The sequence below is a fragment of the Eublepharis macularius genome, chromosome 12, assembly GCF_028583425.1.
Source record: "Eublepharis macularius isolate TG4126 chromosome 12, MPM_Emac_v1.0, whole genome shotgun sequence".
Lineage (NCBI taxonomy): Eukaryota > Metazoa > Chordata > Lepidosauria > Squamata > Eublepharidae > Eublepharis > Eublepharis macularius.
This window is the reverse complement of record NC_072801.1, coordinates 46,102,432-46,173,554: the sequence shown is the minus strand read 5'-3', so window position 1 is coordinate 46,173,554 and position 71,123 is coordinate 46,102,432. Positions and strand designations below refer to the sequence as shown.

Here is a 71,123-nt window from a genome sequence, read left to right as displayed (position 1 = left end):
AATAAAGAAATAACAATGGAGGCGTGGGAATACTTTATCTTGTCCTTTCTTCAATGAGTTCAGGGCAGCATAAGGTGGTTCTTTCACTCCATTTTATCCTTGCCACAACCCTGTGAAATATATTAGACTAAGAGTAAGCGACTGGTCCAAGGTAACCTAGCAAGTTTCATAGCAGTGTGGAATTCTAACCTGGGTTGCTCCCCCCCCCGTCCTATTCCAACACTCTGACCGCCACACGTGCTGCCTTAATGACTCTCCAGGCAAGATTACCTCTCCCTTCTCTCTGACTTTTCCTTTTTGGCAAGCCCCTCCCCGTCATCAGTTTTCGCCTTCCTGCCACCTCCTTCTCCCCCATTCTACCTTCTGGTGTGCCACAATTTCCCATATCTCTACCACCTCCCCTATCCCCTCACTCTGTTATTCTCCATGCATACACATCTCTGATTCCTTTAGAGATGATTTAAAAGTGGGAGGGAAACAACTGGGAAATAAATACACGAAGATACGATTCAGTCCCAAATGACAACTGTGGGCCCTTCTCTCCTGTGTCAGACTCAATGCAGTGCAGTTTGTCTGTTTTCGTAAAGCTGCCCTCTTTCACCCCCTGGCCCAGAGCAGCAGGCAGGAGACCCGTTTACTCAGCTGCTGGGGGTGGCTCCGTCCTGAGATCATCAAACACGCAGGCACAGGTCTCAGGGGGCCAGGAGAAGCTTTGGAGACTGGCAGGGAGAGTCTCCTTCTGCGTCAGGCTAGAAGAGACGGTGGTCACAGCTCTTCCCAGGGTCTTTAAATGTTAATTATTTACTTCATTTATACACTGCCTTTCTCTCCCAGTGGGGACTCCAAAGTGGCTAACCCCAGTCTCCTCTCCTCCATTTTATCCTCACAACAATCCTGTGAGGTGGGCTAGGCTGAAAGTATACAATTGACCCAAGGTCAGCCAAGAAAACTTCTATGATAGAGTGAAGATTCGTACCTGGGTCTCTCAGATTCTAACCACTCTACAATACCATACAAGAACCCAGTCTGAAGTGTGTGTGTGTGTGTGGTGGGGCAGATTCAGAGAGCAAGCGTAAGGAGGACTGCTCAGAAGTAAGTCCCATTTTACTCTTTGACATTTACTGCCAGGAAAGTGTTATTGGGATTGCAGAAGTCTAGTGGGCAACCTAAAGACTAAAATTTACTCCAACATGAGCTTTCATGAGTTTGAACTTACTTTTTCAGATACTATAAAGAGGACATCAGTTTCTGCCTTTTTATAAGGAAAATCACATAAGGGGAAAGGGGGAGGAAGGACAGCATAAGTCTGTTGGAATTCAGTGGGACTCATTTCCAAGCAAACCTGCATGCAGTGTGCAGCCTTAATCCTCCTTGAAAGTCACACTTAAAATAGTAACTTCCTGTGGCAGTGAGTTCCAGAGTCTGACTGCAAATCAATACTTCATTTTGGGTCAAATACATTATTTCTGTGGGTGGCCCTAAGTATTTTGTTTCAGAATGCGTGTGTGTGTGTGTGGGGGGGGGAGAGTTCTCTCATCATGCAATTTGTGAAACACCTATATAGGGTTGCTAACTGGTCTGGTGAAAAATATACAGTCCCTTTAGCAGAGGCTTAAAGTATAGAACTGGGCAGTTGAAGATTTTCATGGCACAAAGGAAAATAACATCCAATCCGATCCAAGCCACACAGTCGCATCCGACCCTCGGCTACTCCGTAGATCGTCCCCCTCCAGGCCTTTCTGTCCTATAGCGCGTCGAGAGAGATCCGCAGAGTCCTGTGGTGAAGTTTTTACAGGGTAGTTCACCATTGCTTTCCCCAACCCAACACACTGAGCCGTACGACAGCCACGAATGGTAAGTCACACGTTGCCACCCCCTTGGCACTTTGAGCCGGTGTGGGATAAGGGGGAAAATAACATCACTTAGTCAAAAATGTTCTAATACAGGGACAGGGCACATTTCTCCATGACCTTTTATGTCCTCCACTCCTCACCCCCCAGCTAAAACAAACCATTTAAGCCTTTCTGTAAGAAGAGAAGAATCTTTCATATCCTCCTTTACAGCTTTGCATATATAATCTTTCTTTCCTCCTTCTTCACAACAATCCCAAAAGAATGGGAGGGGAGAAGGTCCAAATGTATTCCCATTTTATGGATGGTTAAGTCACTTGCTCACTACCACACAGCAAGTACAAGACCAACATGGGACATAGGCTCAGAATCTCAAGATCTTTGTGTCTACGATGGCTGTCCTGGTTCAAGCTGCTTCTGACGGGCATCTCTGCTGCTGTGGCGGAGTGGGGATGATCTCAGGATGGAAAACTTAGAGGGTCCAACCGGCAAAAAAAAAAAGCACTCCCTCGACCCACGCATTTTTTTTTTTTAAAAACCATTCACTTGCTTCCTGCTGCGTCCAATACTGCCACCTAATGGCCCTATAATGAATTACACCATGTTGAACTACAACTCTTGCTGCAGCAGCGATTCCCCTGCGGAGGGGCGGGGCTCGAGGTGCTCCAGACAAGCATTTTTTCCTCTACATAGATGCTGACAGGGAACCTAATCTGGATTGGGGCTACAGTGGAGTGAAAGGGGGAAGATATTTCCTGATTAAAAATGCCCCTTCCCCAGCTGCTTTAAAATCCTGTAGCGCCCCGCTGCCGATAGACTAGGGCTGCCAACAGGTCTGAAGAAAATGTCCTGTTCCTTTAACTGAGGCAGGTTGGGATGCTTCTTTTCTCTATGCTTGTTGGCTTCTCTGCCTACTACTGAAAACGGTACTTGAGGAATGAATGGGAACAAAACCCGATAAACATTTCCATTTGAACAGTGCCCTCTTGTGGACGATGGATGCTACAGTTACATTCTCCGATTGTGCCACAGAAAACAACTACTTAAATCAGCAAGTCTTTGGATGCTTTCTAATGTCATTTTCCTCTGTGATATTAGCTGTCAGACTGAGTGACACTTTTTTCCTAAAAAAAGAGGTGCCAGTATTCACGATGTTCTTCCATTTTAGCCCAAGGCTCAAGCGCACAAGGCGCCAATACCCCATAAAGAGGTGCTTTGTACCAGCGCCTACCTCCTGAAAGGAGGCCTCCTGGGCCAGACTCAGGAACAGATTTCTTGCCTGTGGATGACTAGGATGAGCCAGGAAGTGCCCTGGAGGAAAATCAGGATGCTCAGATCTCCCCTGAGCCATTTTCCTAAACTGAAATGGCCCCGAGAGTTACTATTTGACCCAATATGGGCAAATAGTACCCCACAGACAGTCTCAGATCCAGAAAATGGCATGGGGGAAAGAATCTCCATACATTGTGGTTCCTATCCAAATTGAGTCCTGCACACCTGAGCAGCACAGAACTTCAGAACATGTTTCTCTACCTGCATGATGTTTATTCCGATTCCCTGTTGTGAAATCATTGCTGCCTGGCATTCCCCTCCCATGCCACCAGAGGGCTTTTTGTTGACTTTTTAAAAAGTAGTTGCTATAGCATAGAAACATAGAAATATAGAGCTGAAAGGGATGCCAAGGGTCATCTAGACCAACCCCCTGCACAATACCGGAAATTCACAGCTATCTCTCCCCCCACCTCCCCCGATGACCCCTGTTCTACGCACGGAGGAGGGCAAAAAACCTCCAGGAACCCCAAACAATCTGGCCTGGAGGAAAATCCCTTCTTGACTCCAAAATGGTGATTGGCGTTACCCTGGGCATTTAAGAAAGGGCCACAAGAGCTTAGCACCGGCTCATCCCTTCATGCACCCCCTCTCCCAATTTGTGTACATTCATACTGAGTAACAAAATTATCATTGCCATCTAGCCTCTTCTTAAATACCTCCAAGGAAGGAGAACCCACCACCTCCTCCCGCTGAGGAACCGCTCTGCCAGGAAGTTCTTCCTCGTATTTAGCCAAAAACTCTTTTGCATTGATTTTAACCTGTTGTTCTTGTCTGACCCTCTGGAGCAATAGAAAATAACTCCTCTCCATCCTCTATGTGACAGCCTTTCAAATGTTGAAGAGAGCTATCATATCACATCTCAGCCACGTCCTCTCCAGGCTAAACACACCCAGCTCTTTCAACCTTTACAGCAATATAACAGCTAATGAGTTTTTTTTAAAAGCTGGCAAAAATAAAACCTCTCAGTGGTTCAGGTGGCAGGGGAATTGCAGGTTCAAGGGGACAGAGAGGAAAAACGGCACCGAGGTGGGTGAGAAGGTTTAGAAATCTTCACCCTCCTGCCCACACTTTGGACAAACCTTATTTGACTCTCATTTTCCTAGAAGAATAATAGCAAAGCAGGTTTGGAGAAAGAGCTGTTGATGGTAGGAGAAGGGATGACCTGAACATGATTGGGGAATGATGTTGTATGGATGGCACATTTTAAGAAAAACACCTGTTTGCAACACTGGACCAAAAGTTTCACCTGGAAGCAGCCTGAATGAACAAAACTGAAGATTAATTTTAGATGGTGAACTGAATAAGCAGTGAAGAGGTAACTTACAGTCTTACAATCCAGGCAGTCAGAAAAGAAGTGAAGAACTGGAAGATATAGCAACACTGAGGAGTCGATCAGTTCCAGATGTTGATTCAAGCAGATACTTGGGGACTGAGGAAATCAGGCTGTCAGGAGCCAGCTAGGACCAGACAGGTCAACTTTCAAATGGGACATGGAGGGACCTGCTTATTTCTGGTTGAGGGCCCATAAAACCCTTCTGTACTTGCTGCATTTTCAACTCGCCTCAAACCAAACCTCATGACGGGATGTTCATTGTTAGGTTTGGGTAAAAAGATCTTTTAAAACCAAGATAGTATATACCAATGGACTCTCACAGGCACATCTGGAGAGGGAATATTTGCCACTTGAAATTTAGAATTCCATGTATCCTGGGCCGTCGCAATTTGCAGATGCCTCCAGAGACTGACACAGGCTCAGTATTGGAGGTGCTCAGGTATTGCTTTCTTAAAAAGGGGCAAAGAAAGAAGACCGCGTCTTTTCTGCACAATCACCACTTGCGGGGATCTCTCTGGGGCACGGAGAGTTAAAACCCTGTGCATGGTTTGGTGGCTTCCTTCCAACAGAGGTTGCTGTTGAAACCAAAGGTCCTCCTATTGCTCACTCTCGTTAATAGATTTTCCCCATTGACTTCTCTCTTTATTGACTATGACTTCCTCTTTTGGCAGGTAGCTATTAGCTGGGTCACTGATCCGTCGCAACTTAAAAGGCCCTCCATTGATTAGGTTTTTATCAGTGGCTTCTCCAAATAGGAAGGGAAGCACTGAGAGAGAGAGAGAGAGAGAGAGAGAGAGAGACCAGGCCACTCTTGGCTTCTCCGGGGCTTTTTGCCTTCCCAATTCCAGGGCTGGCAGCGGGTGGAACTCTCCTTAACAGGCACAGACTGCAATGCCTTTGGTGGTCCAGGAAGGAAGGGGGAAGAATCCTCTTTCTCCCACAATGCCTAGGGTTGCCAGCCTCCAGGTGGTGGCTGGAGATGTCCAGGAATTACAATTGATCTCCAGGCCACAGTGATCAGTTCACCTGGAGAAAATGGCTGCTTGGGAGGGTAGACTTTTTGCTGAGATTCCTCTATTGCTCAAACCCTGCTTTCTCCAGGCTCCACTCCCCAAATCTCCAGGAATTTCCCAACCTGGGGCTGGCAACCCTAAAATGCCCCAGTTTCAACACTGTGCACTTGACATGCTGCAAATACCGTTGAAGAGCTAGATCTTGCCTGCACAGTGACTCTTTCCTGTGGAACCCCCCTGGTGCAGTGCAGCAGGGCTTCCAGGGGGCAGGCTGCCCTGCATTTCCCTTGCCCCAGTCCCCATGGCAACTGCCTCCCACAATGCCACCAGGGGTGTTTGTTCACATACTTTAAAAAGCTGATAATTGATAAATCATTTAAACCTCTTATTTTAAAAGCTTCAAAAAGGCCACCCCCAGAGGTATAGAGGGGGGTGATGGCTACCACCATGGGGACTGGGGAAGGCAAAATGGCCAGTGGGTGAGCAGTACTGGGAAGATCCTAAATTTGCTGCCCACACAGCAGCTAACCTTGCTTTACAGCAACCTTTCCCCAGGCACAGCAGCTAAGTAGTTTTGGGACGGGTTGCAGAAAGCCCCATGATGCTGTGGGCAAGAGGGACTTTTCATTAATATCCAAACCGGGCCAAATAATGCAAGTGTAAGTGGCCCGAGTTGCCCCTGAAGTCAATGCAACCTTTTCCAAAGATGCCTGTGGGAATTAACGATGTCCAGGCTCAGATGGAGCAAAGATCCAACCTCACACTGTATCTCCAGCAGTGGTCAGCCAGGCACTCTGATGATGCTGTCCAGTAGCTTGTGAAGATGGTGAGATCCACTTTGTGGTCATTTCCAGCATTTGGTCAACAGCTGCTAGCCACAGCCATGAAAGAGATTCTCCATATAGGGAGGCAGCAGACCTTTGAAACCCCGGGGCTGGGGGGCAGCATCAGAAAACAGGGTTGCTTTCTACACCTGGTTCTCTAGGACAACTGGTTGGCCGCTGTGTGAAACAGGAGGCTAGACTAGATGGCCCACTGGCTTGGCCCAGCAGGGCTCTTCTTATGTTCTTGCTTGGTGTATCCATACTTGGTATTCTGCAACTCTTCTGTTATCCCCGGGAAGCATTCTGTGATACTTCAGAGTTTGCATACTTGTACACCAGCCAAAGACAGTTCAATAAAAAAAGACATTTTGCCTATTTTGTTCCTCCGTCAATCTTGAGACTACTTTCAGACAGAGTTGAAGATTTTCTATTGTAGACCTCCAGTGTTTGATTGACTAATCAATTTGATCCATTGCTTTAAAATGTTTCGATCAGGCTGCAGGCTGCCCGCTGTGCTGCTCCCGCTACAGATGTTCTCATGTCAGGTCACGAAAGAACATGGCGAGGGTTGTGAACCCTCAGGAAGGTCACTTGCCCGGTTGGGATCCGAGCCTCAAGTTCAATCTTGGGGTTTTTGCTGTAAAGCCAGATCAACGAAAGATTTATTGTTTCTCTAAAGAGGCTACTGCAAGACTTCATTCTCCTTGAAGGTAAATAAAAACTTAAATCAAAACTTAAACTCCACCCACCCACCCACAAAGCAGACCAACAAAATGTGTGTGTGTGTATTCACACACACACACACGTATGTATGTTTGTTTATAGTCTGCCTTTCTCACTAAGCCCTGAGATGAATTAACACAGTGTAAGTCCATATGATATTCAATAAACAATACAATAGAGTATGCATGGCAGAGGTTTAAAAAGAAGCATACAATTCAAATATAGGTATACAGTGATGAAGCATTGCTTAAACAAAACGTAAGTAATCTGACATGACCTATTAAACAATGTGGAAATTACCCAGTAAGATCACATCTTCATCCACAGGCAGTACCCAGTAGTGTAGTCTACAGTCCCAGTCCCTTTACCAAACCATGTCTGTGAACCATTTGCCTGAATAAAAACGCCCTCCTGGATAATTCAGTTTTGCATAGCTTGCACAAAGTTAGGAGGGTGGGAATTTTTGTGGCCTCTTCAGGCAGGCCATTCCATAAGGTGGGAGCCATCACAGAGAAAGCACCTGTGCAGGCAGCTGTTGATTTTGCCCAATTGCACTTCATTATGTTTAAGGGATCCCTGACCTGGATAGCCCAGGCAAGCCTGACCTCATCAGATCTCAAAAGCTAAGCAGGGTCAGCCTTGGTTAGTAATTGGATGGGAGACCTCCAACGAAGATTCCAAAACACTTCTCTTTTCTACAAGAGCTTGTGAGAGCTTGAAAATGTATTCTGTATAACTTCCACAACCCAAAATTGCAGCTGCTTCTCCGTATGGCCGGCAGTGAGATAGTGGTTAACAAGTGGGGCATTCAGTTTCTTTAATCTGATACAGCTCTTATGCTCACAAATACGAACTATAACAGGTCTAGTAGCCATACCTACATACAATAGGTTGCAAGGACACTGGATAACATAGATAACTCCCTTGGAATTGCAGTTGCTGATGGGCCGAAACGCGTCTGGTCAGTTTTGTACTGTACCTTGGCCTATTTGTGTTGGTCATTGCACTGTACCATCATCTGTATCTTGAGATGTTTTAGCAAGTTTTAGTATATATATGTAGCCTGCCATTCAGGCCTTATGTTTTAAACTTGTTTTTATTCACATTGGTGCACATCTATAATAAATACTTTTTAATATATATTTTATGAAAACCCCACCAGGGGTTGCCATATGACTTGATGGCACTTTCCGCCACATGTTAAAGTCTACCAGAATGCATATGTACCTTTTCATAAGCAGGAGGGGGAACTGGGGGGATAAATCTTTCTCCCTGCTCTGTTTTCCAGATACAAACTCCTACCCCATTTCCCCATAGGTGCTGTTAGTTCTAGTAAGGAAAATAATCAAGCAATCTTCCACTCTCGCGGGAAAAAGCAAAATTATTGTGTTTTTAAAAAAATATATATGCACAATGAGTGGGTGAGGGGAGCTGAATCCTGTTAACTCAAGTTCATAAGAAGAGCCCAGTTGGATCAGACCTGTGGCCCATCTAGTCCAGCATCTGGTCACCAACAGTGGCCAACCAGGGGCTCCGGAGTGCACATTAACTGGGCACAGAGGTTGGGCAGCCAACGTTTGAACTGGTCCCTGAAGCTGTACCTTTCAGGTAAGATTGAGCTGCAAGCCATGATGTTATTTACCTCCATGCCCCAAGAAGCTTCTATTGGCCAATTGCACTCATTAAACCTCTAACAAAGAGACAGGAGTCCCCGCTGCCAGCCAGTTGGCAACCTTACATACAGGCCAAGCGCTCCCCTTGGGTGTTGCCGCCTGGCACTGGTAATCAAAGATTTACTGCCTCTGGACATGGAGGTTCCCTTTAGTCACAATAACTAGTAGCCATAGATGGACTTCTCCTCCAGGACTTTGTCTAAACCCTATTGAAAGCTATTTCTGCTTGTGGCCATCCGATGTTAGGGAATTCCACAACTAATTACTTGCCGAGTAAAGAAATATTTCCTTTTGTTCATCTTGAATCTATTGCCCACCAACCTCATTCTAATATTTACTTTGCTGTGCTCCATTTCTTCCTGCATTTTCCTTGGATCTGCCTTCTTTCTGGTATTGAAGCCTTGCTAGGAGAAAAGAAAATGTTTCCAATACTGGGACGCAGTGAGGGACAAGGTGGGAAGGGCAAGGGTTAGTATCCCTTACCCATGCGATCCATTTTTCCTTAAAAATAGCCCCTCTGGCCCTCCTATCTTAGAAGTGAATGGGTGGATTTGTGCATAAGGATAAATGATTTATCATTTATTGCTACCTAGTAGTTGCCAAATGTGTCCCTGAGCCTGCATTGCAAGAAAAAAATATTAATTGCCTATAAAATTGAGTCACTTTCTCCTATTTGCCTAGAATTGGGCAAAGAAAATTCTTTGGGTGAAGGATACAATCTCAGAGAATTTTATCCCAGTTGGATTTGGGACAAAATTACAGCCGGAAATATCTGTCCCATTGAAATGAGGGAAAATGCATAACCAAATGCAATTAAGAAAACAAACAAAAGTAATAATAGTACAGAAAAAAACCTCAGCAGACTCTAACACAACACAACACAATGGATTTCCTCCCCTCAATTAGCAATTAACAGTGTATATGAACCGAGCCCATCTCTGCTGAACGTCATTACAGAAGATGCCTCACGTGAGTTGGCTTGGGTTCACAGTCAGACATTCAACAGGGAACTTACCTTAAAAGCGATGGGGGTGGGAGGGAGATTTTGCATGGAGGGGCAGCAGGCTGTACCAAGGGTTTTAACCTTCCCTCCTGCACAGTTTTCAGCACTGAAACAGTCACCAGGAAGAGGAGCGGTTTGCTCGGCTGCCAGGGACCACGTGTCCTCAATCACATGGTCCCAGCAATGGGACGAACAGGGACTACCACTGTGTCTGTTTTTGCGGGCGGGCCAGATGGTTGAAGACCCTTCTTGTGCTGTGTTGTCACTCTAAGCAAAATCAGTCTCCCAATTGCTTCTAAGGGGATTCCACTGTTAAACTCTAACTGCGAGTTGGGTCAGGTGTCTCGTTTAATGACAACCTCAGACTACTCTAAATTAAAATGAAATCCTGGCAAGACAGGCAATGCAGGTTGGAAAGGCTGAAGTCTTGAAGGACATCATGCTTTCCACCTTCAGTTGGGCTCAGTTGACTCATGCTGACTTAAGAGCCTGGGGGGGTTATAGCGGACCCAGCATTACTGCTGATAAAGCAACTGCCGACCTCCCCCACTCCCAAAAAAACCCACGCTTTCTTCTGACTTCTTCTAACCAGGTAGATGGCCCCCTACTTTGACTTGGCTGATCTGACCATCTGGATACGTACCATGGTAACATTGATGCATTCAGCAAACTAGGCAGAACATAATTTGTTCAGGACATTGAGGCGTCTAGATTCCAGATGAACTTTGTATGGCTGAAAGGTCAGTAAGGTTAAACCTGTAAAATGAAGTTTCAGACCAAAGGGAAAGAGTTTAATTGCCATCTTAAGCGCCTGGTTTGTGCCTCTCCTCCAGCAGGTGGGTAATGATCCCAGAGGCGATTTCCAGGGGAACTGTTCAATCTCCCTCTATCTAATTAGGCAGGGAGATATGGGCAGGATTTCATTGAAGCCAAGATTTAGCACAGAAAGAGCCTGCGTTTAATAACAGGGATGATATTGCAAGTTGCATTTGGACTAGAACATTCCCCCCCCCCACAGCCCCATTTGCTTGAGTGCTTTGGAATAAGGGCTGTTAAACTGTATGCATTTTTAACTGTTAACCTGAAGAAAGGAGCTTGAGCTTATTCCCTGAAAATCTTGTTAATCTCTAAGGTACCACTGGACTCAAATCCTGCAGTATTTGTTTGAACATAATAGTAGTTTGGAAGAGAAAAAGTATTGATGTATTGTCGAAGGCTTTCACGGCTGGAGAACGATGGTTGTTGTGGGTTTTCTGGGCTGTATTGCCGTGGTCTTGGCATTGTAGTTCCTGACGTTTCGCCAGCAGCTGTGGCTGGCATCTTCAGAGGTGTAGCACCAAAAGACAGAGATCTCTCAGTGTCACTGTCACTGAGAGACAGATCTCTGTCTTTTGGTGCTACACCTCTGAAGATGCCAGCCACAGCTGCTGGCGAAACATCAGGAACTACAATGCCAAGACCACGGCAATACAGCCCGGAAAACCCACAACAACCATAGAAAAAGTATTCTTCCTCTGGTTTTAACAATGAACATGTGTGTCATGGTGGCAACCATTAGTCACTTCTAAACTGCTTGTGGTTTTTGTAGGACTTTACATTACAAAATAATAAATACACGTTTTAAGAAGCTGCTGCTCCATTAAGCAAGGACATCCAATTGAACCAAATCCAATCAAAAGGGTTTTAACTGATTCTAGTCCTCAGTTCATGGTTGGACACACATATCTGAGCATGAACAGAAAGCTTTCCTTTGCAGGTGAGTTTGTGCTCCCAACAACTTTGCAAGGTAGCTTAGACTGAAAGATAGCAACTGGCCCATGGTCACCTAGAGTTTCACAGCAGAGTAGGAATTTGAATCCAGGTCTCCCACTATACTGCTCCCAAAATCACAGCTGTGCTATAGGAGACTAGAGATGGACATGAACCGGAAAAAACCCGAACCATGTGGTTCATGGTTCGTCAAATTTCACGAACCACGAACTTTCACAAACCTGCCCCTGATTCGCGAACCGGTTCGTTTGGTTTGTGAAAACATCATATCCGAGTCAGCAAATCATCACTTCCAGATCAGCAGAAGGTCACTTCCGGGCCAGCAGAAGTTCACTTCTGGGCCAGCAGAAAGTCTGCAGGAAGTACATCCCCTGTTGCCTAGGAAACTGATTGACCGGCACCAGGCTCTCTGCAGTGACGATCCAAAAAATGAACCAAACAAACTAGCCTAAAGTTCGTGGAGGTTCGTCAGAAATGGGATCTGATGAACCGCTGGTTCGCGAACCACGAACCAGCCTGGTTTGTGCTTGATTTTGGTTCGTATTACAGTTCATGCCCATCTCTACAGGAGACCCCTTTCCACAGGTACATTACAGAGGCCTGGTTGTACTGTCCAAAGCCCCACAACCACATGAGTGAAGTTGATTGTGTGCACCTGGAGCTGGCACCTGAGTGGAAAGGTGACAGTTCCTTGGGAAATACACGATCATCACCTCTGCTCACGTTTGTAGGACGCGCCTGTGGAAAAAAGTATTTCTCATTATGCTGCCCTAACATGCCAACAGCATCGGTCACAGCCTCTTGTTGAAACTTTCACCTCTCGGTGGGGCTGAGGGGAAAGGGCTGTGGCTCAGTGGTAAAGCAGCTGTGTGGTGTGCAGAAGATCCTGGGTTCAATCCCCAGCATCTCCATTTAAAAGGATCAGGTAGTAGGTGATGGGAAAGACCTCTGCCAAGACCCCAAAGAGCCTCTGCTGGTCAGACTAGATGATACTGACCTTGATAGACTAAGAGTCTGTCTCAGCAAAAGGCAGCTTCACATGTTCTTGATTATTTGTGGTGTGTGGAATTCATACTGCATAATGCCAGAGGTACCATTATTATGCACAAATATAACCCAAGAGCTACTACAGCCATAGGAAATGCTGTGGAACTGAACCCTGGATGTAAAGATACGGAGATGGGAAGCTTTGACCTTTTCTCTGCCCATCCTGTTTGGTGTCTTTCCTGCTACCCGCTTCAGTGTGGGCATTATTTGCCCACCTCCCTTCCCTGCCCCAACAGCAGTGATTTTGCTCTTCCCCATTCCAGCACTTCCTCTCTATTGCTGCCATTTGCTGCTCTGCTGGAGCTGCCCTCGTCCAGTCTTACAAGACAGCGATCAATTAACTGCACACTCCATCACAATAAAACCATCGCCCACCCTTAGATAACTCTTTTTAATTGTTTTCTTACATTATAACATTTTGCAGAAACTTCAGTGGCCGTAAGTTATGGCATTTAATCTCTCAAAGTGCTACAAATTTAATGGCTTCCTTCCTGCGTGCAAAGTGCCCCACGATTCTCTTCTCCCACTCAGAGAATGATTTAAAAAAAAGACTTGGAAGGAATACCAAAAGGAGATGCTCTGGGTGTCTGGGTGGGGAGAGGCATTTTGTCTAGAAGATGCTGCAGCTGCGTCTCCTTTGAGAGCCTTCCCCAAAAGACCCACTTCAATTCTCCTGATGCTGGGGAGGGATGTGAGTTGCCTCAACTTAGGAACATTGGATTGTCTCTTGGAATTAGGAACTGGGCTGCATCGAGGTCTAGCCAAGCACACTGTCTCCAGCAGTGGTCAGCCAGATACTCCAATAATGCCATCAAGCCAGATGGGGCTGGTATAACTTTATTGGACAGCTGCTGAGAGCTGAGACCATTAGGAGAGTGAGCCGCTGCAGCACAACAGCAGCTGCCTATGGGAGTGATAGAACAGGACCTCCCTGGAGCATCCGGACCTCTTCAAACTTGCCTGGGTGTGCAAACTGTGGAGGAGGAACAGCAGCTGCCACTACTTGTTTGTGTGCTTCCACTCATCACGTGGTGATGGCTGTCATGCTTAGACCAACCACCAAATGCTGCCCTATTAACAGTGAACAGTGCCCATGGGTTGGGATTGTCAGGGACATCGTGGAGTGGCTATTGAACCACATTTCTTTTTGCTGCTTTGAGCCATTTGAAAAATTGCTAGGGCACTTGGATCCACCCTGCCACATGTACTGTGAGTCCCAAATGAAGCAAGAACTTACTGGAGATCTACAGATCTAAACTTTCGGAAGGCACCCTTCCGGTTTCAGTATTATTTCTGCTTTCTTTGGAGCTTTGTGTTCTGCAGCGGCTGCTGTACTTCACTGGCCCCAGAATGCAGATTCAGCAATCTTGTCAAACAAATGTACCAACCAGCAGAAAAGCTAGGCTTGCTGCAATGTCCTGCTATTTCGTGAACCTTTGGCTTAGTTTTATTTTTGCATTTTGATTACATCAAGAGTTTTGTTAAATTTGGCTGATGTAACAAAGGAGGTGGGGTGAAGCATTGTTTTCAAGACAATAGTACGACTTTCTCTCTGGAGAAAGACAATTCCCACCCCCTCCACTCCCCATCTGTGGGATATGGCGGTATTTCATAGTCTGTCTGAAAATTGCAATCAAACCAGCCATTGAATCGTCATTTGCAAAGGACTAGCATGACACCTGTCAGATCTGGAAGCCCTTTCCTCTTCCCTTGAGTGCTTATCTGGGGTTCTTTGATAAGAAAGGCAGTCCTGGTGAATTCCCAGGAAGTCGTTGGGCCCAGCAATCTAATTCTGACACTTTGTTCACTGAGCAGTGGAACATTCCACACCATCACTGCCAGCTCACCCAATCAGAGGTGCCGCCATCATCCGCTCAAAGCAAGCAGGGCTCTGCAATGCACAGGAAAGACCTTGGACGCATCCAAGAATTCTCCCTCCCTGGGCAGGGCAGTGATGAGGCCTGTGCTCTCTCAAGCTTGCCCCAGAAATTATTGTACTATTTACAGGGATACTGTGGCAGACACACGCATGAGCCTCTTAGTAAGAAAGTTACTGTGAAAAGGGTCTCCTGTAGAAAGAGTCCCTAATCTCAAATGTATAACGCTAATGTTGGCAGGTATTCCTTGGCATTTGCTTATTTTGTGATGCCTTTCAAGGCTGGGTAGGATTGCCAACCTCTGCGTGGGACCTGGAGATATCCTGGAATTACAACTGATCTCCAGACTACAGGGATCTGTTCCCCTGGAGACAATGGCTCCAGTGGATGGTGAACTCTATGGCATTAGACCCCACTGAGGTCCCTCTTTTCTCCAAATGCTGCTCTCCCCAAACTCTATTCCCAAATCTCCAGGAATTTCCGAGCCCAGAGTTGGCAAACCTACCCACCATTGTAAAGAAGTGCCAGATCTTAGTTCTGGCTGGGAACATGGCAGGATTGTTGGGCTAGGACCTAAGAAGCTTAGATTAAAATCTCTTCCATGAAGGTCCCTCCCTGGGTTGCCTTGGGCCAGCCACTCTCAGCTGGACCTACCTCACAAGGTTGTTGTGGGGATAAAATAAAAGGGATCCACAAACTGATTACTTTATTTGCTTCATGCATACCCCACTTTTCTCCCCAATGGGACCCAAAACAACTTACATCATTCTCCTCTCCTCTATTTATCCTCATGGCAACCCTGTGAGGTAGGTGATGTTGAAGGGAGTGACTGGCCCAAGTCACCCAGTATGCTTCCATGGCAGAGTGAGGATTTGAACCAGGGTCTCCTAGATCCTAATCCTACACTGTAGCCACAGGGGCTACACTGGTGATCATGGGATCTGTATGGACAAAAGTAATGTGGGATTGGGGCTGTAGTGAATGAAAAAGCTGGCTAGATCCAATCCTTTGAAATGCTGAAAAAGAAACCAAGTACAGTTTTGAGAGTGGGAAAGTAGGATTGAAGCTGTACTCTCTTGGAAGAAAGGAAGCAGATGGGGAAAGAAGGCAGAGAGCCAAGGGGGAACCAGGTTGCTGGGTCTACCCTGGGGAGGAGAATTTTACCAGTTGAGACTTTTTATGAGCATGGCAGCCTTTCGTGAGGGCAGCCTTTCGTGAGTGGGACTGAGCTGCATATATTGATTTGAACTAACCAGCCAAAACTTTGACGGCAGGCATCTAGTGGCAGCTTCCCCCTCTTCCTGCCCCCCTCTTCCTCTTGCTTAATGAGGTTCATTTGCTTTGAAGGTAACACACTAGCTGAGTTTGACCTCCAGCTCGGGAGATCATATCTCAGAGAATGAAATTGTCCCAGGCCAATACAGGAAGCTCTTCTTTAGAAGTCTGATCCATTCCCCCTCCCCCCCTCTTTTCTCTCTTGTATTACTTATATGCTATGAGAGAATGAGGAGTCATTGGAGGGAGTGGGCAGAATCACAATGTTTTGTTTTTTAGATTGGGTGGGGCCAGATGAGGCTTTTGCCTGGCATTGGCCATTGCAGATTTGATTTGTTGGGCAGATTTAAAAAAAATATATTGCTTTGGCAGCAGCTGCCAACATACCATGAGGATCTTCACTGCATGACTGAAGATAAGCTCTGTGTAAACAAGAAAATATCCTAAAACAATGTGTTCATTTTAAAAGGCATCATGTTAAACACAGCTTCTGCCTGAAAAGTTAAAGAACTGATATTAGAGTGAATAATATCTGTACTGATATACAGTTTTTCCAGATAGATTAGTTCCCCACTCAGAATGGTGAACAAAGTCAATGTTATTATTATCCCCACAATACAGCTGGGGAGCTGGGGCTAAGAGGAGTGGCTTACCCAAGGCTGAGCTCAGGGCAGTAGTGGGATTCAAACCAGTAGAGTGCTGATTGGCAGTCTAACCACTTAACCACTATGCTACAGCAGCTCTCAGTTGTGCCTAATGTCATTCTTGATATTTTGTGGTTGGCTCCTCCTCCTGGAGCAGCCGTTTTGTTGTTGTTGTGCCCACTAGGGTTGCCAGTTCCAAATTGGGAAATTCCTGGAGATCTTGGGGGGGGGGGGGTGAAACCTGGAGAAACCTGGAGAAAGTGGGTTCTGGCGAGGGAAAGGACCTCGCCATGGCAAAATTCCATAGAGTTCACCCCCCAAAGTAGCCATTTTCTCCAGGTGAACTGTTCTCTGTGGCCTGGAGACCAGTTGTAATTCTGGGAGATCTCCAGCCACTACCTGGAGGCTGGCAACCCTAGTGCCCACCACCTTGGGTCAGCATTCCAAAAGTGTCTGCAAGCTCAGAAAGGTGACCCCTGGGTTATAGTGTCAGACAGGCACTAGGGGGACCCAGGTTTGAATCCCCACTCTGCATGGAAGCTCACCGGGTGACCTCGGGCGAGTGACACACTCTCAGAAGGATAAAATGGATAGGCGGAGAATTGTTGTAAGCCAATTTGGGTCTGCAATGGGGAGCATGTGGTCTCGGAGCCTTTGACTCAAGCCACACATCTACATTTCTGGCTGAGTCTATCCATATAGGTAGATGTGCCCGGATGCAGTGCACCCACTGTCCATGCGCGCATACATTTGCCACTAGCTAAAACCGCAGTGGAGGCAATATGCTCTCAATGTGCTCAGCCATGCCGTTATTCCCATCTCAGCCATGATTTTGGGAGCCTAAGCCTAAACTCTGCTGACTCTGGGCCATGGTGCGTAACTCAATTCAGTAGGGTGCCTCGGGGAGAAAGAATTAGGGGGCATTTTTAAGTCCATAAGTGGAGTCCAGGCACAAAACTATCTTATACCGTCTGACCATCCATCTATCCAGGTCAGTATAATCTGCTCTGGCTGGCAGCAGCTCCTCAGGGGTTCAGGTTCATAGCAACTGATTTTTTTAGCTGGATTTGCCAGGTCTGTAGGGCAGAGAACACAAACAAACAAACAAAAGCAACCTGTGTTAATAATATATGATATCCATCACCAGTGTTGTTACTGTTATTTTGTGGCAAGAGACTTTCGAATTCTTGAACCACCTTTTGAACCTTGCTGAGGATTTTGCCCCTCCCCTCTTGAAATCCCTCCTTCTCTGAAACCTGAAATGGCGTCCTTGAAGAACAGACACTTTTTAAAAAAGGAATCGTGTTACAGCCATAAGTTCTTTGGCATTTCTAAACACAGGCCGTGAGGATTGGATTTGTTAGTAATTTCATTGACAGCCCACCCCTTCAGATCTTAAAAATTGGAAAGGGGGTATTAGAAACTACGAACGCTCTTGCAAAAGCAAGTCGCGCAGCCAATTTGAGGCCCAGAGGAAAGCAGGGAGAAAGTCTCTGCAGAAGTCCAGCCAGCCGTCATGTCTACAACCCCGTGACACGTTCCCTCCCTCCCGGGCCTTTTATGAATGAACTTTGGGAGCGCTTGTTTTTTTATGAATGGGAGTTACAGCAGTGAATGAATCTTAGAGCTCCCGGTGCTGATTGGCTCAAAGCGTCCCAGCACGCCCTATCCCGACTGGGTGAGAGCGACGCTGAGCGTTGATTGGTTGGGCGTGTCCCAACGAGCCAAGGGAATTCCTCCTCCCCTCTTTCCATTCACAAAGTCAATGAAACAAAGAGAAACAGAAAAGACTCTGTGTGTTTTCTGTGAGAGAGGGAACGACTCCGGGTTGGAGGCGGGAGCAGCCCTTCCCGGCGCCGACCCACAAGAAGCGGCGCATCCCTGTTGAGTTGGGATCAGCTGCCTCGGGGTGGGGGTCGACTGGGAAGAACTGAAGTGACCCCCCCCCTTTCCAGTCTCAGGTGAGGGAGAAGAGAGAAGTTTGCATGGAAACGGGGCGGTATCTTTACGATTCACTGCAGAAGTTTTTGTATATACCTTGGGGGAGGGCTTAATAAGAACTTCGGGGCCTAGTTCGGGGGGGGGAGGGGCGGCGGGAATCAGGATACAGAAAAGACGGAGAGAGAAGTCGGAAATGGCGGGGCGGCGTGTAGAGAACGGGGGCCAAGTAGAATGTGATGGAGAAATGGGGGGATGGGAGGGCTAAGCAAAAAAATGGATGAGGCGAGAAAGGGGGAGGAGGCAATTCAGGCAGAGGTCTGGTGAAAAGAACGGCAGGTATTCTTGTGGTGCAGTCCTGAGCAAAGTGGTGCAGTCCTCGAGATCCATTCCAGTCATGGAACGTAGAAGGGTGGAACTTTGCCTAGGGTGGCTTTGCTGGGGTTCCCCTCCTAGGCAGAGAAGAGAGAGTACCCGGGGTGTGTGTGTGATAAATTTGGGAAGGAGTCTGGAAGAGTGGAGAGGCCTGATGAGCTGGGGTGAGGGTCGAGGTCCCTGGCCAAGGCCTCTCCTCCTCTCGGCTAAGTATCCTTCATTTGAGGTGAGGGGGGGGAGGAAAGTCAAGGTGGGGCATCCTCACTCTGCACCTTCCACCCCCCCCCCCCAAGATCCCTGCTGTGCTTGCTGTAGTGCATAGTACTCCTCCCTTGCTATATTCTCTCTCACTGATTTACTTTCCCTCCCTTTGTGATTCCTCTTCCAGGGTCTGCCATCTGCCCCCCCATGCGGGTGCAGTATCCGCACCCATGACTGATGGGAGGATGAAAGGCTACCTAGACCAGCAAGTGCCTTATACAGCTGCACAGGTGGGTGACAAGCAGTGCAGTCCTAAGCAGAGTTGCCACTTTCTAAGCCCATTGAAGTCAGAGGACTTAGAAGGGTGGAACTCTGTTTAGAGCTCTGGAATGAGCTCTAAACAGCCCTCTCCCCAATCCTATTGTCAGTCATTTTTGCAACTGATAGGGCTATTGCTTGGACCTCTGACGAACCTCACGTGTTGTTACTTTCCAGAAATTGTCTGGAAATGGAACCTTGGATGGCAGGCTTGTGATGGCCACACGGAGGAAAGGCATGGACTCAGGCGTGCCCCATGTCCCAGATCCAGAAGGTGTGTATGCTTGGTGCTGGTGAAAGATCCAGGGGATTAGATCCAGAGCCTGCTGTGCTGTAACAGCAGGATCCTAATATGAGATTTAGTTTGGTGACATTTCAGTACATAGGTCCAAAGGAGTTAGCCGTGTTAGTCTGTAGTAGCAAAATGGTAAAGAGTCCAGTAGCACCTTTAAGATAACCAACTTTACTGTAGCATAAGCTTTTGAGAACCACAATTCTCAAAAGCTTACACTACAGCAAAGTTGGTTAGTCTTAAAGGTGCTACTGGACTCTTTACCATTTCAGTACAGTGATTGTTCCCATTTTACAGAATGGGGAACTGAGGAATAGAAAGAATAAGACTTCCTCAAGACCTCCAAGAACATCATGGCATAAGAATGCCTGAAGTCAGCATACACTAGACTGTATCAGTTCTCATTTTTTAAGCCAGATGTCTTCATTATATATTATATATATAATTAAAGCTGTCCCTTTTGTAGGACAATGGGAAAACCTTATATCAATGTAGGATTTGTATAGATAGTGCAGCATTTATCTGGCGAACAACAAAATACTTCTGATCTTATCTGATGAATGCAATAGAGTGAAGACGTCAGTTTCCTCTTGGGATAGCTATGATCAGATAATATGTCTCTAGCTCTGTAATACTGTGAACTCTCAGTTCCCCATCTCAAAGACTGCCTGTATTGTGTCATGGTTAGAGTGCTTTAAATGCCCATTCGGCCAAGGAAGCTTACTGGGTGACCTTGGGCCGACACTCATGGCCTGACTTATCTCACAGGGTTGTTGTGAGGTTAAAATAAAAGAGAGGAAAATGATGTAAGCTGTTTTGGGTCCCTGCTGGGGAGAAAGGCAGGGTATAAATGAATAAAATAAATTCCCTACTTGCACAATGACCCGCTGCTCTTCCTTGTTCTAAAAAATCCTAAGCTTGTTATCATTTGAATGCTTCACTGTGTGCTAGAATGCTTTTCTTTCCCAAGAGTGGATGGGCTCCAGGCAGCTTCCTCCCTCCCTTCTTTTCAGATCCTCAGTCTTTCTTCATGCAGTGTGGATGGGTCTGAATTCTGCAATTAGTACAGGCAGGCTGCTCCAGCTGTGCCCCTTGAGTACTGGAGACAACTACAAGGCTAGTCTGTGATGGTTGCAGGGTAGGCATTCCATTTTAGTGTTTAGGAAGGCAGAGGAGCACAGAATGGCATAGGGAGGGTTGTAGTGGAGCTTGTTGTTCCTTCATATTTCAGAGGGTTTAAACTGTAAGCAGCCCACTGCACATGCAGATAAGCATCCTGGTGTGGTAAACCAGCCCCACAAGCACCTGTTTCTACCAGGGGATTCTGATGATATCTCCACCAGCCCAGGTTAGACCTGAGTAAGGAGTTCACCGTTCCAACTTTATTCCACGCTAAGACATCTATGGTTCCTTTTTGCTGTCAATAGCAGGTCAGTAATCAGATCTGTCGAATGGGTTGGATCCAGCCAGATTTCCTGATGCTGAAAAAGGAAGGGGGCTCCCCTTTGACCACTGCTTTGCAGGAGATCTTGGGGTCTGCATGAACAAAATACATGTGGGACAGAGGCCAGAGCAAGAACAGGAATAGGGTGGGGCAGAGTAAAAAAAAAAGGGTTGGCTGGATCCAGCCCTACCTATCACAGTTTTATCCTGCCTTTCCTCCAGAGAGCTCGGGGTGGTTTATGTGGCCATCTCTTTCTATGTTTTATCCTTACAAGGGCCCTGTGGAGTAGGTGAAGCAGAATATATACAACTGGCCCAAAGTCACCCATAGAACTTCTCAGTTGAGTGGGGGTTTATACCTGAGTCTCCTGGTCCAACCTGGCTGTGCTTCTCACCTGGATGTCATAAGAGTCCTAGCCTGATAGGCAGAGTAGAGATAAGGGAACAAAAATGTAGGTGGCGTAGGGCAGAGACTTGGCATCAAAATGATTCTGGCTTGACTCACGATTACCATCTGCCGAGTGAAAAATCTTCCAGCAGAGCAAAGTTTCTTGCTTAGCAGAAGAGAGTTACTGGATCAAACCAACCCCTTATTTTTTAGGTGGGGGAGAGCTTCTGGGTCTTAAAAAATGATATAGAGGGATTCTGCAAGGTGAGTTGAGGACTGGCAGGGGCCATGTTTCTTTGTCCTTGCAGTTTGATGTATTCTTTAACAGAGGTTTGAAGGCCTGGGGGGGGGGGGGCGGGGGCGGGAATTAGAAACTTAAAAAAAAATCCCAATGAAAGAGTTAGAAATTTGGATCACCAAATCAATCTTTTTTAGAATTAGTAAAATGTTTCATTGATTCATAAACTGTAGTGTGAAAGTTTTTTTGTAAGAAAATCTTTGCATTAGAGAATGACGGTTCCTTTGTGTACTGTAGATGTAACTTCAAGCATCAATTTCTTGTTTAAATGTGGCTGCAGTTAATATGCTAGAACCGGTATGATAACTCTATTGAATAATTCAGTGTTTTCCTTGTTATCAAGTTAATGCCTAAATATGCTGGTAGCCCTGAATGCCTGTATGAAACTATTTCTGCCCAAATAACACACTTTTATTTTTTACCTTTGAGAGGGCAAAAACATTAAGGGGGCACAGGCTGCAGCAATTTGCAGCAGTTTCCTGCTCTCTCTTTTTTAGCATTAGGTATATTTGCAGTGAGTCTTTTAGAAAGATGAAGGCATTTGTTCTTTCAAACAGGTCATAAATACCCCCAGAGTACAAATGTATATGCAAGCTAAGTCATAAATGATGCAATTTGTATGTGAAAGCAGAAAAATTAGTTTCTGTGATCCTCCCCCCCTCCAATTAGTTTAGATATGATAAGAATTTCTGTGACCCCCCCCCAAGTGGGTTCCCCCCTTGACTTTAACATTTCTGGGAATGGTACATCTCTGCCCTTTAACCCGTCTGCTGTCTCTCTGCTTCTCCAGGCATTGTGGATATGTGGTCACTGCGCTCCGTCCTTTTCTCTTTCAGATCTTTTCCATGACCTAAACCAGTTTCAAGAAGTCTGGCTAACTGAAGGTAAGCCTTTCTTTTGTCACCTCCCGTACCCACTTTAACTGCCTTCAGTCTTCGGTTGATTTCCTCTTTGCTTTCATTCTTCAGTTCCAGACGGTAATATATGTAGTTGAATCTCTGGCTTGGGTAAACTCAGGAATATGAATCACGCCATTGTGTTGGTATTTGCTTATGAAAGGAACTTGGCTTGGGGCTGGTTTTTCTCCCAGTGAAAACGTTCTTTTGCAACACTGGCTGGCAACTGCTGAGATGACATATCTAGCTATGTGAGCATGTGTGTATGTGTTACTGGCCCCACATCACCCAGTGGGCTTCCATGACAGAGCAGAGATTTGAACCTGGGTCTCCTAGATGTTACTTCAGCTCTTTCAACACTATACCATGCTGGCCTAAGGTGTAACTGACCCAGTAGACTTTGTGGTAGTGTGAGAATTTGATCCTGGATCTTGGAAATCCGAAGTCTGAAACTAACCAGCTCACCTCCACTGGCTTTCAGTGAGATAACGCAGGATGTATGCTTGTCTGACTTGAGTGCGAGCTCAGCCTGCTCTCACAGGTCTGCTGGTGACCCCCTTACTTTTAAGCCTTTGAAACAGGCACATTAAGAATGGCTTGAGTTTCATCTTCCAGTGGCAGGTTTGATTTGGGTGTTTCTCCAACTCTTTCTCTGCTTCCTAAGTTCAGCCTGGGAAGGAAACTTGTTGATTTCTCGAGAGCCCAATTAATGTAAATGGTAGTTAATTGCCGTTTTGAAGTGGATCTTTTATTTTGTTCTGGCAGACAGGGATCTGGGGACCTGACATTTTGAAAAGGTTAAAAAGGGTATTGGTCTTGTTTACTTCAGCCCTGTGGTTGCAATGTGTGTTACCTTGTAAAGTAATGGAGGGCTCAGAAATCATATCTAGTTGTTTCATAAAGATGACATCCTGTCAATGTTGTTAGCAAATAAACACACACACACCAAGGGGGAATTCCACCAGGATGACTTGATGATACATTCATGATAATGTAAGCTTTTATATTCAGATTGGAAATGTGTTAGGTAAACTGACAGTTAAAAACGAAATATAGTTCTCTATTCAACTAGGACTACATGAGTGTTGGTCTCTAGTATTTTTCAATGTTTCAAGTTTCAGAAACGAAATGTCCTGTCTTATAGGAGTTTTAACAGATTGAGACAGGGCTTCCAATTTCTCCCACATCAAAGGACAAGGCATTAGAACTCTTGGTCTTAGAAAGAAAGAAACTTCTCCATGATCATCAACTGTCTGTGATTCCTTCTGAAATGGGATTCCTTAGCTTACAATTTTCAAAAGGTTCTAAATAATTTGAAAGTCCAATTCGCAGAAGTTGGATTCATTGTGCAAATTAAACATGATTGCATGTCTTTGTTGAAATCTGCTTAGGGTTAAGGTGTTTAATTTTTCAGTCTTTCCCATCCTTTGAGACATGCCACTCTTATTGGTAGTGTGGCTGTTAGGGAAATAGAATTGCTGGTGTGCAGCAACACTTTACATGCCGTGAGATATATTATAACAACCCTGAGGTCTAGTGGCTTGGTTTTATCTGTGAAATTAATGTCTTTGCTATATATTTATATGAAAAAAAGGGAGAGCTAGCACCATACAGGGAATGAGCAGTAAAACAGAATGGCTTCCTTGGGATCTTTTGGTGCTCATAACCTCACAAAGAGAAGAGAATCAATGAATGATGAGAAATATATGCCAAATCAGTTTCCTTACCCTTGAGAATGCCCCTTAGTAGGTTGAGGTACAGAATTTAGCAGTACCCCGGCCTATTAATTTTGTACACTGTAACTCAAGATCCAAAATTCTGAAATTCTGTGAGTTTAATATATTAGCAAAGTTGTTTAGTCTAGAAGTAAAGCAAGAGAGAGAGAATTCTCATTTACAGGCAAACCAGCATCTAGTTATCAATTAAAAGCTATCATTTAAGATGGGTCATGGGGGGAGGGGGGGCGCTGTCGATTTGATGTGGGATGAGCTGGAAAACAAAATTGAGAACAGTTGCAAAGAAAGCACAGTTTCTTAAACCAAAATCTTAAAATTAAGCCTCTGTGAGTTTGGTGGGAGTTGTATGATTGTGTCAGTCAATTCCATGAGTTGCATAATACTTCTCTTTTTTTGCCCAACTGGAAGTGGTATCTGTTGGTTTCATTGTTGACTGTATACACAAGTGTTTTAAGAGGGAGAACAATCCCTCTGTCTCTGCTTTTTCCTGATAATTTATAAATGTCTAAATCCTCTCCTCCCCCTCCCACTTTCAAATCCCAGCTGCTTCAGCTTTTCTTCTTAGAGAAGGCACTTAGCATTTTACATCTGGGGACAGGCTCTTCCACGTGGCGCTGCAAATATGTAGAGAAGTCCTGACACTCCTTCTCTCCCTTGCATGGTGCCCCAGTAGAAGGGTGATTTGCATTGGAGAAAGTGCTGGCAGGAAGAGAAACTTTAATCCTTCTGTTCAAACCCTCCCCTCCGTTACTTGCTTTTATCTCCCGTTTGGCCCCTGCTGGGTTTCTGATCTGCCTTTGCTAGGTAAACAGAGATCAGGAACCCTGCAGGGATAAAAGTAGCTGGGGTGTATGTGTGTCTTTCAGAACAAAAATAGCACCTCTTTCTCTCACCCTTTGTTCAGTGCTCAGCTGCCCCCTTCTGAGGATGATGCGGCAGAAGGGGTTCTTGGGATTTGTTGCATATGTAGTGTACCCTAGAATATGGGGTCAAGATTGCAAGTGCAGTTTTATAATATAATTCCCCTCATGGGGTTTCGTGTATTTATTTTGATAGTTACACCCTGCTTTTCTTCCCAATTAGAAACCAACGTGGCTTACAATATTCTGATCCTCATAACAGCCTTGTGCGGTATATTAGGCTGAGCAAGAATGATTGCCCAAGGTCACCCAGTGGGCTTCTATGGCAGATTTGAATCGGGGGTTTTGCAGATCCTAGTCTAACCACTACACATTAGCCCCTAGTATCTTTTGGAAGTACATTTCATAGGGGGAAATGAATTGATGCTAGTGGAGAATGGCACTTTTATCAACTGTTGGCAGATTTGGGATTGAATCCAACCACCTTTCCTGCTGGTGGAAAAGGAAGGGGAGGTCGTCCCTTTCAACCAACCCGAACGGCTATGCTGGGGATCGTGGGACCTGCATGGATAAAAGGCATGTGGGAAAATGGCTGTAGTAAGAAAGGGGATTGGCTGGGATTGAGTGAAAAGGGTGGTTGGACTCAACCCTTTCACTGTAAGCATCTGACACCCTTTTACTGATAGTGATGAATGTTGGTTTGTGGACTTCATGAAATTGTTTATTTTTAATGCTAAGGGTGATTGATTTTTAATTCAAGATCATTTAAATAATTGCTGAGAAAAAGGACCCATTTTTTAAAAATCAAGTTCCCCACATTCTAATTCATGTATTTCCTAGACATGAATGCATACTAATTGGTTGCCATAACAATTAAACTATATATTATCAACTAAATAGAGTCCCTACACTACCCGGGAATATAATTCATAACTAATGGTAATGTTGCAGAAGCAGCTTTGATGTTATATAATTTAGATCTGCTTAAGGCGGCAATTGTGGAATCCAGGATTTCTCTGTAGCCACGTAACTGTGTTTTTTCTTTTAATTTTTAAAATTATTTGTGGTATAAAGACTGGTTACAGAGAACAAATAACAAAGATACAGTGTTAATCTCTTACACATTATAAATTCAGAACAAAATTATTACATATATCAATCTTCTCTGAAGCTACACATTCACATAAGTTTCACGCAGGCACTTCTAAATAAGTCTTCCATGAGTCATAGGTAATGCATTCATTCAGCATCTTGGGGAAAGGAGGCCTTTCAGCTCTGTGTAAGCATGCTCAAGAAGAGTCCTTACTTGAAGATTTAGGTTTGCAGAAATAAGGCTGGTAGCTAGTGGGCAGAGAGTATTGTTCCTCTGAGGCATAATTTGCATTCATGTGGCGCTTTCAGCATTCAAAGCATTTTCATGCGCATAGGCTTGGATCTAACAGAAAATTTCTGCTGATAGAAGGTTTGTGTGTGATTTCTGTCCTCGCCCCTCCCTTGCACTGCCCTGCCAGGGCGGCAGACCTATAACTCCCCTCTTGTGTTTTGCCTGTGGATCCCCTGACCTCCAGGAGCAGCATTTTGGGCTGTAGCAGGAGTGGTGAGGCAGATAATTCATGCTTCACTGCCGGAAATTCCATCAGTTAGCAGGGATTCTGTGCAGGATCCAACCCATTTTCCTGATAGTTCTCCTAATAAAGATATTATTATCCTCCCATTACAGTTGAGGGAGCTGAGAGTGGTTTGCTTAAAGCTTACCTTGGTGAATTCTCCTTGAGTCTCAGTGAGAGAGGCTGACTATAAATAGCATAAATAAATTCATGGCAGAGGGTAGAATTTTAACTAGGGGCTGTGTGCACTACAGGCCATTCTCTTACAGGGCAATCCTAAGAAGAGTTACTCTAAGCCCATTGAAACCAATGGGATTGGAGTGGAGTAACTCTTTTTAGGATTGCACTGTTAGTCACTGTGCTATGCCAGTTCCTAGACTCAGGTAAGTGACTTTTCTAGCTCTTCCCCCAAATCTCCCTTTGACAATTGTTGATTTCTGTTCAGTATGAAAAGAATCTTGGTGGTGATCATGTTGATGTTATTTGGCTGACAGTCTAAAAATACACCTCGTTTTCACAGTAATAAATAGAAGGGATTACATTTTATTACTGTGCCTTGTACTTATTAAAAAGGCACCTATTTTCATTCTTTTATATAGAACTTCCACTTGGAATGATTGGCAGAGGCCCAGTTTTAAGAGGCTGTCCATGTAAACTCCAATGAGTAGATTCGTCATGCATCCAGATATTATCAGAAACACCATTAGTTTTGTAGGCATTTCATGACTTAATATTTTCATTAGGTCATCTAATTGAAAGAATAAACCTAATATGATTTCTTTAAAAATCTGTTTTTAATTTTTTAAAATAGAAATGACTGTTTTTTTATATACCGAAAGGATCTTGGGATCAGGCTTATGTAAAACACGGAGACTTGGCTCTTGATAGGACTCTGCTTCCTAATTCTTCTGGCTTCCTTTAGACATTGGCCCTTGTCCAGAGAACTGTAGAAAAAGGATTAACAGTATATGCAAGCTTGGGGTACACCAAGATTTGTTGTGGGGATCGTTGTATACAGATTATTGCATCCTTTTGAATGGGTGTGGTCTTGAAGCATTGGCACAATTCCCTTAGGCTAGACTTTTGCATTCTGCTCATGTATCTGAAAAAGAGAGTTGTGTGACTGTTAAAAGCTCTTATTGAAATAAAGATTGCTAGTCTTTAAGGTGCCACTGGATTTTTCTTTTAGATTTGTTCAAGGAAATCAGGGGCAATGGTCTCCCGGCACTCCAAATTAAGCAAACTCTGGTTCATGAAGCTTCTTCTAGAATAAATCTGTTTGCCCTTAAAGCTTGTTGTTGCTGCTGCTGTGGACTAACATAGTTATTCCAGGGGGATAATACTTGCAGTGTGTATGAAATACACAAAAGACAAATGAGAGAAAGAGGGGTAGTGGTGGTGGTATAGCAGCAAGGATGGTCAGGCAGGACCTAGGTTCAAGTTCTGCCTTCCAGAGAAAAACTCACTTGCTGCCCTTGTGCCAATTACTTTTTCAACATAACCTTATACGGGTAAAGTAGAGGAGGGGAGAGCTACGCACAGCGCTTTGAGTTCCTGGGATGAAAGGCAGGATGAAAATTATTTATTTATTTATTTATTTATTTCGATTTATAAACCGCCCATCCTCAGAGACTCTGGGCGGTGAACAACAGTTAAAATCAATAATAACAAGAAAACAATAATTCTAAAATCAACATACAATAAGCAATAATAAAATAAATTAACCAAGTACATTAAAATGCACAAAATATTATGGATCAACATAGGTGCCCCCTAAATGGTTGAATGTGTAGAATGTGAATTTTTATAAGAAAAGTACTGAATAAAATCGAATCGATCATTCTGGAGGTACAGGCAGAGCCCTCATGTGGTGTATCACAATTTGTTGAAGAGTATGTTGCATTGTCCCTGCACTTTTCTGGTTCAGAATTCCCTCAAAGGTCACGTGGGAGAATCCTGCTTGGGAACCTTTCCTCTTCTCTTAACTCTTCTTGCTCTCTAGTAGATGCTACACTGGAGCGTGGACTCGGTAATGTTCTTTCATGATCATACCTGTATTTCGAAAGTGCTTGACTATCTTTTGAAAGTTCTTGGCTATCTTTCTTCATTTGAGACCCAGATTCGAGCCCTCTGCAATTAATTTCTTGTACAGCGCTGTGTTTTTACTTATGTGTTTGAAGTTGCTGGAAATGATTGTGGATTCTTTCTTTGTCTTTCTAGGAATCATTGCTTTGTTTTTTGGAGGCTTTTTGGGGATTGTGTATATGGTTTTCGTGGTACTGCTGTGGTACTGCTTTGTGGCAGCTGTGCAATATACTTCCAAGTCTACCTGCCTTTTTCTAGCCATCCAGCTTGGTTGGAGAAGGAGGTTCCAAACTTCTTGGTTGTTTGCCAGTAGAGACCCCCCACATGTGTGAGATGCAAGAGGAGGAAGTTCAGTGTCTAGCAGAAATCACTGAGCTTCCTTTGTCTTGCTTCATTCAAATGCTCGATTCAGGTGGGATTAAGACATGGCATGTGGAAAGATCCCCAGTCTTGATTTAAGAATTCCCCAAGATGGTGAGTTCTTTAACAAAATCAGCTGCAACTGCACTGTTGTGTACATTTGCCTGATAGTTAGATCTATTGACTAGTGAGATTTATTGCCGAGTCAACGTGCATATGACAGTATGTTTTAAAAGCAGAGGACCTATTTGGTTTGCAATTGTTCTAAAACTGATTCTTCCAAAAAATTTGAGACCTATGAATGATAAGTGGTTTTGGTAAACTTTTCTTCCATGGGACTGCTTTTGGAAGGATTTATTTTATTTATTTATGTCATTTATAGACTGCCTTTGTGTGTGATCTCACTGAGATTCGAGGCAGATTACACAGTATGATATTAGTACAATCAGTATTAAATATATTTTCCATACAGTATCAAGGACATTTGCATAAACAATGTCATTGGGTAAATAGATACAGTTTAAAAAGACATAGCATTAGCAAGAATTCAACACAGAGTAGAAGAAATACTGAAACAGAACATAATCAATTCTTGGACTGACATTAGACAACATAAAGCACAGGTAGTACATAGGAGTACATATTTAAAGCAACAGATAATTTGTAAGACAACACAGTGGTGAAGTCTATGGTCCCTAACTCATTAGCAAAGCATCTGAGACCCCATCCCTGCAATACAGCCCTACCATTTGAATAAAAAGCCTTTTTGAATAATTCGGTTTTGCATTGTTTGCAGAAAGCCAGGCGAGTGGGGGCTCTCCTGACCTTCTCAGGCAGGTCATTCCATAGGGTAAGGGCCACCACAAAGCCCGTGTACGGGCTGCTGTTGATTTCACCTGTGTGTAGCCTGGCACCTACAGGAGACCCTGTTCAGATGAGTGAAGCTGCTGTGGAGGAACACAGGGAGGGATGCAGTCCCATAGGTATGTCGGACCAAGGCTGTGAAGAGCTTTGTATGTAATAACCAATACCTTGAACTGAGCACGGTAATTGATAGGTAGCCAGTGGAGTGACTGTAGGATGGGAGTGATGTTCATGCTCCTGCTTGCTCCTGATAACAGTTGAGCTGTAGCATTTTGGACTAATTAGAGACTCCTAGTTAACTTAGATGGGAGATCTATGTATAGTGCATTACAATAGTCAAGCCTTGATGTTATCATAGCATGGATTCAGATGGCTAGGTAGGCAATGTCAAGATGATAAGCTATCTTCCAGGCTACAGTGAGGTTGTAGAAAGCATTTTTTGCCACTGCTTTAACTCATTTTTCTAGTAATAGCACTGGATCCAGTATAACTCCTAGGCTCTTAACTGAGAGCTAAGCTACAAGTGACTTTTTCACGTGGAGAACACTGGATTGTTTTCGCAAGTTTTCCTGGGAACTGAAGTCTGAGTGTCCTTTCCCTCTCTGTTAGAATCGCTGCCTGAAGAGCAGCTTTTGCAAATTGTTCCTCCAGTCACAAGCCTGCTGCTCTGGAGAAAGCCACCTTGTCGGTGAAGCTCCCCGTGAGCAGGACGCCCAGGGAGAAAATAGCAGCTGCCCGCTCCCAAACGATCATTGAGAGCAGCGGGCTTGTGACTGGAGGAATGATTTGCAAAAGCTGCCGCTGCCGCTGGCTTTCTCTGGCTCTTCAGGCTGCGATTCTAACAGAGAGGGGAAGGACACTCGGACTTCAGTTCCCAGGAAAACTTGCGAAAACAATCAAATGTTCTCCACGTGAAAAAAGTCACTTGTAGCTTGGCTCTGAGTCAGCGAGGGTCAAACAAACTCCATCGAAAGTGGGGAATACAATATCCTTCAAGATCTCTGCCTTCCCAACAAGCATTACTTTAGTCTTGTCTGGGTTCAATTTCAATTTGCTGTTTTTCAGCCATTTCACCACGTCTGTCAGGAAGCGATCTAAGATTTCTCCTGCATCCTGTGGGGACCTGGATAGCGAGATATAGAGTTAGGTGTCATCTGCATACTGATGACATTCAACTCCATAGCTGCGAATGAGTTCTCTTAAAGGTTTTACATAGAGGCTGAATAACATGGGAGATAAGATTGTACCCTGCAGAACCCCACAAGATAGTTCCCATTCTGGAGACAGCTGATCTCCAACAGCAATCCTTTGTGTCCGTTCCATGAGAAATGATTTAAACCAGTCCAGGGCACATCCTTTGATGCCCACTTCTGTTTCTAAATGCATCAACAGGATGGCATGGTCTACTGTTTCAAAGGCTGCAGATAGATCCAGGAGAAGCAATAAAGAGGCATGGCCTTTGACTAATATTCAGACAGAGATCATCCACTAACGCTACTAGTGCTGTTGCTGTCCCATGCCCTGGTCTGACTGGAAAGGATCCAGAATGCTAGAGTTATCCAAGAAGGTCTGGAGTTGCTCTCTCAGTCACTTTGCCCAGAAAGGACAGATTAGAGACCAGGCAATAATTGGCTGCATCATTTTTGTCTAGGGTGGGTTTTTAAAGTAGCAGATGGATAACTGCCTGTTTGAGTGGCCAGGGGAAGGAGCCCTGAGTTATTGATTGATTTACCTCAGTGGTTCACTTATGTGGTCCTTACTTGATGTTAACAGCTGGGATGGGCAAGGATACCCCTGGCCAATGCCAGAGCTGAAAGTCCACAGCTGTGGGTTTCTTTCAGAAACAATAATGTAATTGAATAGTGGTATCCTCACAGCCTCTGCTCTTAGGTCTTTCTTGCGAAATCGAGGTGGGTTTTCAAAGACAATCTTCTCTGTTGTGTAGTTCTGCCTAGGACTCCCTCAAAGCTCAGATGAAAAGATTACAATTATGCCCTTGGATCCGGTGATCACTTTACATTTTTCAATCTCTTCTCCTAGAGTGACTATGAAAGATTCCTTCTTATGATTTCTGACAGATTCAGAACTTATAGTAATACGATCTTGTGTGTGAAGTGCTGCGTATTTGTTTCATTTTTAGCAAGTATTGCTATATGATGTATTTGTCCTGTGTTTTGTAAATGGAGTGAAAAGAACCACGTGGATCAGAATATTCATTTTAAAATGGCTCCCTCACCTGTTGTACGGTAGGATCCAGACACTGCTGGATATTGTAATCCTTACCTGCTGGATTTTCCTATAAATCTGGGAATTGAATAATTGCAATAGCACAGTACCCACAGATTGCCTGGATCTGGTCTGTGTCACCCTAATAAACAAGCAGAAGAGAGGGAGGTAAGGTGTTGGCAGCATTTCTTAGGGAAAAAACCCTTTGAGCTGCAGGCCTAGTGAGCGACGGTGGCCGCTGCTCTCCATGTTTGGATTGGTTTCTTTTTGTTTGGGGGCATTGCAATGATTTTTAAGTACCTGTTGGGAGACTTTTGGAAGATGCACAGTCTTATTAGCTGGATTTGTGGGATTCTGTGCTTCTGTGAGATTCTGTGCTTACGGTGAGATCCAGCCAGCTGGTTTGCTCAGTCTTGTCAGATTCTCCTTAATACAGGCTCCACTCCTCATGGCTTTTGTCCATGTGTGCAGAGTTGGGAAATTCCTGGAGATTTGGGGGCGGAGCCTGGGGGAGGGTGGATTTTGGGGAGGGGAGGGAGCTGAGCAGGGGTGTAATGCCAATACAGTTCACCCTCTGAAGCTGCCAGTTTCTCCAGAGGAACTGATCTTTCTAGTTTGGAGATCAGTTGGAGGATGGAAACTCTATACACAGGTCCCATAATTCCCCACCCAGCATAACATCCATTTCAAAGCAGATCCTTCCTTCCTTGTTTTGTAGGAAAGCTGGCTGGATCCTGCCCAAAGCACGGTACTGTTTTGCATTGCATTGCTGGAGATGTAGTCAAGAAGCTGAGTGTGTGTTTAGTCCCAAGGTTGAATTCTAGAATTGTTTACCGTCTCATACTTGTCCATACTTTGATTTGTTCTGGTAATAGATAATGCTTTTGACAGTTCCTTGATGAAATTACTGCACTGCAAACAATTGCTCTCAGTGGAGACGTTGTATGTTTAGCTGCTCAGTGACTGTTCCCTCTATCCAAGCTTGGTTGGCAAATAATTTTAACAGGGGCTGTAATTTCTGACTGTACAAGGCTCTGTCTGCTGAACATCAAGCTAAGTGATACAGTTTTTACAGTTCTTTTCTTCAGCTGAAAAGAGCTACAGGAGGCTGCCAGCAGAGGAATGGCTGAAAGAACAGGTGCTTAACCCTTTCCCCTCTGGCCTTTTGTTCACCACCACCCCAAGCTGTGCAGCAGGGATATGATACCATAGAGCCTGCCATCCAAAACAGCCATTTCCTCCAGGGCATCTGATCTCTGTAGTTTGGGAATCACCTGTAAATCCACAATAATTCCAACCTCTCTCGAAGGTTGGCAACCTTAACTGTGCAGCCTCCCACCCCTTGTCCATAATTCTCCCTTTAATAGGGTTTGTAAATCTTTCCCATCTGTGCCATAGTGATGCAGCATGGCTTAGCAGGGAGAATAATTTTTTTAAAGAGCTCTTTAAAAAAGCTGAGAGGGAGGGGATGTGGAACTTAGCTCTGCCATTTTCAAGTACCGCTTAGCTCAGCCTCATCCTTGTAGCATGTATTGGGGAGCATCCCAGATGGACATTGCACCTGCAGCAACCCCGTTGTTTTCCCTTTACTGCAGAGAAAATTAAATTTTCCGCAGAGTAAAGAAGGTAAAAATGAGTGTGGAAGCAGCTTAGGTTAACAGATACAAACTTATAATAGTTCCTGGGAAGTATCAGAAGTTTTCACTTTGAAAATGTCAGTGTTTAAATGCCTGCAGTCATCAGTTTGGAAGTTGACTAAATAATCGTTCCATGTTAGGAGATGGTTAGATTAGGTAGGCTGAGAGATTGTTGTGACTGGTCCAAAGTCACCCAGCAAGCTCCCATGCCAGAGTGGAGATTTGAATCTGGGTCCCCAGATCTTAGTTTGACACACTGACACTTACACCACAGCCGAGCAGTTGGCCAACCTGCTTTATGAGCACAGTTTTGGAGTAAGTAGCCTTTGTTTCTCTTCTAGCTCTGATTTGAAGTAGCGAGATCAACACTGCACAGTGGAACGGGAAGGGAGGGAAAGAAAAACCACAGGGCTTGATGCTTCCAAAGGAGGAAGGGAAGAACTAGCCTTGCTAATGGATGAGTCTTCTGGGGAAAAGCTTACGTAGAAGTGATTGCAGTCCCAATGGGAACACCGTCTCTGTCTCCTGGCAGTGATCCGTTCCCATCGCAGATGTAGCCAGCTTCTCCTCCCTGTTGGTTTGAAGAGAGCATTTTGCTGGGTGTAAATATTCTCACTCTCCCTTCTTACCCTTTGCAGCTCAGGTTCCAGACAGCGATGAACAATTTGTGCCTGATTGCCATTCAGAAAATTGTAAGTATTCTAGGGGGAGGAGGGGGGCAGGCAGGGCCGTGGTGGGCCAGACCAGAACAATCTGAACTGCTGGTGTGATGCAAACCTGTGAAATGCCAGCAGCCGGAGAGTTGGGTGCACCTATACCTTCGGATGAAGGCAAGCCCATTGATTGCAAACTCTTTGAGGGATCATCAATTTCACTTTGCTACAAGATTTCCAGATGTCTTTACGTTTAAAAGATTTTATATGTGTATTTAATATCAACAGTTTAACATTATTGGTATGGCTGCTTCTACAGATTCCTCTACTTCAGGCTAATTTTCTTTTCTTTTCAAACATTGGTCATCCCTTGGAAGGATATTTAGCACTATGGAGGATGATGTGTTTTCAATTGGAAGAATAAGATTGACCAAGGGTGTACATTTATGTTCAGTGATGTTGACATACCACGTCCCACCCTCCCAATTTTGGTGAAAAGCTCATTCCTGTTTTTTAAAAACGTATTGTTCAGAACAGTAACAAAGACTATTTGAGAAAAATGGCTATGTCCTTGTAACTTTTCCCTGAACAATTAGAAGGTATTTTTACTTGATCGTGTCAGTAATTTCCAACATTCTTTTGAGTTTTCACCAACAGTAGGCTGAGTGCATATTTTTCATTTAGGAGCAATTCAGCAGTGGTACTGCCCACTAGTATTCCACACAACTCCCAAGGATCTCAGGACAGTGTACACAATTCACCCCTCCCCCATTTCATTGTAACAACAACCCTATGAGGTAGATTAGGTTGAAAGAGAGGGAGTGGCCCAAGGTCACCCAGAGAGCTTCATGGCAGACTGGGGGAAAATCGAACCTGCCTCTCCAATCCTAGAACAACACGTCAACCATCACACTGCACTCATTCTCAATAAAAGTACACATAATATAATTTATGCTTGTATAACAAAATGGGAACCTATAAAATATTATCAAAAAATGTTCTTGTATGTGCACTTGTTAAAAGTAGGCATATATGCACAAAGGGATTGCTATACTGGTGGTCTTCAACCTTTCCTGTTCCCAGAACCCACAAAGCATGTGACCTACAGAGCTGGAAGTTCATGACATCAGAGTCATGTAACAGGGAAAGGGGGAAGCCAGAGTTATGACTTTGCCAGTGTCAAGGCCAGAACTGAGAACAGACCAGGGAGTGGATCTCCAAACTCTATTTTTATAATGTGTTTTTTAAGGTGGAAACCTACATTTGGCCTAAATGACATGCATTTTCAGCTGTTCAGTGGTTTGTTGTTTTCATGCCTTAGTTTTTTTTTAAGTTGGATGTTTTTATTGTTTTGTAAGTCACCTCTGGAAGTTTCCCTGGAGAGGCTGGAAAGGAGTCTCATGAATCATGTCCAGCTGCGTTACTGGAAATGGTGTCACTGCATTGTGGGATGCTTTCAGGTTCCCCCAAACTCTGTGGTTTTTACCAGAGATTGGGAAAATTGTAGTTCCTCCCCCAGTGTAGTAACATCACTTCCAGTTATGCAGCCAGAAGTGATGTCACAGCATCACTGGATACCATTCTAGCGTGTCTCTGCCCTCCCTCCCAGTCTCCTGAGGGTTGCCAGCACACATGCCATGTGCTTAACCAAGGGCTGGCAACCCTATGAGTTAAACATAGTTAAACATAACAGCAAGTTCTTCTGAAAGGCAGCAAGAACAGGGTAGCTCTATAGAGGTTTGCAACCCAGCAGGGCTCATGCTCAGGTCTTGTCTGAATAGGCAGAACTCCAAAGTACCTGACTGCAAAGGCACTAGCAAAATGTCTCTTTCTGTTGGCTTTGCCAAGCTGTGTGAAGGAATTCCATTCCTACCCTGGATCGATTTGTCCTTAGAGCGGCTCTTTTTGTCCTTTCTTGGTTTGAAGCTTGTGCATGGTCTAGTTTCCAGGAGGCCACTCAGTCTAGAAGGGTGGCAAACCTTATTTCTGCCCAGTTTCATATCTGCCAGCTCTCCCATTATGTTCAGCATACATCTGGTACCTTATTGGGGGTTCAGTTCTGCCTTTCTTTTGATTACATTTACTTTCGTTGTGTCTAACCAAGCAGTATTCTCATGCACTACCACTATGATACTTAAATCCAGTACTGCCCACTGAATATTTAACATTACCAATGAATGCCCTCCAAGCTACGCGTAATAAAAGTTAGAATATAAAACTCCAGAAACACACTATATGGCGATCTCAGGTATATTCCCTTATATCTGATGGCCATCAGACAACTTCTTAATGTTAGACTTTCTCTTTGCTGTGTTCTGGCCACAGGGAGAGAATTTTTGGATTTTCTCCTTAGGACAGGCCAAGCTGCATAAATTTGTCCACTAGCTGTCAAAAATTAAGTAGAAAGGAAAGGGCTACTTAAAATCCTGTATGCATCTCATTTGCCTCCTAAAGTTTTGAATATCCCCCACCCAGATTTTTAGATGAATTGACAGGGTGGCATATATGACCCACTTTAAGTATCCGCTGCATTGCAGTTAACTGTTCAAGAGTAGAATATACAGAACCGGGCATGGTTTGACATAGGGAGAGTTTAACTATCAGCTGCAGCTGATCAGAATGTGGGGCTGAGGACTAATCATGGCCTATATGATCCCAAAATAGAGAGAGAAATGGAAAGCTTTGACTAATTCCCCAAGCTTCCTTTGCAGATTGAATAGCTGAGAATTCTGCTACAAAGCACCTGTTCCATGGAGTCTTGAACCTAATTTTTTTGTTTTAGTACAGTTCTAAATTAACGCCTTTTGAAACTTTGTTCATAGCAAGTCTGTCTGTCTTTGGTGATAGATAGGTTTACTTTGATTTTTTCCCCCAGTAGCCCTTCACAGCCCACCAGCAAAAATAAAAAAGGAACCCCAGAGCCCGTGTTCAGAAGCGTCCGGGTCCTGCAGACACAGGCAGCCGTTTCCATACCGTAATGGGGAGCAGTGCCTTTATGCCAGGTAAGTGTTGTGCCAGTGGATCCAATCTGGTTCTTCTTCAGTTTGTCCGTTTAAACATGTTTACCTGAAGTTAACTTTTCAAAATTCTCTTGATCTGCTAATGGTTGAAATTACTAAGCTTAAAAAAACAATTATTCTCCTGAATTGAATCAATCAATTGAATTTTGTAAGATCCATCAGTAAATCCTTTTAAGGAGATATTAAGGAGTTATGAAATAATTATTATGAAATAATAATTAAAACTTGAAATGAGATGAAAATCATTGAAATTCCTAAGGTAGGTAGTCATGTTGGCCTGCAGTAGAACAGAAGGATTTGAGTCCAGTAGCACCTTTGAGACCAACAAGATTTTCAGGGTATAAGCTTTTGAGATTCAAAGCTCCCTTCTTCACGTAGGGATTCTAGGGAAATATCTTTCGCAGCCTGAAACATATTGTGCAGTTTCTCTTGAAAATCAAGGTACGGACTGCCATGACCGCTAACAGATTAAATAAACCGATTGTGAAATATGTGGATTTGAATCAAACAAATTTCATTAGGAATAATAAAATGGCCTCATATCAGAAGACTACTTAATATTATTAATTTGGTTAAAGAAGATAAATACGAAGCTTCTAGATGTGTGCTGCTTTTTGGGACCCCCTTGTACAGGAGCTCCGTGCTACTCTCCCACCTGCCCTAACATAAACGGAAGAGAATCTCACTTGGTGAACATCGGACAGATTTTATATCTTGTTCATGATTATTATTGTTCATGATTATATGTAGCATCAACGAGCAATAGATTTATTTTATGGCCATTTTGCACATTATGTAGACGTAATCCCAAATTTGCCACCAAGCCTCCCTGAACCCCTTCTTCCAGCTTACCCTATTCCTCCTCCCTGTGCTGGCTTCCCATCCCATTCCACATTCAACGCAAACTTCCCTGTTCTTGCCTCCACAGTCCTGCATGGCCTTATATTTGTTATGTTCTCTCCAGTCGCTTCCAACTTACGGCAACCCTATGAATTAATGTCCTCTGAAATGTCCTACCATTGAAAGCCTTGCTCCGATCTTGCAATCTGAAGGTTGTGATTTCCTTTACTGAGTCAAGCCATCTCATTTTGGATCTTCCTCTTTTCTTACTGCTTTCACTTTTCCTAGTATGATCGTCTTTTCTAGTGAATCCCATCCCCTCATGATGTGAGCAAAATGTGATAGTCTCAGTTTCATCATTTTAGCTTCTATGGAGAATTCCAGCTTGATTTGATCTAGAATCCCCTTATTAGTCTTTTTGGCCATCCATGATGATACCTGTAGTCCTCACCCTTATGCTTTGACTTTCCCTCCTCTCTTCCCGTAGCCTGTCCCGTAGCCTGCATTGTAAGCCCTTCGGAGCCTGCCTCTTTTGCTTGGGAAACCTTATAAAACACCAGATGTGGATTGCTCTGTATAAATGACCTATTCAGAATCTATCTGTACAAAAGTCATGCTAAGGCAACTGTAGTAATTCCCTCCCAGTGCCATAGTGATGGTCACGAGCATAAATGACTTTAAAAATGGATTACACAGATCCACGAAGAGACACATCCGTGGCTACTTGCTGGGGTGACTACAGGGAGCCTCCATAGTGAGAAACAGGAAACCTCTGAATACCAGTGCTGGTAGCAACTTCAGGGGAAGGCCTTGGCCTCTGGGGCGCATTTGTGGGCCCTTCTAAGGCAGCTGGCTGGTTGCTGTATGACAGATGCTGGTGTCTGAGATGGATCACTGCTGTGATGCAGCAGTTCTCTTCTTATGTAAGGGAAGTGGAATTTAATCAATGTGTTTTTCTGTAGGCAAGACTCAAATTTTGTGAGCTCCCAAGGCCCAGCACAGGCTACTCCTGGCCGGACGTACCTTATGGAACACAGGTAAGCCACTGTATTGAGTAGACAGGTGGTTTGTAATATAGCCTGCCCTCTTCTAGTGGGTCAGGGTAGATACCATTGTGTTGATTTAAATTTAACATCTCTCTTCACTGTCCCTCCTGCAAGGAAGTGCTCCTTGGGTGATAAATCCAGCCACCAAACGCAGCCCAAACAGAAAGGCTTTAAAGCCGAGGTAAGCTTAGGGTGGAACTCCATTTTTCTAGAATAAGTGGTCCAAAGTGATAATAAATCCAGAGACACGTTAGTCTGCTGCAGCAAAGTAAAACCCGAAATGTATTCTAGCAGGAGCTTTCATGAGTAAGAACTCACTTCATCAGATGTATGGAATGTAGCAATTGGATTTATGCTTACAGTTACAAGCAACAGAAAAGTAGAAGTGCAGAGATGTTACCAAGAGAGACCAGATAGAAACATCAGTTCCTTTTGGTTGGTTATTGTTTCTAAGCGGCCTCTCTTAGTAACATGTACTCACTCACTTTTCTGTTGCTTGTAACTTTATCTACTTCATTTATACCTTGCCTTTCTCTCCATTGGGGATTCAATCAATAAATCAGTTAAATAAATAAATGTACACTCTATGCATCTGATGAAATGAGCTTTGACTTCATAATAAGTAATGTTTCATTTCCTGCCAAAATGTTTCCATTTTGTGGGACTGGGCATGAAAGCAACTGGAAAAGGGTAAGGTTGAATCTTTTCCCGGCAGTGGAAGGGATGTTCTGTCTTGAGAACTGTATTGAAATTGCCTTGTAAAGACCTTTATTATTTTTAAGAAGTGCAGTTTCCAAGGCCAGGACTGCTGAATGAACAGTCCTTTTTTCAAGGGCACCTGGGAAATGGTATCCAATCTGATACCTGAACATATCCCGGCATCCTCTGTTTTGGCATGTTGCAAGGGGCCCTGTAGCACAGATCTCCCAATGCATCCATTTGCAGAAACCAAAAGTCTTGGATGCCCCCCACCGCTGGAGCTGATTTGGGAGGGTTCACTTCAGTATATCCATATGGGTTCATGTCTGCAGGAGGAAATTTGTAACACTTAGCAGTTGTATAGCATTTTCAATGGTGAAAGCATGTCATTTATATTATCATGGTAAGATTTACAATACTCCTGTAAAGTAGGCTGGTATTATGTGCCCCATGTCACCACTGAAGCTCAGAGAGAATGGCTTGAGACACTGAATTTTAGACAGAATTGAGCGTTAAACCAGGCACTTCCTAGATTACAGATTGTTTATACTTCTTTTTAAAGCATTATGTCCGGCATTTTAGAGCCCTTTCATATTATTACTGGGTGGGGTGAATGGAAGTTGTGGGCCCTGTATCCCATCTTCTGGCTGTGAAGTCCAGGTTGAAATGCATTTCTTAAAATGATGAGCGGTCCTCTGCAATTCACTTGACCTTCTGTATTCAATTTAGCTCCTTGTACCAGCTACCCACTGAGACAGGCCAATCCTTCTCCAGCTCCCAAGCCTTGGGAGTGGATGCCCCAGCTGCATACCAGCGCCCGTTATCTGCCCCGTGCCTGCCATACCCCCCACATGGCTTCAAGCAAGAGTTCCATGACCCCATGTACGAACAGGCGAACACGGCAGCCATCAGTGGCAGCTCCCGGTACACAGCAGGAGTGGTGATCAAGCAAGAGCAGATGGATTATGGTTTTGATGCAGGTAGGATATGGGCTGTGAAGACCAAGGAAGGTTGTGGGAGGGTTCATGGAGCGGGTGAGAGAGACCAGCGCTTGATGTCTTCAAGATGGTGTGTCCTCATTAGAAAGATACATAGTGATTGAACCGTTTCTTCCTGACCCAACTGAAGAATTGCGGGAGTTGTAATTTTGCATCTTGTTTCTTTAGGAGACATTATCATCCCCAAGGCGAATTTTACTTTCCTGTTTTCTTAGATAGGCATTAACATTTTTTTAAAAAGTCTTTGGGTATTTTGTTTTCTGGCTTTGCATTCTTTCATTCAGACAATGAATGCCAGAAAAGTCGAGCTTATTGTGATGCTAGTGAACACCGATGGTAGAACACGCAGGTACAGTAAGACATTGTATGAGGAAATGGCTGTGTTTTACGTGCCAGTTTACATTAGCCAGAGGTCAGGGTTTGAGATGCTGAGAATTGGAGAGCAAGTGTGGTGTAGTGGCTCATGTTTGACTGGGGTCTGGGAGACTCAGTGTGTAGCCCCCACTCTGCTATGGGAGCTCACTGGGGAAACTTGGGCTGATTCCTTTTCTCTTGGCTTGTCCTACCTCACAGGGTGATGGTGATGAGGATACACTAGAGCATGGTTGTTGTCCTCCACTTTGGGTCCCAGTTAAATATCCAAATCCAAATCCAATTTATTACAGCAAAAGCCAGCAATATAAAACAATACGATTACAAGCAATAAATCAATATTATCAATATAGGAAAACCAAAGGCATAAAAGGGATAAGAGTTAAAATGGAATAACAGTAATGAAAATAGAAAAAAATTTATAATGTGTTTTTCACTAAGAGAAGTTTACGTTTTCTGATAGCTAAAGAGCAGAATTTGGCCACAGCATAGGTTACTGAGCTCTGAGAATCTTCTAAAAGAAATTTGCGCAGAACTTCTGGTCTAAATTCCAAATAGGATTGCAAGGGGATAAATTTAGACAAAAGAGGTAGTATGAGGCGAGACCGTTCTTCACAATAAAATTCACAGAATAAAAGTATGTGAGTAACAATATTGGAGCCAGTTAAATATCTCAATCAATCTGCCTTCTGCAGCATCTCAGTAAGAAATGCAAGGAGTGTTTTACATAACGTAGATTCTCAGAGAGGAAAAACTACATGCATGCAGGAGGAATCAGCTGGAGGTGCCAGAAATTTTGAAAGTAACAGCTAATTAAACCCCAGACCACTGTAGGTTTCCAGCTGGCTGTAGGGTTCCAGCTGGCCTTCGTCTTGCCTTTCTTGTTAGCGTTGGCCCTGGGTTTGTTTATTATTTGCTTCATTTATAGTTCACTTTTCTCCCCAATGGGAACGCACAGCAGCTTATATTGTGCTCCTCTCCTGCATTTTATCCTCACAACAACCCTGTGAGGTAAGTTAGGTTGACAGTGTGTGACTGGCTGAAGATCACCCAGCAAGCTTCCATGGCAGAATAAGGGTTTGAACCTGGTTCTCCCAGATCCTAGTCAGTTACTCTAACCACGCTGGCCCTCAGCTTAGCTGCTTGGTGGCAGCCGCTTGTCTCGGAAGAATGGGGTGGGGGTGGCTTATGCTGTCTCATGTCAGCAAGCATAGCCACCTTTGCAAGCGTGCATTATACATCAGTTTGACATAGCAGAATGCTGGAGTCTCAGCCCTCTTCCACAACTTCAGTGCTCATGATTCCTGAGGGGTGGGTAGGACAGAAAGGAAGCTATAATAGGGTCCCAAGACTACTGCTGGATTTATTTTATTTTATTTACTTTATTTATAGTCCACCTTTCTCACTGTGACTCAAGGCAGATTACACAGTGTAAGTCAGTATAATCAATATAATCAACAGCTGGGACATTCAATAGACAATACAACAGGGTATGGTTACAGAAATGTGAAAAACAAGAAGAAATCCAAATACAGAACTGAAACAGTGCTGAAATAGAACACAAGCAGTTTGACACAACGTATTAAATAACGTGGAAACTACCCATTAGGCGTATATTTATGACAATAAGCACGCAGTAGTATAGTCTACGGGCCCTGTCCCTTTAGATGTAATTCTGGGAGGATTGCCTGGAAGTTGGGTCTATTAAAAACATAATAGGAGCAAGTAGGTGATAATCTCCCACACGCACACTCCCTGTGTCTGGCCCCAGTAACAACAGTGGAACTGGGCTGGCTAAAAACTCCAAAGCCCAATAGGGGGAGATTGGGGAGGAGACAGGAAGCAGGCACCTGCTTTTTTGCAAAAAACACACAATCCCACTATGTGGATTCCAGTATCTTCCTCTCACTCTTGTTGACTTCTTAAACATGAGCAGGAGAGCCTACATCTTCAGATCGTAAAGCCCGTAAATCAGGTTGCTCCAGCTTTAAAGGGATTTTTCTTTTTCAGCAAAATTTAGAATGGCTGTTCTATAATATTAAGAAATCTGTAGTAGAGAAAGAAATGTTTGTGTTGGATGAATGTAGGTTGTTTTATGAGTATTCAAGCTTTTCAGTTTCACAGAATTCTTCACCAGGCAGAGTCATTTCTATAAAGCCTAAAAGCTTGCAGATTCCCATGCTAGTTTTGGCAGCTCAGGAAAAACCAACATTTTAATTTCCTCTACATTGTCGTCTGCTGAGACCAACATTGGAACTCTCTAAATTGGATCAGCCTGGGACCTATTTTTAGTTTGGAGGCACCTTTTCCTGCCTCAGTTTCCCTGTCAGGAAGTACCCAGCTTTGAGGTAGTTTCTGTGCCAAACGGTATCACTTGCAAGCTGGTGATTTAGGGTGTGTGGTAAAATGGCTGTTGTAGGGAGCCTGCCCTACTTCTGCACATCTCACCGTGGAGTGATAGCCTGTTGGAGTATTGCACAGCCCTCACTGAGGGTAAGTTCCAGCTTTTTGTGGGTCCCCAGGTGAGGACTGTGGTGGCCTTGGAGACTCTCCCTGTCCACCATTAGAAGAGACCTGCCTGCCACCCCCCTCCCCCAGTGGGGTTGCACCACACTCGGCTTCTACAGTCCTTCATCGTCTCGTCACGCTAGCCCCCTCAGCACAGGAAAGCAGTAGAGACCGTGCGTTAGGAATGATGGTGGATCTTGGCAGCGCTAGGCAGCTGCCTCTAACCCCACTCGATTTTTTTTCTCAAGTGCTTTTGTAACTCTTTTCAGCCTCTTCCTTTGGGAAGATGTAGCTGTTTTGTTCCAGTCAATCCATGCTTTAAGTTTCACCCCCTCTCCTCAAACCCCGTATCCCTTCTAGATCCAGGTATTGGTGGGAGGGAGAGAAAGCCTTGTACATTTGGTACTCTTCAAACACAGGCAGACACACAGATGGAGACGTTGAGCTCTCTGGGGCTGGTGTTATGTTCTGTAACCTTGAACCTCCCTCCTCCCTGCAGTTTGGCACTGAGCCAGCTGCTTCCTGAATGGAACAGAAAGGAATTTCATTCACAAAATGGAGGCTGTGGGTTGAGGGTGTCAGATTTCTCCACTCGGGCTCCTCCAGCAGGCAGGCCTGGAACTTGAGCCAAGCCTTGGATTGCTGCCCAGAGAAAGTCAGGACAAGGAGGGAAAGTGATAACTTCCTGGCTCGGGGACATAGAGACAAGTTGGGCATTTTGGGCGCTCAAATAGGAAAAAAGAACACGTTTCTTGGGACTGTTTGTAGTATCGCTGTGGCAGGCTTTAAAAGTTTTTCTGGGTCGTCCTCTCCAGTGAATTTTGTTGGATGTCTGCTAGTTGCATTAGGGCTATTTCTGCAAAACAATGTTTTTTTTAAAAAATGTTGTGACTTACTGTATTATGTCCCTTGAGGCTGAAAATAAGGCAAATCCTTTCTTCTCTACCCCCTACTGACGAGCATTTGTTTATTTAGAGAGTTACATTCCACGTTTCCTCCTAATGGCAATTCAAAGTGGTTTATGACATTCCTGTTCCTTTCTCAATTTTATTCTCTGAAACGACCCTGTGAGGTAGGTCAGGCTGAAGGAGAGCGACTGGCCCAAGTCACCAAGTGAGCTTCCATAGCAGAGTGGGGTTTCGAACTTGGGTCTCCCAGATCCTAATCTGGCACTCTAACCGCTACAGAACACTGGCTCTGACCAAGTATATCATTTAGTCAAGACGTAATTGGGGTGCAACTTAAATGTGTGTTTATTTTAAACATCCCCCCCCCAATTTAGCTATCAGGATTGCTTTATGAAGGAGGAAAGTGGGGGAGAAAGAGGGAAGATTAACTCTTTCCTTCCTTGGTGTTTCCTAGCTGAAAAAATCACCCTTGAGTTGCTTTTAGCCTACTGGAGACAAAATACAGGTATCCTAACAAAAGTTAAAGCAGTTTGGAGGTGTTTTTCCCCTGGGAAGAAAACGGCAGGGGAGGAAAGGTTGAAAGCAAGAAAACGGCAGGGGAGGAAAGGTTGAGAGCAAGAAAACGGCAGGGGAGGAAAGGTTGAGAGCCAGTTGGGTGTAGTGGTTAAGAGCGGCAGGACTCTAATCTGGAGAACTGGGTTTGATTCCCCACTCCTCCGCTTGAAGCCAGCTGGGTGACTTTGGGTCAGTCACAGCTCTTCCAGAGTGCTCTCAGCCCCACTCACCTCATAGAGTGATTAATGTGAGGATAATAATAGCATAGTCGAAGGCTTTCACGGCCGGAGAACGATGGTTGTTGTGGATTTTCAGGGCTGTATAGCCGTGGTCTTGGCATTGTAGTTCCTGACGTTTCGCCAGCAGCTGTGACTGGCATCTTCAGAGGTGTAGCACCAAAAGACAGAGATCTCTCAGTGTCACTCTTAGTAATAGCATACTTTGTAAGCCGCTCTGAGTGGGTGTTAAGTTGTCTTGAAGGGTGGTATACAAATCGAATGTTGTTGTTGTGACTTCCCATGCTATTCTGTCCCTTGGAAAAACAATCCTTCTGGCCACATTTGGAGAATGGTGAAAAAAATTAAAATAAAAGAAACTGTAATATGCAGTTAAGTTCTGGGGGAATGGATTGCTGAGAAGGGATGGTTGAGGCTCACAGAGAAGAATGTGTAGGTGGACTGGGAGTTAAAGATGGGGGCAGGAGGGTGAGTGCTAAATGGGAATCTCCCTTCTTGGATCATCTGCATGTTCTGCATCTGGATCTTTTGCTGTTGATTTACTGACATGCTTTCTCTGAAACTGAGTTGGTCATTTGGTCCAGAAAAGAAACACACACACTATAGAAGCAGGGAACCTGGGCAATTTACAGTAGAGGGGTGTCAGTTTCACTGAATAAACCTATTAAAATCTTATTGTAAGGCCGGTGTTGGAAAAACAAACGTTTTGCAGACTCACCTGCCTTTGACAGCTTCCCTGCCTTTAAACTTTGAATTCATGCTTACAGAATAAATACCACTTTGATTCCATCCTTCAACTTTTCAGATAACTTGACTGCTAATGGTGGGCTTTGGGGGCGGGGGGCAGGGGGAAGGCTTTTGCTCAGTGAGGGGCTGGTCTTGCTGAGATTGTGAGAAAGAAGTGGAGGAAACTTCTGTGCTTTAGCACATATGGAAGGCTAGCTCTGTAATGGGGCAACCCAAAGCAGTCACTTGAGGTAGCAGAATCTGGGGCGGGGTGGGTGGGTGGGGAATGGGACAGAAGCTTCTGGCTCACCTGCTCCTACCTGGGAGGCTGGCGGAGATAATCCTCCTTAACGGCTTGATCTTTAAAAGCAGGCAGCAATCCTCGTGGGCTGGTTTCCGAGCTCTTGCAAGATTTATTCTTTCTTCTAAAGAGAGTTCAGCTGCCATTTCTGGTGGAGTGTTACGACAACACCCAAAATGGTGGGCCAAGCCCTTGCCAAAGGGTGAGAGTTCAGGAAGCCCTATGGGGCATGCATGGCTCAGTACCCTGTGTTTTTAAAGACAGCTAGGCTGGAGAAGAGGTAAAGAGGATCATCTGCTCAGGTTCCTGGGTGGGGGCACCTCAGTGAGACATGGCCTGGGAGAGACGGGTGACTTCTGCTACCATCTTGGGCAGCAAAACACCCTGCACTGCTGCCTCATATACGCCTCTAGAAAGATGTCAAAATGCGCCTACTCACTCCTATGCATTTTGTTTGATTTACAGATGTTCCCAGCTGCCATTCAATGTATGTGAGCATGGAGGGATTCCCGGGTCATTCCAACCCTGATGGTACGTTAGGTGAGAAGCCATCTTGGATCCATTTTCTTTGCCTGAAAGCTTAACATCTCTTGTTCACTGAGCTGATTTTCATTACTCTTTCAGGGAGGCAGGAGGGGTGGGATCCTGGGATTGTCTTGCGGGCCCAGTCTGTTGTAAAGTTGTGGGTCTTGACAGTTTCCACTGTGAGCCCAACTGCAGCTCAGCCCTCCTTGTTTTATCATGATTTGGGAAGGTTTGCATTGTTCTGGCTTGGGCTTGGCTGACAACAAGCAGGTGGCTGGTTTATGGCCATCAGCATAGCACCTAAAGCTAGATTTTTAGATTTCTGCAATCCTTGTCCTGTTATTTGGCTTAGTAGATGTCTCATCTTCAGCTATTAGATGCATCTTCCTCTCAGTGAGAAAGGCAGACAATAAACAATGTTAACCAGTCAATCAGTCCTGCACTATATAAGAACATCTAAGGAAGGGAGCTGTAGTCTAGCAAAAGTGACAGTGGAATTTTAAAAAAAAGTGTTGGTTTTTAAGGCGCAACAGGACTCTTTTTTGTTTTCACTGCAGGATATTGACATGCTGACCCTTTCAGGTTTTGCACTGCCAGAGCAGTTTGAGTCAGTATTTGGTTGCTGCTCTGGGGAAAAAAACATTGGTGGTGAAAAATGCCGTCAAGTCATAGTTGACTTAGGGCAACCCCAGCTGGAGCTTTCAAGACAAGAGACTAACAAGAGGTGGTTTACCATTGCCTACCTCTGCATAACAACCCTGGTCTTCTTTGGAGGTCTTCATCCAATTACTAACCAAGGGTGACCCTGCTTAGCAGCCAAGATCAGGCTTATCTGGACTAACCAGGTCAGGGCAGAAAAGATGTTACCAGTCATCTTTAGAGGGCTGTCAGAGTCCAAGTTGAGCCCAAAGTTGGTCCTGCATATATACGAGGCTATTGGGAAGGCCTAATCTGGATTCATCCATGTCCGGAGGGGATGGGATCAGGGCTCAGGCTCGGAGCCTCTGCCTTGCTTACAGAAGATTCCAGGTTCAGTCCTCAGCATCTCTAGTTAAAAAGACCAAGTGATAGATAATGTGACAGATCCCGGAGAGCTGCAGCCAGTCAGAGTAGACAAGGCTGGCATTGATAAATAGTGATCTGACTCAAGATAAGGCAACTTTATCTGTTCGAAAAAGGAGATTGGAGAAGGAGAATGTTTTCAGGGCCTAGGATTCAGCCCTGATTCATATGAACAGTTTCCTCAGAACATTGTTGGATGCATTTCCTCTCCATTGAGCAACTACAGTCCACCATCGCACACCTGAGATTACTGGGACATGGGTTCCAGGGTAGGCGATGCTGCTACTTCGTAAGCTTGAACCCGTTACTTTTTTGGGGGAAAAAAATCTTGACGTCACACCTTCAATTCCTTTAAAAGGCACTAAATAATTAAAAACTGCTCTGTTCTGTTGTCTCCATTACATGACAATAAACCCCTGCCTGGTAACTAGAAGGGGGGAAAGTGGTCCAAGAGGATTTCTTTAGTTGCTCACACCCAGGAGAGTGAATGAGTCCTGGAAAGCTTTTTTGAGTGGGGGGTGAGGGGTTGTCATGTGATCAGCCTTTTCAGGAGCTTCAGGGGAGGAGGTGGCTTTCTGCAATCCCTTTGGGGAGGCAATCCTGAATGTTGGTTCACTCAGCCTTGTTGGGGAACCGTAAAGGTTCCTGCTGCCGGTGTATCCTGGGCAATTTTTTTCTTTTGCAGGATATGGTTATGAGAAGCAGGTGCGGCCGTTTGCTGATGATGTTTGTGTTGTTCCAGAGAAACTTGAAGGTTAGAAACAAAATGCTTCTGAGCTTCAGAAATGACCCCCCCCCCCAAGTGCATGTTAGAACCGAAAAGACATCAGTGCAATGGACTGGATCCTATGGAGCATTTCCATTCATGCACTAGTTGAAAAGTGAAGTCATTGCAAGTAGCTCTTGTGTCTATCTACTTGATTGTGCACCTGGTCTTGTGTGTTTCCTATTACCATATTTCACTTCCAAAATTGGACTGTAATGATGGTATTAAAAAGACATTTGATTTTTTTGTACATCGCACACATGGTGAAAATCAGCTTGGGCAGTAGTGAAACTATGAATGAATGAATTTATTTGCGGTCAGAGACCATAACAATGACAATACATCCTTATCAATCGATAAAATAATTAATAGTGAAACTACAAGCAGAATGAAGTCATTGGATCCAAGCCATTTGGGCAGTGCAGGGCCTGCAGATACAATTCCTCTGCTTTTTTTGTATTTTCCATCTCCAGAGCTTTTTTCAAGAGGTAGGAGCAAGTCACCCAGACCAAATCGTAGTTCTTGTCACAGACAAGCACCAGACCCAAGACAAATGGCAACTATTATGTTTTGAAAGATGACCTAAGCATAGGAGCAGCGCCCCAAACATCATTTCTGATTCTGTGTCTGTTACAGGATTTTGAAAGTTCTCCTTGCTAATTTCAAACCCTCCTATCCTGTTTTGGCTCTAGAGCAAGGATTCTCAAACTTTTTGGGGCCTTTGCTCCCTTGGGTCCATAAACTCATCCCCAGTGCCCCTTACCCCAGCCTAAAAAAAAAAAAATTATTCAGAATGGCAGTTTGCATTACCCAGTAAAGGAGATACTAACAATAAAATTCAAAATAGTAACAATTAGTTGCACATTTATTCAAAATCTAATTAGAACTGTTGGTGGTGAAAGTTTCCCAGCTCATGGTATACTAGTCTCACTAGAGCTCTGGTGGCACATCTGCTAAAAATCCTAATCGTTTCCAGCAGATTTCGGCACCATGCAGAGGCAGAAACTTGAAGCAAGGAAGGTGTTTCGCTCTAGGCTCTATCTTGGGCAATCAAAAATAAGCGAACCACGAGCTTGGAGGGGCCCACTTCCAGCGCTCCTGCCACCCCCTTGCCTCTTAGTGCCCCCTAGGTAATCCCCTCAAGGGATGGCACAGCCCACTTTGGCAACTACTGCTCTTGAACATGTGTGCCACTTAACAGCACTATTGTTACTTTTTCTAAATTTCTTTGGCCCCCTTCCCACCCCATTTCCCAGCACTTAATGTGAACCAAGGCTTAACCTTCAAACCTGTTTTGAACACGGCCCTATATTAAATGAAGGGATAATCAAAGGTGGACTCTGAACATTTACAGAATATATAGCATGGATTTTCAGACAGGAGTGAATGCCTCTTTTCGGATTCATTAAGTGTGGGGGGTGGGTGGGGTGCAACAAAGAAGTGGAAGGGAGTTAAACGGTGCCGTTTCCCACTTTTTTTCTCACAGGAGACATCAAGCAAGAAGTGGGTGGCTACCGCGAGGGCCCTCCTTATCAACGGCGGGGGTCTCTGCAACTCTGGCAGTTCCTGGTGGCTTTGCTGGATGACCCCAGCAACTCCCACTTCATTGCCTGGACAGGCCGAGGGATGGAGTTCAAACTCATTGAGCCAGAAGAGGTGAGCAGTCCCTCCCACCTCTCCTCTTGACAAGCCTCATCCTTGTCAGTCTGTGGCTGGTTGTTGCAGCTAAGATAAAAGCACTCTGCACATCCACAGAGGCAGCCTCCTCCTCTCCAGATCTTTAAAAGGCCACCCTCTCCTATCTTAATGAGATTGGAACCTTGCCACTGGGTTGGAGATGGCTACCTTGTATTAAACAGGCACTGAACCTACCCCCCCCCCATTGTAGATTGGTCCTGTAAACCATTGTGGTGTAGTGGTTAGAGTGCTGGTCTCTAGGATGTGGGAGACCCAAGTTTGAATCTCCACTCTGCCATGGAAGCTTGCTGGGTGCCCTTGGATTCACTCACACATTTCCAGCCTAACCTACCTCACAGGATTGTTGTGAAGGAAAATAGAGGAGAACAATATGTAAGCTGCTTGTTACAGGCCCTTGATTCCTGCCCCCCCCTTGTCTCTCTGTTCTGAATTGGTCTTGTAGGTGGCACGGCTTTGGGGTATCCAGAAGAACCGCCCAGCCATGAACTATGACAAGCTGAGTCGTTCTCTTCGTTACTATTATGAAAAGGGCATTATGCAAAAGGTTGGTTTGCAGTCAAAACTGGGATTTAACATTCAGTTGCTATACAGATGTGATTTAAAGTGAAATAAGGAGGTGGGAATACAACAGGGGTGGGCTTGTGCATTATGAAACATCCAGAACTGATTTCTTACAGACCTCTGGAATACTGAGAATATAAGAACCAGTGCAATATAGTGGTTAGAATGCAGGACTAGGATCTGTGAGGTCCAGGTTTGAATCTCCCATCTGCCATGGAAGCTAGATTCTATGTGAAATCCCTCCCCAAATCCCTTCCCTTCACAAGCACTGCCCCTGAATCTCCAGATATTTCCCCGGACAGAACTGGGACCAGACTTTTAAATTAAAGTGTGAGGGTAGGCAAAGAGGGCCTTTTGGCATCACCCTGAAAGACTTTTGGTAGGCCCTCCTTTTTAAAAGCACTAAAATCATACAAGCAGTAAAATGTCGCTCATGGTCACCACATCTGCAGACTGTCCTGTAAGTTTCCAAGAAGATCGTCTTTTGGTCTGAGAAAGGGGGGGACTCTCAAACAACATCGCTTAATCCCTGAGAATCCTGACTGGCTTTTGGGATTTTTTCCGCACACTTCAGTTTTAATGTAATAAGGACTAGATACTTGCTTGCAGGTGCAGCTTGTGTGGTGTTATTGTAGAGTGCACCGTGAGGGCCCTCCTTACCAGTGGTGGTCATGTGGCTTTCATTGTACAAAACATGGACTGCCACCCATAGCAGTTATGTCTTCTTCTACAGGTGGCCGGTGAGCGTTATGTATACAAGTTCGTTTGTGAACCTGAAGCACTCTTCTCACTGGCCTTTCCTGACAATCAGCGCCCGTCCCTGAAGGCGGAATTTGAGTGGCACATCAGCGAGGAAGACACAGTGCCTCTCTCTCACCTGGATGAAGGTGTCGCTTATTTGCAAGATCTAGGGGGAAAGCCTTACAGCCAAGGCTATACATACTGACAAGGACAGATGGATCAAATGTGGCCCAACTTTCTGTGTGTATATATATAAATATATATAAAGATCTTTGTCATTAATCACCAATATAGGGTATTGCCTTTCCTCTCTTAGTGTTGGAGGAAGATGTACAGCAGTATGCCTTTGGAAACGAGATGGGAACCAAGGGCAGAGCTTGAGCCTGGGTTCAAATCCCACCCTCAGCTATAGACTCACTGGGATGATGTTTGAGCAACTTGCTTCTCTTCCTTTTTCCCCCCAGCCTCCACTCCTAAGGAGTACCTACCTCACAGGGATGTTGTGAGGACAGATAAGATAAAGATTGTAAAGCACTTTGTACATTTTTTTGAGACTTATGCAATGACTTTTACAAAGCAAGATGCAGGGAGAAGTGGAATTTGACAGGAAGTTCTTGGCAGATGCTGATTAAATGTAATGCCGCTCAGGCCCTTGATTTAAATCTGGCTGAATGTCTCCTTGTGCTTGGATTGCAGATTCTTTGAAAAGAAAAGGGGATTTCATACCAGCTAGGGTCAAACTACCCTTTATGCTAAGAACTGCAAAAAACAGTTGGAAAGCATATTGCGGTCTCTGTTGAAAGTGTTCCTTTGAAAAGAACATTTTGGTAGCTGATGAGGCTGTGATTTTTGAAGACAGGCTGGCATGGGAAGAGGCTTCCTTCTCATCCTACCCCAGTTCCCAAAATCTGCACAGATGCCCCCTCCCCTTCAGTGAAGTAAAAGCATCTTAATGGTAGCAGTGAGCAGGGCTGAAACCTATGTCTTGAACCGAAAAGCCTCTTTGCCAGCTCCCCTTGGTAAATTGGTAAAAGGAAAAATTAAGTTAAGAAAATGTACTGCATTATTCGTGGGGCTCTGTGCTAAATTAGGCAATTCAAATTCCATTCTGAGAAAATCTGAATACTATGTATAAATTATTCTGAGAAATTTGCAGAATTAGTTGTTCTGAAATGATTGATCCTGGGTTTTTTTTAAAAAAAATGGTAAATTATGGGACTAAATGGGATAAATTATTCACTATGGGATAAATTATTCACTAAATTGTTTATTGCTCTGAAAATGCACCTGATGTCAATATGTTTGGGGATTGATACATGACAACATTGTTCCCATTTTATCCTGCAAGCCAAATTGATTTGTTTGAACTGGATCCAAGAACTCCATATTTTTTTCTAAGCAATGACTTAGTGGTTGGAACAGCTATTGGAAGAAGCAAGGCTTTTGAGAACATTATTTCCATCTAATTCCATAGCTCTTTGATAATCAGGGGTGACCCAATATGGCCAGCACAGCTCCTTTTCAGTTTCATAGCTTGCCTGATTTTCATTGCCATTGATGGTTCTTTTCTTTCTTTTACATCATTTTCATACCATTTCTATGTTATACCATATTTCTATGCAATGGAAACATAAATACCATTGACAAATGTGTTCATCGTCCAGAGGAAAAGTCTTAACATGAGAAAAAAGATACTGGTACAAAAATACTCAGTTTTGTTTTCACAAGAACGGAACCAGGGCTATTTTTCTGTGGGAAGAGGTGGTGGAACTCAGTGGGTTGACCTCGGAGAAAATGGTCACATGGCTGGTGGCCCTGCCCCCTGATCTCCAAACAGAGGGGAGTTTAGATGGAGGGCAATCTAAACTCCCCTCTGTTTGGAGATCAGGGGGTGGGGCCACCAGTCATGTGACCATTTTCAAGAGGTTCCAGAACTCCGTTCCACCGCGTTCCAGCTGAAAAAAAGCCCTGAATGGAACGAATAGTGAAAGTTAGAATATTTGAACTGACTCAGGCTTAATTGGGTATAAGCATTATAGATAACTTGTCCAACACAACACATGCTTATCACTGAAGTCATCATGACAGATGAGCTGGAGTGTTTTCTTTTAATATTGGCAGCTCGTTGTTCAGTAGTTTATTAATGCAGTCCTATTGCTGCTTTCTAAAAGTACTGGTCTATACATTTATTTATCTAGACAAAGAATGTCACCTCCCCAGAAACTTTCTTCAGGTAGCTTACAAAATAAAATGAGATAAAATCATACAACCATGAAATCACTAAACTGAACAAACCAGTAGAATTCCAGCCAATCAAAACCCAAATCATAATATAAAAATCCAGACTACGAAACGTTTAGGCGTGTAAATGATCCTCATAATAGTTCTTCAGCTGGAAGCGGTTTATAAAAATTTAAATGTTTAAAAGTCTGTGGAAAGAGAAATGTTTTAGCCTAGCATCTAAAAGAAAGTAGAGTAGGTGCTAGGCAGGACTCAAAGGGGGGGGGCGGAATTCTACAGGCAAGGGGGTTACCACTGAAAAGGCCTTGTCTCTGGTTGCCACCCACTTTCTCTCTGTAAGTGAGGGCACAGAGAGCAGAGGTTGTTAGGAGGATCTTATCTGGAAGGCTTGACAGTAGGGGAGGAGGTTCTTCAAGTACTGTGGTTGCCAACTGTTCAAGGTTTTTGAAGATAAGAACCTTTGAATTGTGCTTGGAAACAGAGCAACCAGGGCAGATATCTGAGCACAGAGATGATTTCCATCATTTTCTTGATCCTTTCTGAAGAGTTTTAGGGGAGAGGGATTTGATGAATCAACAGGTGGGATGAATGCAACTGTTGCTGACTTGGAGAGTACAAGCTTGGCCTCTCCGGCAAGAGGTGTGCTAAAGTACTGGTTTTGTCACTTGGATCTGGTTTGGACAATCAATTGTGGAGGGCCAGTTCCTCTCACAAGAAGATGCGTCTGTTAATTGTACTTACCTCAGAGGAAAAGACTGGGAATTTTGCAGGGAATTTCTACAAGAGGAATGGGTTCTTAGCACCTTATAATCATAAACAAAATGGCAACAGGAAAAAAGTGGCATGAAATTCCTGTTGCAATATATAACCAGATTCATTCCATTGGGTCCTATGCAGCATGTTAATTACATTGATTTGGATGCCCCAACTCCACCATCAGGCTTGTATTTTTCCTTATAAAACTTTTCCTGCCTGTTTAAAAATTGGAACCTGGATTGTTTGGAATGTTTGTACCTTCTATGTTTTCTCTAACTAGTGTGTAGCTTATTTATTTTAGTTTGAGTGTCTCAAACTTTTTTGATAAAAAAAAAGCATTGACTGGGATAATAACAGAGTCCTCCTAAGCAGAGTTACACACTTCTAAGACCATTGACTTCAATGGACTTAAGAAGGGTGTAACGTTGCTTGGGATGGCACTGTCAGACCAAGGTAAGTATGTGCAAATATGTGTGAGGGAACTGTGATGGATTAGCGAAAATGACTAGACAAGCAATAGGGAAGTTGGTACTTTCTGCCCAGTCATTTTAGTGGTTGCTGCAGATGCAGGCAGGAAGTATTCTTTCCCTAGACACAAAAAGGGCAGGCTAGGAAGTAGTAGGAGATTAACTAATTTCTAAAGCAAAAGGTGACAAAGGCTCCAATTCTACGAACACTTTCCTGTGAGTAAGCCCCGCTGATTTAAAACGACTGCTTATCATTGCGCTCCAAATCTAGCGAATTCTTGGGGAAATAGTCCTGATTTGTTTCTTTAATTCGTTCTAAAAAACGCTGTTTGATTTCGAGATGGGCGTGCGTATACACACGAACATTTCAAACGGCATTTTTTTGAGTGAACCACACATCTGGTCTCTTTCCTTAAGGAACATACAGTCGTACATGTATATATAATTAATACATATGGCAGAAGCTTTCATGAACTAGACACAATGTTCTCAATGACACTAAAGATCGCATTAGACTGGAGAAAATTTCAAAGAGAGGTAGGGGAAAGGAGTCAGTTTTTGCCCCGTGTAGCTTTTCCTGACAGCCAGAATACTGAGAGACTTTTTTGCCTGTCACGTAACTGAAAATAGGTGGAAAACCTTTTAAAAAATCGACTTCGTGCTGAATAAGACATCTAAAGAACCAGAGGACTCGTAGAGCTGCGGAATGAGTTGCAACTCGAGCAGCTTTGGGCCGAGCACCTCCAACCGGAGCGACGTCGTGACGGACGAAGAACGAGTAGCCTGGCGGGTGGAGCGCCAGGAGTTTCGCCCTGCAGCAAGATGAGGGCGGGCAGCGGAGGTTCCGGGCGGCGGCTGCGCGGGGCGCTGCGGCTGCTGATGCGGGTCGGGTCGGTGCTGCTCACGCGCTTTCCGTTCTGGCACTGCTTCAGCGGCCTCCTTCTCAATGCCGAGCGTGCCGAGGCCCGCAGGTGAGCGAGGGAGCCAGGGTGGGGAAGGGAGCCTCTGAACATGTGCAGAATGCCGATAGGGGGCCCTCCATTCCAACCTCCAGGTGGGGGCCGGAGAGCGCCTGGAATCGCAACTGATGTTCAACCACGGAGAGCAGTTCCCCCTGGAGAAAATGGCTGCTTTGGAGGGTGGGCTCTATAGTATTACACCCTGCTGAGTTCCCTCCGCTTCCCAAGTCCATCCTCCCTAGGCCCCATCCTAAATCTCCAGGAATTTCCCAAGCTTGGGTTGGCAACCGTAGGTTTACGTGTGGGGGTTGGTCTCTAGGTACACACGAGCCCCGGCATCTTATGGGGTGTAGTGTAGGTGACAGCAGGGGGTCTAAAAAGAAGGGTGGGTGGTAAATAAATAATGGGGGAAGCTGTAATGTAGATGGAGGGTGAGTGGTGTTGTAGAGTATTGGATTAGACTCTGGAGACCCATGTTTGAATCCTCGTTCTGACTTGGAAGCTTGCTGGGGGACTTTGGTCCCATCTCCCACTTGCTTTGGGTCCTCATTGGGGAGAAAAGCGGGTTACAACTGAAGTTAATACATAAAATATGTTGGGCTACATGGACAACTGATTTGATCTAGTGAGGTGGTTCTTCTGAGGGTTATAGATTGGGGAGGGGGGGGGGGGAGGAGGCGGCGTGTCTCCAGGCTGGGAGCTTGGGATAAAGTAGGGATGAGTAAGGGGAATATAGGGAGCTAGAAGGAGCAGTGAAGGAGATTTGTGGGGTGGAAGAAGGACAAACTGAGGAGGTGGGATGATAGTTATCTGTCAATTGCTTTTTATTTAGTATGCTTTTATTTATTTAGTACATTGTATTGTGCAGGGAGTCCAGGGCAGCTTACATCGGTCCCCCCCTCTTCCATTTTACCCTACCTCACTCTTTGGGGTAGTTTAGGTGGAGAGAGAGAGAAAAAAATGTGTTTTTTGACTGGTCTTTGGGCTTCATGGCAAAGTGGAGGTTTTAAACTTTGGTCTCTCAGACCCTTGTCTGACACTTTAATCACTGCACCAAGCTGAACATTGATCCACATATCACATTTCTAGATGGTCTTTTATCCAAGGAGTTCAGGGAAGCATGCATGGTTCTCCCTTTTTAATCCTCGTACCAACCCTGTCTGTGAGGTAGGCTGTGCTGAAAGAGAGTTGGTGGCCCAGAATCATCTGGTGAACTTCAGGGCTGAATCTCCCAGATTCAGCGTTGAATGAATGAATTATTTTACTTTCATTTGCCCCCCGTCTATCCCCCCATTGGGAACCCAAAGTGGCTTATACCATTCTCTTCTCCATCTTATCCTCACAACACCCCTGTGCGTTAGATTAGGCTTAGTGCATGTGACTGGCCTAAAGTCACCCAGCAAGCTTCCATAGCAGAGTGGGGATTTGAACCTGGGTCTCTCATATCCTTATCAGACACTTTTAACCACAACATGACGCTTGTATCTTAACAATTCTACTACTGTAGTTAGAGAGAGATACAGTGGTGCGGTGGTTAGATTGCTGTTGGAGTGGAGAGGGAAATATGGGAAATATCTGGAGTGGGGTTGTGGAGCATTAAGCTGGAGAGAGAAATGGGGAGTGAGAGGTAGGGGGCACCTTGTGGAATTAAACAAGTTTCCTAAAATATATTATGTGTCTTTGGTTCTTGGATTTTGCTTTGGACCAGTGTTACTTTGTGTGCCAGATCATTAAAGCAGGTAGCCATGTATGTAACAGCAAACAAAAATGGGAGTCCTGTGGCATTGTAGAGACTGCTGGCAACTTACTCCAGTTTAAGTGAGTCCAAGCTCACTTGGAGATTTGAAGCATATTGTTGGAATACGTTCTGTTAGCCTCTAAGGAATAAATTGGTGTCTGGTTTTTTTCCATAGCTATGGGTGGCTGTGGAAGTCGGGCCATTGGGCAATGCAGTCTTAGCGGGGTCTGTGCATTTCAAGATACAGAAGTTTTCAATTGGGAAAAGAGCTCCAGAGAATAGGAAGAGGGTCCCCCCTCCTTTTGCGACTGGCTGCTGGGCCTTCCCTCTATCCTCTCTACCCAGAAGCCTTGTAAAGGAAGCCCTTTTACTGGCCAGCCTGCCTTTCTATTAGTTATTTTTGCCTTTTTGATTGCTGGGTAGAAAAAGCTGACATAATTTTTTCCACTTTATGAAGGTTCCTGGTTGCCTGGCTACGGTTCTTACTTGCCACATGCAATCATATACATGATTATTTACATGGCAGATAACATAACAGTGTGTGCCTTTTTTTTGTTATTCCTGCTTGCAAGATTGCATTGAACTGGGGTTTGGGAGAAAGGATGGGTAGAGAGCTGTTGGTGGCACAGCTGAGGAAAAGGAAACAAAGGCGTAGTGATTTGTATGTAGATGGAAGCATTTAGGGGGGAGAGTTCCAAGTGGAAAGGGGTTGCCGTTATTAAAAGATTGTTTCCTTCCATTCATAAGAAATCTGCTGTGGCTGCTGCTGCTTTTATGGGTTGTTTGGCTTGGCTTTTCTTAAAATCTTGCTGAGTTCATAGCTTTGAAACAGCATCATGGAGCAGTGAGTTCCCCAGTCTATGTAATGAGCGTATGCTTTCTGTGATCTATTTAAAATATAGTCTTTAGGGCTCAAATCTGACTAGCTTTTGTCTGATTTTAGAGTGTGTGAGGGAGGAAGCTACCTGAAACTGGAGCTATGTTGGGGTGGGGTGAGTATCCTTGGGCTAAAATAGGTACATAATAAAGGCTCGCCTCCCATTTCCTCCTTTTCTGCTGTTTTTCTTCAAGGATTAACACGATTCCTTTATTTCTCTGCTCAGGAAACCGGACATCCCAGTCCCATATCTCTACTTTGATATGGGGGCTGCGGTTCTGTGCGCCAGCTTTATGTCCTTTGGGGTGAAGCGCCGGTGGTTTGCCCTGGGGGCTGCTCTACAGCTGGCTGTCAGCACTTATGCAGCGTATCTTGGGGCCTATGCACATTACGGAGATTGGCTGAAGGTGAGGAAAGCCTTGGTTCTCATTAGCAGGCTGTATCTGAGAGCAGACCTGTCTGCCTCCCAGATGACTTTGATTTCACCATTGGGGGAAAACAAAGGAGCAACGCATCTCGTGCCAGGTTCCCAGGTTCAATCCCTAGCATCTCCACTCAGAGGATCGGGTAGCAGGTAATGGAAAAGATCATTTCTTGAATTGCTTCCATTCAGAGAGGGTACCCAGCGATCCACAGCATGGCATTTGTGGACACTACAGTACCTGACAATATGTTTCCTGGCATCTGTTTGCTACTTCCACACTTCTACCTTGTCCCTTTTTGAGTGCTCTTCTTCCCCTTCCCCTCTTTTACTCTGTTCGCAGTCCCTCTTTTTCTCCTCTTCCCTTTATCAGCTTTCACATTCCTTCTCTTTTTTCCACACCCGTGTCTCTTTTGTGTCCCTCAACTCCCTTCTCCAGCCAGCTTTGAGACAATTATTGTCTGATCAGTGGGTTATTACCAGTTCTTCTACTCAGGCTTGCAAGAGGTGTTTCTGCCTGAACTTGGGCTTTCTCGGTGGTTGCTCGTCTTTTATGAAATGGACTTCCTGAGGATGCGAGAGAAGTTCCCAACCTCTCAGAGGTTTCAAAGGCAGCGTTTGTCCAATGTGCTTTTGTTGTCTTGCGAAGGTTGGTGATTATGCCGGGGTAAACAGCTTGTTGGTTTTTGGTTGCTTTTTAAATGGATGTTTCCAGTATTTTAACTGAATTATGTTTATTCTTTACTGTCTCTTTATTGTATTATAAACTGCCTTGGGGAGTTTATAGTTGAAAGGTGGTCTATAAGTAAGCTAAACTTGTTTCCATAGAATGTGTTTGTGGACACAGTGCATGGTTATCATTCCTTGTGTTTATATGTGTGAAGATTTTTTAAAAAAATGCTAGGATTCATAAAGTTGTTACCTGTTGTGACCCTGTTGTGTTTGTATATCTAACAAACTTGGTATCTCCCACCTTATAATTTTATCTCCTTTTTCTGCTTGTGATGGAAATGTACCTGTTATCTCCCCAACAGCCTTCATCTTTGGTAGACTAATCTGCTCTGTTGACGGAAGTAGAAGCATGTTCTCTTTCTCTCTTCTTCCTTCCCACAATAATGAAAATTTTGGATGTTCAGGGATCTGCTGAGCTTGGGAATTCATTTTATGAGCTGGCATCCCTAGAATTTACTGTGCATTTGATGGATGTTGTTTCCACTTTGTTAATGGGCATCTCTGTTTTGTGCCACCCCCCACCCCTTGCAGGTTAGGATGTATTCACGGACGATAGCCATTATTGGCGGCTTCTTGGTCTTGGCAAGTGGAGCTGGTGAGATCTACCGCCAGAAACCCCGAAACAGGTCACTGCAGTCTACTGGGCAGGTTTTCATTGGCATCTACCTCATTTGTGTGGTATGTACTCGGGTATCTCAGACGACCCCCTCACCCCTCCAAAGAAAAAGTCTGCTGCCATCGGGGTCAAGAGCTTCTTGCCTTAGATCTGTTAGCAGGCAAGTTAGTCCTGATTGCAGGCTTCTGTGCAGCAGTTGAGGAAATCTGCACATATGTGAAAATAATAATAAAAAACCCCTCCACTGGTTTAAAACAGAATATTTTATTCATTGGATTTCTATGACACCGTCCTGTCTTCAGATAGGCCTTCAGTTTATGCCAATACACAGCGGTTGTCTAATAGCAAATTGTTTGATATGATCATTTGCTAGTGATGAGACAGTGTAAGGTGTATTGGTTAGAGTGTCAGACTAGGGTCTGGGAGACCCAGGTTCGAATCCTCACTCTACTGTGGAAACTTGCTGGGCAATCTTGGGCCCGTCACACACACTCGGCCTAATGTACTTCACAGGGTTGCTGTTGTGAGGGTAAGATGGAGCGGGGGAGGAGGATGCTGTTAGCTGCTTTGGGTTCTCATGGGAGAAAAGAAGGGCATAAACATGTAGAAAAATGTATTTGAGGAATGGTGGTGCTCTGCGACATCTGCTGACTCTCAGGCTAGTAGAGAACTTGACAAAAGAGCACTCTAGCTCTAACCCGTCTGTGCTGAGTGGAAGCCCTTCCTCAGAAGCTATCTTCCTCCACGCCCAATCGGAGTGTAGGTTACATGTGAGGATGACTGTGATTTTAAAAGGAGCATTATGCCAGCCTGGGGCATCTTTGGGAGTTGTGTGTGCAGGGGCAGGAAGGTCTTGTGGTTGATTGTGAAGGAGTTACATGGGTGTTTGGACTGTGAAAGAGACGAAATGCCAGCCAGTCTTACACAGTTCCCCACTCCCCTTTTCACCAGAAAAACTCATACTGGCTGTAATTTTGATGCTTCTGAGCCGCTGGAGGGTGATGTGGACTCTGTGTGTTGTTTGGCGCGTCAACTCAACAGTCTTCCTGGGCTGCATTTGGCTTCTGGGCTGCCGGTCACTGACCACTATTCTGTTAAAGGCAGTATGGGGTTTTGTTTCCTTCTTCTAGGGACTTAAGCACAGAATCATATGACTAGAGGTCCTATATCTAATGATAGTTTTGCATTGGGGCTGGGCCAAAACCTGCAGACGATCCTGGACCCTTCATAATTTACAGAACGCTGCTCAATCATTACAACTCTCTCTGTCTATAGAGAATATATTTTAATCCCGTCCTTTCTTCAAAGATTTGGGGCTTGGCTCATCTTATCCTCACAATGGCCCAGTGGGGTCAGCTAAATGAAGAAGAAATAGCTGGCCCAAGGACACCTACCACTGAGCTCATGGCATGGTAGGGATTTGAATGCCAGCCTCCTAGTCTGTGGCTCAGCCCACTGCGTCACAGTGGTTCTTACTGGTTATATTTCTAGTGTTGCTTATCAGGGTTTGGAAGTTGCTTCTGGGTGTATTTTTGGATAAGAATGCAAGATTCTTTTTCCTGTACCTTTTGAAGGTTCTGAAACTGGGCAGTGCTTGGTTGCTTGTGAGAGAACATAAGCATTTGGCCTCATAGAAGAAAAGGCTGTTGAACTTCCTAAATAGAATCCTCCAGCTATCTGTGGTCATGTAAATGCATCCAGTTCAGCAGGCAATTGGCTAATATTTGGAGATGTCAGAGAAAAAGAGCCATGTGATAGGACTTCTTGTGTGTGTGTGTGGTTGATTCAAATTGTGGCACAGTTAAGCTTAATTTTAAACAGGATCCACATGGAATAAATCCCCAGCATATCATGAATTGTTTTTTGTTTTTACAGCCTACTTGCCTTTTGTTTTGCTTGTTTGTTTACTTTACTTACAGTAAGAGCCAGTGTGGTGTATTGGTTAGAGTGTCAGACTAGGATCTGGGAGACCCCACTGTGCCACGGACACACTCTCAGCCTAATCTATCTCACACAGTTGTTGTGAGGGTAAAATGGAGGAGCGGAGAATAATATAAACTGTTTTGGGTCTCCATTGGAGTGAACAGCAGGGTATAAGTGAAGTAAATAAGTATATCAATGTGAAGCTCCAAGAGGTTCATTCTTTCTGGTCTCCTTTTCTTTCTGTGCATTCAGGCCTACACCCTTCAGCATAGCAAGGAAGACCGCCTGGCCTATCTCAGTGGCATCCCAGGTGGGGAAATCGCCTTACAGCTTCTCTTCGTCCTCTATGGCGTCCTTGCCCTCTCCTTCCTGTCTGGTTATTACATCACTCTGGCAGCCCAGATCCTGTCAGTCATCCTCCCCCTGGTGGTGCTCTTCATCGACGGCAATTTGGGATATTGGCATGACTCCCGACGAGTCGAGTTCTGGAACCAGATGAAGTTGATCGGGCAGAACATTGGCATCTTTGGGGCCGCCATAATTTTGGCCACTGATGGCTGACATTGGACCTCCGTGTGAGACCGGAGATTACAGTGGTGGTTTTGGGGTGGGGATGGGGTTGCAGAAGAGGGAAAAAAAGACTAAGTTTTTTAAATCATGTATTTATTTTTGGGTTTTTTGATTGCATTATGAAAATATTTTGTTCGTCCCCTTTGCCAACTAAATGAAGCAAATGGATTTTCTTCAAAATCCAGAGTTGTTCCTATGTATTCCTTTTATGCTATCAAGGACAGTCCTGTGGAACTTTACCTGCTAGCAACTGAGAAAGATATTGTCAGCTAAGTCGTTAAGTCCCTGAAAACTGTTGAGTTTAAGCTAATTTTTACCTCCAGCTATGGGGTGCGGGTGTTCCTTCCTGCCCATTCAGTAGGGTAGAGAAGATTTGGCTTTCTTGTACCTCTTGGTACATTGCAGAGGGAGAGGCTAGATCTCATTGCCAAGCTGGGTAGCCAACAACAGAATTAGAATTAGACTCTTTGCCTATTCCAGGGTGTTTAAAGGGACTAAGTGAGATTGGAGTTTTTAAAGAATTTGGGCCTTTCAAGAAGTTTCTAAGATTTAAACCACAGAATCGTTGACTGTTGGAGCAGGTAGCTCCAGACGTCTTAGATATTCCTGCCATGGCTTCTCCCTGTTGGGCAGCTCTTACAAATTAATACTGCTTGTAACTCATAGATGCTGAGCACAAGTTAAAGAGATGCAGGCCATAATCTGCAGCCCCACAAATCTTCGTAAGTAGTATGAAGGGGTCAGATGAAACTTCCGAGAAGACACACCTCCCCCAACATCTTACAATTTGGGGTGAATCATTAAACAAATAAACCCTGCTTTTAAAATAAAATGAGAAACTCTGGCCCAGGGATACAGCTGCCTTTTTTTAAATGTAGAGGTTTGTAAATTACTAAGAAGGATTTTCAGATACTGTCTTCCTCATCAGACTTTTTGGAGTTAAAAGGGGTTTAGGATTCTCCTGGCACAGAGAAGCTGAAACTATGCAGAGGTTCTTTGAGATTAGATGTTAGAAAATCTGACTTTTGCTGATCAGGCTTCTCCACCTTCAGACCCCATTTGTGAGCCCTACTGCCTGAGAATCTCGCATAAGAACGAACGACGCATCTTAATCTCTATGAAGTACGGGTCTCTTCTATCGCCCTTCAAAACCATGCTGGGTGCATTTCATTTTATTATTTGCAAGTTCAGATTAAGCAGCAAGTAGTTTCTCCAAACACCCAGTTTTTTCTCGTCAGAAGAAATAGGGAGAAACTTGGGGGTATGCCTTTACATTTTTTTTTGGAAGATTTAACTTTTCGAACAGTGGTCGCTAGCTAGCAAATGCAATATGTGCACTGAAATGGGCCTCTGCAGGGAGCTTGCTGATTGCTGTCTTGGGGGCACAAGAGGCTACTTCAGGGTGGGGGACAGTTTGAGGAGCAAAAGGCTGCAATAAGACTCTCTTGCCCTCGGTTATCTGGTTCCCTGCACTGCTGCTTGTGTACAAACTAGCTACAGTTTATTTACATGCATGTGTATATGGCCTCCCTTGTTTCCGCAGTGGCAGTCGGAGAATTCTTGGAGTACTTGTTGGGGAATGCATGTGGGCAAACCTTGTTGGAACTGGATGTACACAAAAATATCCAATATATGTGTGTGTTCAGGTTGGCAGGAATTTTAGTGCACTTCTGAGGACTTGTTCCTGATGATTTGTTTGCATGGACCATATTTTATATCTATTTGTCCACAGTAGCAGTGACAAAAACAGTCCCTGTGGAGGCCCTTAAGAGCTGGACAGGTCCTTAGGAAGTGCACTTCTGGAATCAAAGTACCTCAAAATCACACTCCTCATCTACCTTCTCCTTATCAGCAAGTAATAACGCTACTGTGTCTTCCTTTGGTTTCCCAAATCGGTTTGCATTTTGGGAGGATTAAAAGAAATTGGAGAAACTCACTTTTTAATCTTCTTCCCAGTTTTTGGGGGGATGCTTGCCAGATTGATTCCTTCCAGGCATTTGCTGTTTTGTGTTTAAACTAAACACCACACATTGAGTTGGATCCTACATGAAATGGCCATATGTCCTAGAGCTCTTACACAAATGGAAATACAAGAAAGAGACCACTTGTGCTAAGTCCACCTGTATTGTGCTTCTGCTTGCACAAGAACTTGTGCTATCAATTTCTGGGCCCTGATATATAGGGAGGAAAGTACTAGGTGGTGCACAAAGATCTTGTGGAAGTGGGATGGCTCTATGTCCATTTATGTTTCCAGTTGCACATTGCACGGTGTGTTTCAACAGTAGAGAGAGAGAGAGCCAGGATCTTGTACTGTGCACATCAGGGGATGACTGTTAGGCCAAACTGATCCTCTTACTCATGCTTGAAGACTGACCATCTTAAGCTTTCAAAGACTAGGACCTCTACAGCACCAGAGCTTATGTCATGATAAATCTGTTCAAGTTTAAGATGCTATGTGATGCTTTCGTTTTGCTGTAAGACTCTCAGAGATGCCCCTTTGGAATTAAATTTAGTATCTCAAATTCTAGGACTCACTACTAGTACCAAAAGCAGTCATTGGACTGAGCCTTGGAAATGAACGCTTTAGATGTCTTGAATATCCTCAGAGTTGGGGGCCTTTGCTCTTTCAGTTTTTGAAATTGCTTGTTGTTGCAAGCTGTTTAGTCCGAGGGTCCCCATCCTCAACCTTCTTGAGCCATTGGGTATTTTTGGAATTTTGAGAACAGTTATTGGGTGCCACAACAAAATAGTTGCCATGGGAGGGCAGGGTCCAATCACAGAATGTTGAGAGGTTCACATTGAAGGATGCTGTTTCCAAATTTGTGCTCCTTGCAGATACAGAGGGATCACGTGCTCTTCTGAAACCGCTGCTACTCCAGTAAAGTGGAGAAAAGTCTGAACAGGTTCTTCTCTTTAGGAAAGGAGATGCTTCGGGAAAGAAGCAAGCAGGCATTACGAAATCAGTGGGCGCAATGGCACTCCTGACCATCACCTTGGGGACTGCTAGCATAGTCGATATGAATGGGAACTTTTGGCATCTCTAAGATGCTCTGGCATCTTCCTCTTGTTATTCTCACAGCTGTTGATGCCTAATAACGCCATCTTTTTGTGCAATCTCTTAAAGGTGAGATGAGATTGGCAGAAGTCCTTTGAGACTAGAACTTGCAGTGGGAGCAAAGGAGAGGCAGAGAACTTTGCAATGCCATATACTGTGTAACATTTTCGAGAGAAGCTCTGGAATGTGAGTCTAGGAAACGTCAAACCATGTACCTGCCTGGCTCTTTTCAGTGTGGGTCAGAGGTATGTAGGAGAACAGCCTCACTAAAACAGTTTCTTTGGGAATTTCAACTAACCCCACTCCTGCATTTCTCTTAAAAAATTTTTTTTGCTAGGGAAACACCTTGGAATGCAGCACAGTGACAGAATGGACAGTAGGTGGCACCCTGATCTCAGTTTGAGCAATGTTTAAAGGGAACTGACTGCATACTTAGTTTCTAACTCTCTCACCCCCGTAACTTGCTTCAAGTGACAGAAGTGGTTGGTGTGTATGTAACTGTTTTACATAAAAGGTAAAGGTAGTCCCCTGTGCAAGTACCGAGTCATTACTGACCCATGGGGGATGTCACATCACGATGTTTTCTTGGCAGACTTTTTGTTACGGGGTGGTTTGCCGTTGCCTTCCTCAGTCACCTATCCTTTACCCCCAGGAAACTGGGTACTCATTTTACCGACCTCAGAAGGATGGATGGCTGAGTCAACCTTGACCTGGATACCTGAACCCGGTTTCCGCCAGGATCGAACTCAGATCATGAGCAGAGCTTGGCCTGCAGTACTGCAGTTTACCACAGTGCGTTACGGGGCTCTTACTAACTGTTTTACATACACAGTTCAAATCTTGGTAGCCAGATCCTTTTCCTCCTTCCATTCCCAGTTATGAAGGGACTAGTGATTTTCTAGTATGGGAGAAGCACTTTGCATGTGCTCAGAGGCACATCTCTCAAATTAACTAAATCTGGTTTTGAGAAATTGATCCTTGAGTTAAGCTTCGGTGAGCCCTGCTCTCGAGATCACAGCACAAGGTTGCTTGTAGAGGATGGCAACTTTTAATTTAAAAGTGAAAAGCTGTATTTCATTAAAAGGAATTCGAAAAGGTAAACACTTAATCCCCATATGAACACACTGTCCTGTGTCTAAAGTATGCCGTGGATACAATCCTTGAACTGTCAGGATTGCATGTGTTGGCTTCTTTGTTAAGAGCTGAGTTTTCCCCCCCTCTGGATCTTTTTGATGCCCACCCATGAATGAAGTGTGGGAGGGGTTGCAATACTTTTTGGTGATTCCGATGAGTGAGAAATCCACAGGTAGGAGTTGAACCAGATAATTTGGCTTAATTTGAGCCATCGCTCAACATTGGAATCTCTTGAATATTAGGGATTTTGTAGTAACCGTGCACCTGAGCATGTGCAGAGTGCCTCCCCCTCACCAGCTTCCCAGTCAAAGTGTTGGGACTTAAGACAATATTGAGACCTGTCGTCACTATTTTTAGAAATAAGCACTTCAGGGATAGACCCTGTCAAAGGGTGCAAAGTTGATAGACTATCTAGTGATAAGGATTCAAGAATCAACATGTGAGGATAAAATGGAGAAAAGGAGGCTGTTGTAAGCTACTTTGGGTCCCCATTGGAGAAAAAGGGTTAAATGAAGTAAATAGTAGTAATAACTAAGGATGGAGGAGTTGATCATTGGGAGTAAAGGCAATCTCTGAGGCAGAGGCCAATAGGGGGTGCTAGAATGCTTCTTTGAGCGGAACCACAAGTGACGCCTGACACAGGTTGGACGCTTGTCAGCTTCCCTCCAGTTTTGATGGGAAATGTAGGCAGCTTGGCGGAATGTTGGACAAGTGACAGTTGAACAGTCCATTGGACAGCAGTCAGAGAGCCAAGCTGCAAGACCAGGACGCCTACATTTTCCATCAAAACTTGAGGGAAGCTGACAAGTGTCCAACCTGTGTCAGGCGTCACTTGTGGTTCCGCTCTGAGTCTATACAGGGGTGTTCTACCTGTCCATATGGGACTGCCTAATAGAGAATGCCTTTCTTAACAGTTACTCTTGCTTTTACTATACTATGCTTTCGAAGTGTGGGGCTCTACGTGCATGACTCCGTTGTGGGATGTGGTTTCTTCCCCACATTGCACCTACTCAAGCAGCTGTTTCCACACCATTGTGTTTGCTTGGATTGGGCCAGGATTGGAGGAGAACAGGCTGGTTGCCGCATTTATGGAAAGAAAAAAGTTCAGCTCTCTTTTGAACTCTAAGCACCTTTGGGAAGGAATGAGTTCTGTGTGACCTTGTATGTTCTAAACTTGTAAATGGGCTGGGGTATGAGGGGAAGGTGAAATGTTTTGTATCAACTTAGCATTGTGTGTTGGATATGAAAGATGCAATCTCCCTCCCAAAGATGAACACACTAGTTCAGTTGGGCTGGGAGAAGGATTTCCTCACTGATCCTGACTTGCCCTTTGACCAGAAGTTCATTTTGAAATTATTGCTTTGCCTAGAAATGTGGAATGAAGTTCTGTGTACAAATATGTACATTAGATTTGGAGAATGGATGAGCATTTGCTCCAGGAGACTCACACAAGTCTGAGCCAGAGCATATTCTGTAGGGGGATTACCTCAGGTTGACTTTAGGGGTGGTTTTTCCTGATGTATGAGCACAAGAGTACAGCTTTCTGCCTGCAAATTTTCTGTAACATATATGTGGATGAATGGAAGGGGGGGATCATTGTTCCACAAAGTGGTAAAGCACATGGTAACAAATGGCCATGTTCTTTGGGGGTCCCCAAGGAGGCATCTTCAACTGTGCTCTTCAATTGTGGTTTCCGTAGCAGGTACTTTGTCTTGTACTACAGCTGTGTTGGAGACCATGTCTTGCTGGGGTAGAGCACATGATTTGCATGGAAGAGGTCCCTTAGTCAGTCCTTAACATATCCAGTTAAAGATTCTCAGGGAACAGATGCTGACAAAGATAATTCTCCATTTGAGACCCTGGATTGCTACTTCCGGTAGCAATCCAGTAGATGGACCAGTACTATGACAAGTAGATGGACCAGTACTGTGACAAGATAACTTCATATGTTCTGTGGCCTGGGGTGGCAGCTTATTCCTTCAGTCTTGGTTGAATTTCCTTCTTACTACAATCCCCAGCCCACATGACTTTTGTCCATTTAGGCCACAGGATAACCAGAATAGCCTTTTTGGGTGCTCAGAAGGGATCCGTTTCCTTTTTCGCCAGCAGTGTGAAATTGTGTTTTGTAATTCAGTGGATATTTTATATTGTTGACGTCACTAAAGTTCTCCATCTTGATCTCTCAGGTTGGTGTAAGTTAGCAATTGAAATGGATTGACATTTTGCATTACTTTGATACAAATATTCATAAAAACCATTGATCCTCCTCTTTTCTTCACCCAGAAAATATTACTGAAATGAAGTTTTATGCCCGGGTGGTGGAATAGTGGACTTTACTGGGAGATAAATTTGAGAACTGAGTTCAGTGCTACTTGTAGAGGGTAGAAACAGAAGCTGTCTTTCCAAACAATATTCTCTCTCACACACTTGTGAAAATAATGCAAATCCCGTTCCCAAAGAAACATGTTTTAAAATGTATGTGCTAAATCAAAGTTAATATTTTTAAGATCTTTGGTGTTTGGCTTTCCACGAGCAATTTCAGAAAACAAGAATCCCTATCTCCTGACATCTTTAAAACTTCTCATTCATGCTCAGATTTCTCCCAAGAGGACGGAATGCTGTGAAATCCACACCCCAAATTGCTCTGCTCTTAAGAACCAAAGCAATCTGTGAGGCAGTGTGCTCGTATATATTTTTCTTCTGGCATCCCAAGTTTTATAGCACTCTAAATAAACCTGTTCTAGTAGATTTTTAGGTTCTGCTTTTCATGCTTGTTGGAAACGGGGTCGGAGCAGTAGAGGAGAGAGCTTTATTTTTCATTCCTATCATGGCAACAGAATAAATTTACATTGTTCCTCCTGTGGAAACAATGACAAATTCATGGCAAAGCCAAAGGTGGTTTGTCCTCTCTGTTCAGAACAAGATGATGCGTTTGAAGACGAGTCTTGAGGTAAGCGCTGAACAATGACTCTTGGGGCATTCTGGGTAATGTGGCCTTGCACAGTCATTCATGTGTGACAAACTCCTTTCTCTGGATGCTTTATTATCTGGATCCTTAACCGGGTTTTATCACTGGCATCCTTCCAGCCACCAGTACATTGCATGAAGAAAAGGCAGGTCTAAAAACTAGTCTGAATAAGAGAAGGGAAAGTGTGTGAGAGGAAGGTGAATACAATGTGTGAGAGCATATTGGAAATCCAGTGTGGTGTCATTGTTAAGAGTGTCAGATTAGGATCTGGGAGACCCAGGTTCAAATCCCCACTCAGCTGTGGAAGCTTGCTGGGTGACCTTGGGCCAGTCACACACACACAGTCTAACCTACCTCATGTGTGAGGATAAAATGGAGGAGAGGAGAATGATGTAAGCTCCTTGGGTCCCCATTAAGGAGAAAGGCGGGTTATAAGGGGAGATAGGCCAGCTCTGGGATGGGAAATTCCTGGAGATTTTGGGGGTGGAGCTTGAAACGGACAGGGTGTGGGATGGAAAGGAACTTCAGCGAGGTACAGTGGCATGGACTCCAGCCTCCAAAGC

The 71,123-nt window shown here is 44.4% G+C and overlaps 2 protein-coding genes across 2 annotated transcripts; both read left to right on the top strand.

The window, feature by feature from the left end:
* The first annotated feature begins 18,213 nt into the window (after positions 1 to 18,213).
* ETV4 (ETS variant transcription factor 4) lies at positions 18,214 to 52,685 on the top strand. The gene is made up of 13 exons (XM_054993594.1): positions 18,214 to 18,325; positions 19,066 to 19,168; positions 19,374 to 19,470; positions 22,454 to 22,501; positions 34,527 to 34,580; positions 37,417 to 37,543; positions 39,364 to 39,438; positions 40,876 to 41,126; positions 47,216 to 47,290; positions 49,023 to 49,091; positions 50,590 to 50,759; positions 51,244 to 51,345; positions 52,096 to 52,685. Exons 2-13 carry the CDS (start codon positions 19,109 to 19,111, stop codon positions 52,306 to 52,308), a joined length of 1,341 nt encoding a protein of 446 aa, XP_054849569.1. The 5' UTR covers positions 18,214 to 18,325; positions 19,066 to 19,108; the 3' UTR covers positions 52,309 to 52,685.
* Positions 52,686 to 56,348: 3,663 nt separating this feature from the next.
* TMEM101 (transmembrane protein 101) lies at positions 56,349 to 63,583 on the top strand. Its single transcript, XM_054994604.1, has 4 exons — positions 56,349 to 56,538; positions 59,368 to 59,548; positions 60,826 to 60,972; positions 63,086 to 63,583. Exons 1-4 carry the CDS (start codon positions 56,390 to 56,392, stop codon positions 63,392 to 63,394), a joined length of 786 nt encoding a protein of 261 aa, XP_054850579.1. The 5' UTR covers positions 56,349 to 56,389; the 3' UTR covers positions 63,395 to 63,583.
* Positions 63,584 to 71,123: the final 7,540 nt, after the last annotated feature.

What these genes read in the sequence shown, in the direction of transcription:
- ETV4 (XM_054993594.1), top strand. Translation starts at nt 19,109, where the DNA reads ATGACTGATGGGAGGATGAAAGGCTACCTAGACCAGCAAGTGCCTTAT. An exon ending in CCATGTCCCAGATCCAGAAG is followed by an intron (nt 19,471 to 22,453) that starts GTGTGTATGCTT and finishes TTTCTCTTTCAG; the next exon opens with ATCTTTTCCATGACCTAAAC. An exon ending in GGATTATGGTTTTGATGCAG is followed by an intron (nt 41,127 to 47,215) that starts GTAGGATATGGG and finishes TTTGATTTACAG; the next exon opens with ATGTTCCCAGCTGCCATTCA.
- TMEM101 (XM_054994604.1), top strand. Translation starts at nt 56,390, where the DNA reads ATGAGGGCGGGCAGCGGAGGTTCCGGGCGGCGGCTGCGCGGGGCGCTG. An exon ending in GAGCGTGCCGAGGCCCGCAG is followed by an intron (nt 56,539 to 59,367) that starts GTGAGCGAGGGA and finishes TTCTCTGCTCAG; the next exon opens with GAAACCGGACATCCCAGTCC. An exon ending in GCATCTACCTCATTTGTGTG is followed by an intron (nt 60,973 to 63,085) that starts GTATGTACTCGG and finishes CTGTGCATTCAG; the next exon opens with GCCTACACCCTTCAGCATAG.